Source organism: Cyrtonyx montezumae, unplaced genomic scaffold, assembly GCF_038088225.1.
Source record: "Cyrtonyx montezumae isolate F1298 unplaced genomic scaffold, pur_monq_1.0 scaffold_39, whole genome shotgun sequence".
NCBI classification, from domain to species: domain Eukaryota; kingdom Metazoa; phylum Chordata; class Aves; order Galliformes; family Odontophoridae; genus Cyrtonyx; species Cyrtonyx montezumae.
Window position 1 is genome coordinate 540,952 of NW_027072044.1, and position 61,667 is coordinate 602,618.

At 51.6% G+C, this 61,667-nt stretch overlaps 3 protein-coding genes and 1 long non-coding RNA gene across 4 annotated transcripts; 3 read left to right on the plus strand and 1 right to left on the minus strand.

The window, feature by feature from the left end:
* Positions 1 to 35,572: 35,572 nt before the first annotated feature.
* LINGO3 (leucine rich repeat and Ig domain containing 3) lies at positions 35,573 to 42,444 on the plus strand. Its single transcript, XM_065745912.1, has 2 exons — positions 35,573 to 35,645; positions 40,208 to 42,444. Exon 2 carries the CDS (start codon positions 40,242 to 40,244, stop codon positions 42,057 to 42,059), a length of 1,818 nt encoding a protein of 605 aa, XP_065601984.1. The 5' UTR covers positions 35,573 to 35,645; positions 40,208 to 40,241; the 3' UTR covers positions 42,060 to 42,444.
* A 4,639-nt stretch (positions 42,445 to 47,083) lies between these two features.
* Positions 47,084 to 48,496, plus strand: LOC136054651 (uncharacterized). Its single transcript, XR_010622759.1, has 3 exons — positions 47,084 to 47,373; positions 48,097 to 48,224; positions 48,330 to 48,496. It is a non-coding gene; the product is annotated as an uncharacterized LOC136054651 (long non-coding RNA).
* Positions 48,497 to 48,700: 204 nt separating this feature from the next.
* PEAK3 (PEAK family member 3) lies at positions 48,701 to 50,858 on the plus strand. Its single transcript, XM_065745859.1, has 2 exons — positions 48,701 to 48,916; positions 49,605 to 50,858. Exons 1-2 carry the CDS (start codon positions 48,701 to 48,703, stop codon positions 50,583 to 50,585), a joined length of 1,197 nt encoding a protein of 398 aa, XP_065601931.1. The 3' UTR covers positions 50,586 to 50,858.
* Positions 50,859 to 54,114: 3,256 nt separating this feature from the next.
* OAZ1 (ornithine decarboxylase antizyme 1) lies at positions 54,115 to 58,003 on the minus strand. The gene is given in 6 exon segments (XM_065745982.1): positions 54,115 to 54,544; positions 54,664 to 54,749; positions 55,221 to 55,393; positions 55,523 to 55,609; positions 55,611 to 55,668; positions 57,819 to 58,003. Coding segments are annotated over 6 exon segments (651 nt in total). The 5' UTR covers positions 57,935 to 58,003; the 3' UTR covers positions 54,115 to 54,413.
* Positions 58,004 to 61,667: the final 3,664 nt, after the last annotated feature.

Below are 61,667 nucleotides of genomic sequence, written 5' to 3' on the forward strand. Positions count from 1 at the left end.
TGGGAGTGGGTCCAAGTTCTTTTCTGAGGTTTGGGACACTTGAGAGAAGAGTAAAACTGCTTTGAACCTTCTCAAATGAGTTGGTGGACCCTCATCTCTTAGTTTGGGGAAAGGAGTGGAAGGGAAAAGGGGAAGGGAAGGGAAAAGGGGAAGGGAAAAGGGGAAGGGAAGGGAAGGGAAGGGAAGGGAAGGGAAGGGAAGGGAAGGGAAGGGAAGGGAAGGGAAGGGAAGGGAAGGGAAGGGAAGGGAAGGGAAGGGAAGGGAAGGGAAGGGAAGGGAAGGGAAGGGAAGGGAAGGGAAGGGAAGGGAAGGGAAGGGAAGGGAAGGGAAGGGAAGGGAAATCAGTAGTATGGCAAGCCCTTTCTTTGCCTTCTTCAGGGTTTTGTGCAATCCTCAGTGCAGGTTTTTTTTCTCTTAATGCTCCAGTGACCATTCTGAGGTCAGAGGAGTTATGTGACTAATTCACTGACCAATTACTAAGAGAATTTATAGCAAAGGGAACAATGGAAGGATTAGGAATCTTTTGTTATCTGGCTTCCTTATTCATCTCTGGTCCTTTGGCTGTTTCTGGGCTTAGGTGAACTCATTTCAGGGTGGAACAAGGCTGGGAAAAGCAAGCTAGAGGTTAGTAGACTTGTGCTAGCTGGGAATTGTTTTTTTTCTCCGTCAGAGCATGATTTCTTTTGCCTGGAGGGATAGGCTAATTTAAGAAAGAATCTGAGAATCCCTTTAATTTCCTTTCTAACCTAGTATCTCCAAGTAGAGCATCACAGTTCCCCAGCATTAGACCTTTGGATAGAAAACATCCCTAACTCCAATTTACAGAGTCCCTGTGCAGCATAGCTTTGACAGCACAACCTCATGAAGCTATCAGGGTTGGCATCTGGAAGATGCTTCTGTCAGCATCTAAGGAGCAAGGAAATATCAGGAGGACTTTCTTGGAGACTTGGCTGAAGGAAATGGACCTCCAAGACTCCCTTAGTTCTTCTGCTTTAGGTACCAGGAATACCACCAAGGACTTCACAGTGGCACAGCACTAAAGGTCCCTTGGGATCTCCATCTGTGCTGTGTAATGGGGACTGTTAAAAAGTCCGTTCATTGAAAATCCCAAATAGCAAAGGCTGCCGTGAGATCTGTGGGCTGACTCAGGTTTCTGCATGTTTTTCACTTGAAAATAATGATCCTCAGAGGTGTTGGTTTGTTCATGGAGGGTCGTTTAAGTGTAAAGAGTAATTAAATAATTTCATTATTGAGATTCTCATGTCTTCTAAACACCTTTGAACATTATACCAAATGTTCCCAAGAGTGTATTTCCACTTAAATAGTCTCTTCTCCTTACTGGAAGGGATGGGAACTTAGCAAAAGAAGGGTATTGGTTTTCTCTTTGAGAATCTTATTTTTACAAAAAAAGGAACAGTATGACAATAGTAAGACAATGCTCTTACAGAAGGAAGACAGTTTAATTGTCATATGTGATTTATTATGGGCTCCAATAAGTGAAAAATATGTTTTTAAGACTCTACATCACCTTTATTTCAGATTTAATTACATTACAGCAGTAATGACTTTTAACAGTCTAGTACTTTACAGAACGTTAATGGCAAGCCTTAACTTTTCCTTTAGCAGCACTTATTTCAAATAATTATTTGAAAAATCTGCTTCTAGATATTTCTAGAAACTTTTTAACCAACTTGTCTGGACAAATTTTAAACATTGATTTCATCCTCCTCACGGTATCCATGCCAATATTACATTCAAGCACCAAATTTCAGAAGTCTGTTACAGGGATCTTACAAGAGATTACAGAGGAAAACATTGTGCAGGCTTGAAAGATTTTAGAAATCAATTGCCCCCTGATTAAAATACTTCAGTGTTCCTGATCTCTCTCTCTCTCTCTTTTTTTTTAAACCCTAATTCACACAAGGGTCAGCCCATCCTAAAACAATGACAACATTTCCCATAGCGTTGTAAGCAATGCCATTATTTTCTGGTAGTTAAATCACCGACTGCCAAACAGTGGGATTTTGTTGATGCCTTTTTCCTACCTAATTTTGTCATTACCTGAAACTCCTCCATCAGAAGCCACAGTGAAACTACGTGCAAAGTTACATCAGCATTTTGAGGATTGTTGGCACGTAACACCTAATTAGAAATTAAATTTGTGACTTTTTTTTTTTAAATGCACATTGGCAAATGCTTTTTTAAAAAAATTATCACACTGAACAGTTTTGATGAAGGAGAAACCATTTGATAGTAAGTGGCCAATCTGAGTAAAAGGAAATTATTGAGAGAAATCCTGCTCTTACCTGGTCTTTGAAGGCTGATCTGCACTAGCAGCACCAGCAGCCATAGGCGACTCCTGGGATCTTGTTTCCTCCCAGCCATTCACAGGGCAGTAATTATATTGCTGCCAAACAGGGAAGATCACAAAATCTCTATGAAGCTTGGTTCAATGGGACCTACCCCCAAAACACAAATTTGCATCTGTAGGGCAAAGCTAATCTCACAGAACTTGTCCCCTTGCAGCACAGAAGGACAGAGCTTTGGCACCACCAGTCTAGAGGTTCTGCAAGGGACATTCAGTAGATTGGCAGTGTGAGCATCTAGGGTGTAGAATAAATGATTTAGATTAGGATACTGGTAAGAATTGACTTCTCATGGTGGCTGCAGTGGAGCAGGAGCTGTTCTGAAGGTCTCTTGGAGCAGTGTTTCCCCATGAGATCATGGAATCACAGAATGGTTGGGTTGGATTGGATTGGGTTGGGTTGGAAGGACATTAAAGGCCACTGCCTTGGGCTGGTTGTTCCTCACCAGATCAGATTGACAGCAGTACACACTCAGCAGTATGGAGGGAAATGGCTGGAGCTCCTGGGGAGCTTACCAGGCGAATTGACCCCCTATACCTGGGCACTATAGGGGACATGAATGACAGGACCATTTCACCTCAGCTGCTGCTTAGCAGAGGACTCATTCGATGTTTATTTTTGTTGTTGTTTCATTTTGTTTTGTTTTTTGTACCAGGGGAGGTTCAGGTTGGATATTAGAAAAAAATTCTTCTCTGAAAGGGTGGTCAGGCACTGGCATGGGCTGCCCAGAGAAGTGGTGTTTGTAGAGGTATTCAAGAAACGTTTAGATGTTGTACTAAGGGACATGGTTTAGTGTGGAAATATTGGTGGTAGGTCAGTGGTTAAACTGGATGACCTTGGAGATCTTTACCAAACTTGATGATTCTATGAGTCCATCACTCATGCTCAACTTCTTACAAGAAATAACGTGTAAACTTTGCAGAAACCCTGAGATCAATTTCACAAAGGGCACTAATTTCCTCCATTTGTTTTGAGTCGCTGGGCATCCTACCCTGCTATGTAGGTGACAAGGCTCTGAAACAGGAGATTTCTGAAAGCTTGGTGCTGACGCAGTGCAGTCAGGGTGAGGAGGGGCTCGACATTGTCTCCCAGGGGCTGTGTGGTGGGTTCTCTTCCTCCTTTCAAGGTGTAAATAATACCACTAAATCCTGTAACTGATTAAGAGTTCAAAGGACATTTCTGAAAGAAAATAGTGCAAATGCCTGGAATACTGTCAAACCGCAGTCCCATGGAAGAGGTTAACTCTTTTGCAGGTGCGCTGCAAAATGGTCTTTCTAGAGAAGGCAAAACAGTGTGCAGCCAGAGCCTGAGCACCTTCTGAATTTGGGATTCAGAACCACCACTGGGGCTCTCCATTTTGCAAACATTTCCTCTTTATCTGCCGGCTCCCACTGAAACCCAGACCGAATTTTATGGATACTGAAGTCTGGATCTGATATCAAGATTTGGGTTCGATGGTGGTGTTTTTTGCTTCTCAGCAATGACATGGTTAAGAAGGCCGTAGTGAAGGGGGCTGGTGGGAAAGCAAATGCTGGTACAATGGATGAGGCATTCTGGCTCATTGCACAGAGGAAAGCATAGCACCTGCGGCATGAAGTTCGACCGGATGCCCATTGATCTGGGTGTGGTGAAAAGCACAAATGTGGAGGTCAAGTGACATGTGCGGATCCTGTATTCCTGCATTTCTAGCATTGCATTCTTTAGAAGGGCTTTTCCTTTTTGGTGGCAAATGTTTCCTGATTGGGTTTTTCAGCAGCCAGTCATGAATGGAGCCCAAGGGATTCCCTTGCTAGGAACACAGGGACCTGGCAGCATGTCCCCACCCCAGGCAGAGGGTTTAATAGTCATAGAATGGTTTGAGATGGAAGGGACCCTTAAAGGCCATTTGGTCCCACTTCCTGCAACAAACAGGGATTCTCATGGCTTCATCAGGTGCTCAGAGCCCCATCCCCCAACCTTGGCAGACTGCATGGATGGGTCATCCACCACCTCCCTGGGCTGCCTGTTCTAGTTCTTCACTGCCCATATTGCAAAGAACTCTTTTCTTATATCCAGTCTAAATCTCCTCACCTTTAGTGTGAAACCATTTCCCCACGTCCTATCACAACAATCAGAGCACCAACACATCACTGAGCCCTCCACTCCCAGTGTGGAGCAGGAGAAGGGGAGTGACAGGTAATGGTAAATACCATTGGAGAAGTACTCACAACATCCATCAGAGTGTGAGTCACGAGAGAGAGTATTTCCTTGTGTGCTTTTTGGGGGCAATATCATTATTAGTAATCCAAAGCCTCATTACATTCGTTCTTTCTAAACTCTTCTCCATCACCTTAAAGGAATTCATCAGTGCCTGGAAAAGTTAACTTTTTATTTTGCCATACAGGCAGGGATAAAAAAAGTGGGAAGGAAATATTTTCATTGTTAGCCATGGCAGGGCAATGCAGCCAGCAGCAACTATTCAACTCCTATTTTTCCATTGGAAAACATCAGAGAATGAGAGGGAATTGCCTCAGGTTACTCCAGGGGACACTCAAGTTGGCTGTTAGGAAAAAATTCTCCAGAAGTGTGGTGATGCACTGGCATAGGCTGCCCAGGGAGTGGTGGGGTCAACATCCTTGGAGGTGTTCAAGAGCTGCTGAGACGTGGCACTTGGGTACATGGTCAGTGGGCATGGTGGGATGGGTTGGGATTGGGTTTGGGGATATGAGAGGTCTTCCAACCTTCATGATACTATGATTATGAGTTAGTTGCCTTCCTCTTCACCAGCACAGCCCAATCTGTGACATTCTTCCCCTGCCAGGAGCTGCCTGCTGTGGTGCTGGTCCTGCTGGTGTTGATGGATGGGACCAAAGTCATTCATCTGGTGCTCAGCAGAGTGGGACATGCCCTCCAGGGGCTTCCTGCAGGCAGGTGATTGTGGGAGCAAAGGGTATAGCAAATTTCTATGAGGTATGAAGCCTGCAATATCAAGATAGGCGGTTCATACAGGAGGGAGCTGTGTGGTTGATTTATCACCGTAATGCAAACACGTGTAAGTCTCCAACAGCACGGTCCAGTGAAGCTGTAAAGCAGGAACACTGAGAGTACCTTTGATTAAATAAAATAAGATTCAAATGTCAGCAATTCTAAAGATGCTCTCAGTGTGCATATCTATTTCCCACCTGTTTAATTAGGAGAGCATGGGTTGTTGCTCTTAAAAAGAAAGCCTGTACTACAGTATGCTTGCAGGAATCTGTGTCACACATGAGATATCTGAATAAGACAGCAATAATTCATAGGGGAAATATGTAAGAGGGATCAGGTGGGATCAGACTAGGACCCAGTGCAGTAGTTGGCATCATTTTCATAACACATTTTCCTCTTAGATGTTACTCAAACATCATTTTCTGAGCTTTCAGCAGCAATGTGTTGGGTTTTGCCCATTATATTCTGAATGCAAAGTCAAACATGCAAATCAGGCTGAAATGTTCCATTTGAAAATGACAAGAACTTAACATTTCCATTTTTCCTTTCAAAATAATTTTTGCTATGAAAATTACCACTTGATGCAATAAATTACAATGAGGATCTAAACGCAGCCTGTCAAGATGACAACAGAGCATCTCAAGTAACTTCTAAAAACTTCTTAAGCACTCCATTTTCTGCTGATTTTCTAAATATGACATTTCACTCCACATTGGTTTGAGATTGGAGTTTGAAATCAGCGCATTTCCAAGGAAATAGACATTTTGGTTCCCATGCACGTGTAGCCTTAATGCACCAAACACTTGGAAACCCAAGATTTGATTGGGTGGTGCCAGGTGTCCAAAAACGAATTCTGAAATCTGGAATGCACAGAGCAGAAGATGGAGATGTTTTGTCAGTGTTGATTTGTTGACTTTGAAAACTTTCTGCGTGAAAATGAGGTTTGGAGGCAGAAGTGTTTCAGGTCCCTGGCAGAAGTGCCTACAGAGCACAGATGTGTTAGGGTCCCATGAAATGGTTTTGGAGTCTCCCAAAGGACTGAAGAATGAACAAGAGTTTTTTCAATATCCAAATGTGAGGATTGGCATTCCCTGTCTGGAAATGTCAATGAGAAAATGAGTTACTTCGTTTTCTAATCTTGCTAAACTCTCAGGCACAGATAACGGTGTGAAATTAATGAGTTTCCAGATCAGAAGTGCTTTGACTGAGTTTTAATGGTGGTTGACATAAAAGGGTTATTTGAATTTACATGGATGCCTCCCGATTTTGTTAGCAGTACAACATACAGTATGTTAGAAGAGCGCTTTTTCTTTTCCAATGTCATTCATTAGTGAATGAAATTCATTCTTTCTCCATTACTAATTTCTTATCTGAAGTTGGAATAGCCCAAGCAGTCTTTTCTAATATGGAAATCTTCCAAGTCTCCAGCATTTCTTCTTGCACTCTTTGAACCTGATTAATGTCTTCCAAATGAAGGGAGCAGAACTGGAATGAACATACTGTTTAAGATGAGGAGGTATCATCACTCGTGTAATATATGGCACTATAATATTTTCATCATTGCATAAAATGTATATTTAAATATCCTAATGTCATCCTGCTTTCTTGGCCAGAACACTTTGCTGAGCAGATGCTTCTTAATGAAATCTTTACAGTGATACTGCAGCCTTTTAGTTGATTTACAATCCATGAAGATCAGGAATAATTCCGAATGTTTCTTCTCCTGTGCATCACATTGCATTGACTTTCAGCTGCCATCCTATTGCCCAACGGATCCTTTCTTCTGTCCATAGTTCCCCCAAATCCTTTTGTTTGATTCCATCTTCCCCCACTCTACATTATTTTCTGTAAGCCGTAATTTTCTGACGTTCACAATGCAGCAGTCCTGGCTGCAACGCACACTGTTGGGATATAGAGTTGAGAATCTCTTTCCATGCTGAAATTTTGCTTCTGATTGTCACACTTTGCTTCTCATCTCTTGACAAAGTTCTGACCAAGGAGAGAACTTTTCACAGCAGAGCTTTTTAGCTGCACCACTCGTGTACTGCCATGTTGCTCTACCCTGAGCGTGGTCATCACAGGATTAAACGGGGTGCTGGAATGGCTCCACACAGACTGAGATTGCTTGCATCCTCATGTGAACGACTCAGCTTGTCACTGCCATGCTGTTCTTCAGGCATCCTCCAGCAGCTTGCAGTTGGTTTTGCAGAAGTGGGACACTTCTGGAAGTCTCCAAAAGCCATTGAGCAAATAGGAGCCATGCTGCAGCCAGCTGGCTCTAGGGCTGGGATCTGGCCGTTGATGATTCCAGCCAGGACTTGCCTGAGGACTACAGCCAAGTGCCACCCAGGCATTGTGCCACAGCTCTGTTTGATCAGGGCTGAGCTGTCTGTACCTTCAGGGTGAGGCTAAAGGCTGAGTGCCCTTTGTCCACTTGTTCCAAGGGCTTTGTTCCCAAGGTGTATGGCAGCTTCAGAAGGGCTCAGGTGACACATAGCTCTGTGTGAGAGTGTTTTGTCTCTAGGAACCGAGAACCTGACGAGAGCTGAGTTGGCAGCACAGCACAGCACTGACTGCAAAGTAACGGGTATTGACAGAGCAGGTGAAGGCTGGGAGGAGGAATGAGAGCTAGCAGAGCTTGGGGTTTTGCTGTAGGTCAGATTCTGGGTCTGCAGGAGGGGGCAGGAGGAGCAGCAGGGTGTACACGTACAGCAGTGAGAAAAGCAAGTGCACAACCTGAGCAAATCCCCTCCTTGGGTATAAGAATCACTACCAGAGGGCTGAGCAGCAGACAGCTCCCACTGAGGTGGCAGGAGAGATGTCAGCTCGTCCGACTGAGTAATTGAGCTGATGTGATTAGATCATCTCTTTGATGGCCTAATTGAATTATGAGCATTTCTAAAAGCTTTGCTCAGTGCCACTGGTGAATTTTAGTTTTGTACTGAGCCAGGCAGATGAGGATGCTGATACAGGCAGCGCTGCGCCCTTTCTGTGTGCTTTCTGCAGTGCATCAAGTCACAGTATCAGCTCAACAAGGAGTTTACACTGGTTTGTACAGGTCCTTCTCCATTTCCCCTCACTGGGAACTTGCTCAGCACCCATCCTAGGAGGTTTCTTAGCAGCTGGTGGCTGGTATGGGTGCTATCTGTCAGGTCATTTCCTGAGGAGTCTGGGAAACTAGTGGGGAAGCTCTTTAGGCTTTCTGGACCTGGGATATTTTCTGCCATAGAATCACAGAACTGTAGAATCATTGGATGGTTAGGTTGAAAGGGAATTTGAAAATCATCTGGTTTCAACCCCCCTGCCACAGGCAAGGCTGCCACTAAATCAGGCACTAGATCAGGTTGCCCAGGAACATGTTCAGCCTAAGTTCTCCCAACCCAAGTGCAACAACTTGCCTCTGGCCTTGAACCTCATTATGTTTGCATGGATCCACCTTCTGAGCCTGTCCAAGTCCCTCTGGATGTCCAAGTCCCTTTTTTCTATTGAATCAACTGCACTGCATCTCTTGGGGACATCCACAAACTCGCTATCATCCCGATCATCTTTCTTGACCTTTTCCTAATCTCGAGCATGGCTGGCAGGAAAACTGAGAGCAAGGCTGACTGGAGGGAGGTGTGCAAGAAATGAGCTTGTTGCATCAGTGAGTGCAGGAGAAGTATGGGTTGCCAGCTATAGAACCAAGAGTGTCACAATGACTGAGGCCAAGAGGAAGTTTGTTCATCTCGGTGTATCATTGCACAGAACACAAGGCTTGGGAAATCCTGTGGTAATCTGTGTTTGTGCTGGGATGAGCTTTGTTTCTTCACTCACTTCCAGATGTAGATTTACACACAGCTCAGAGGTTTCTTCTCCAGCTCATCTGCTGCCCATCCATCCCCACATGCACCCAGCTCTTTGCAGAGATGCTACAGGCTTTTAAAATGCCCCCACCTCCTTCTGGCACCAACATGGTAATCAAGGCAAGACGCATTTCCTAACACATCCCTACAGTGCAGAGCCAAGAAGTTTTCTTTCTAGGAACAAAGTTGGTATGTGGAACACTTAATTTAAGTGCAAAATGTCCAGATGGATTTTGACAACGCCCTTGATAGCTCTTGCAGTTTGTCATGGTTGTAATCTCAAGACAAGAATTTGATAGAAGATCAGCGTGGAGTTTAACAGCATAACAAATGACAAAACTCATCTTCAGAAAATGACACCTCGGGGTGGATGCGGTCGATTTCTTTCAGAAAGGAAAAGCATGGGTAGGAAAGATGAAACTTATCAGAAGAAATCACAAAATTCAGATTACATTTCTGTGGTTTCACAACAGTAAAGACATGACATGTCGTTCCCAGGCACTCTGTGGTGGTTAACAACTTGATGGGGTAAGAAGCCAGTGTGATTCTTGAGACCTGAGGATCAACACCCTGAACAAATACGAGCAGATAAATTTATGCTCTCTGAAAACAGCATATTCCTTGTTCTACAATCCCTTGATTCATGTCTGGAGAGGATGAGGTGTCTTTACAAGGCAGGTCAGGGTTTTGCAGACTGGCTGGCACTGATTGAAGGGCACTGTGTACCCAGCAGGATGCACGGGCTGGGCTTGGGGAAACACAACAAAGCTCTCTGCCAGAGCAGGATGTGGTGTGATGCAGTGGGGTTGACTTTGGGTTTCCTCTTCTGCAGGCCCTTTGGCTGAACTCAGGTCTCACCATGCCCTGAGTTCCATACACACGTTCTCATCTTGCTGATGGCAGATGCTCTCCAAATTTCTCTTACCCAAAAGTGAGGTCACTGCCTGAGCTGTATTTTCCCATTCTTCAGAATCAGCCTCCAGCCTGATTTTATTCACAATTTCACTGACGCAAGTTTTCCTACCTTACGTCCCTGCATTCATTCTCCTGACACTCATTCCCATGTTCTTCCTTTAGTGCCCACTTCCACAGCTCCCACCTCTTCATCTCTCTGCTCATTCCCCTTCCCCTGTGCTCTGCCTTCTGCCTACTTTTCCCTTAGGACCCACTCTCCCACCCACGTCCTCCTCAGAACAAGTCTCCAGGCCACATCCACCACTTGGGAACTGCCATCACGTGGGACACCTCTCTCAAAGACTTTTATCCTTGGGAAAAAAAAGAAAAAGGTTGAGCAGAGGTGTTGCCACCCAGGGAATGCAGCAGCCCCATTTCATTTGCTGCCTTGCATTCTGTCTGGCCTTCCCCAGCGCTCTGGGCTCTCTGTTAGGGATGCAGCATGACAAAGGTGACAATGCAGGCAGCTTGCAGGCATGCTGCTGCCTCTGTCAGCAATTTATTGGTGGAGGTCACCTCTGTTCCGGGCTCTGGAAGTCATCCTGGAGAGCCCTGCAATAAGCCTCACAGCTGCTGGACCTCAGCTTTGGGACCACCTTGTAGGACTCGTGCATTGCATAGAATTGTGGAATCACAGAATGATTTGAATCGGAAAGGACCCTTGAAGGCCATCTGATCCCACTCCTCTGCAGTGAACAGGGACACCCATAGCTCCATCAGTGCTCAGAGCCCCATCCCCTGACCTTGGCTGTCTGCAGGGTTGGGGCACCCACCAGCTGGACCACCTTTCCCAGTGCTTCGTATTGTAAAGAACTTCTTTTTTCTATCCCATCACAGTCTCCCCACTTGTAGGTTGAAACCATTTCCCCCTGTCCCATGGCTTAGAAGGGAAGCCCCCGAAGCAAATGTCCCCCTGGAGGCACCGCAGCAGCTCTAACTCCTGTAGGCACTGCTGCCCCTTGCAAGAGGCAGGAGGTGAGTACGAGCAATCCTTCATGTCCATGAGTTCAGAATGGAGGGCAAAGTTTGGGTGTGGGGGGGGAGGGTGCTGCAGCAGTTACTGGGTGCTCCCTGCAGTGTGCACCACGCAGGAGATGTCTGTGCCACGTTATCAACTCTGAGTCTCTCTATGCAAGTGGAATAATAACGAGACTCTTGTAAATGCTAAAAAAGAAATGTCTTAACACTAATTAAACCTGCTTATCCTTCACATTTAGAGCTGTTAACACCTCAGCAAAAGGTATCGCAGGAAGACTATGTTTACTTGTCCCTGAATGTAAGGACCTCTTCTTTCCATATTACATGACAGAAGAGCAGATGGCACATGAAGATGGAAAGAAGACTGAACGCTGCCCTGCGTGTGATCTCAGAAGTGAGGCAGCTCAGCTGAACAAATCATTAATATTTAAAGAACAGCAGGACTGCATCAGGAGCAGTGCTGCCAGTGACATGAAGGTGAGGACGGCCCATCCCAGCAGCAGGGCAGTCCTCCAGACTGGGAGAACCCATCCTACCAAACAGTGCTCTGCTACAGCATTAGTGAGCTGAGCACCAGCAACCTTGTGCCACCTGTGGCCATGATGCGGCTCAAAGCCTTGCATGCTTCTGCACTGTGCTCAGACATCATCACCACCACTGCAGGAAGCTGGACTAGATGGCCTTTAGAGGTCCTTTCCAACTCTAACAATTGTATGATTAATTAGAAATTGATCTGATCAAGACAGTGGATGAGGAAAAAGCTGTTGGCATGGTCTACCCAGACTTCTGCAAAGCCTTTGGCACTGTCTCCCACAGCATTCTCCTGGAGAAGCTGCAGCCCATGGCTTGGACAGGCACACACTTTGCTGGGTACAAACCTCACTGAAGGGCCAGACCCAGAGAGTGGTGGTGAGTGGAGGTGCATCCCCCTGGCAGCTGGTCACTAGTGGTGCTCCCCCAGGATTGGTACTGGGGCCTGGACATGCTGCACCAATGGGATGAGGCCGATGGGATGAGCTCATGGGTCACCATCCCTGGAGGTGTTTAAGAAAAGGGCAGATGTGGTCCTAAGGGACATGGTTAGTGGGTAATATTGGCAGCAAGTGGATGGTGGGAAATGAGAATCTCAGAGGTCTTTTCTGACCTTAATCGTTTGATGATTCTATGATTCGTCCCACCTCAGGGAGGTGGGGGCTTTCTCATCACGAGGGCAACAGCACCAACTCCTCGAGCACCAGGACCAGCAGTGGTGCTGAGCACTGGGAGGATGGGTCCCTTCTCTCCAGATCAGCTCACAATCCTCAGTGCTTCCCTGCAAACATGCTGATATCTGCCAGGGAGTCTGGGGACGCACGGCTGCTCCGAGACAGCACCCGTAGGAGAGGTGTTAGGAGGTTGTTTCTTAAAAAATCCCCATCTGAGCCTCAGCTAAATGCAGGGCTGAGGGGCTGAGCTGGGTGGTTAAACACTTTGTGTTCATAGGGCCACCAATCCGTCCCTCACTTTGTTGGCAGTGTGTCTGATGGCAGCTTGGAAAGCAGCAGTTCCTCCTGACTGCCCAGCACACCAAACCATCAGCATCCCCAGGCTCCTGGGGACCATTACCTCTGGATTTGTTCCCTAAATATTAATCATATTGCTCCCTATTGGGCGAGCTGCCTAAAACAACAGCAATAAAACCCCCAGCGGAATCTAAAAACTAGCACAGGACTGGATTCCTGAACTGACTGAAGATGGATGTGATATTTGTGGGCCAGATCCCGCATTCTCTGGCCTTTATCCAATGGATAAATAAGCTGGTGTTTCATCTCCGGCCACTGAATCACCCCCATTAAAATCAATAGACTAATCTCATTAATTGGGAAGATATAGTGCCTACCTCTGCATTCTCATTGCTGCCCTATGACAAAAAGCTCGACTTCACCATTTAAAAAGAAAATAATATGTCAGCCCCAAAAGGATAAGCAAAATTGACTGAAATCATCTTTTCTCCCCCACGTCTGACTTGTTGGCAGGAGGCTGAGGCTGCAGAGAGCAGGAGCTGTGCTGGCAGCGTGCAGCCCTCGGGTGCTGCCCCCAGCACTACACTCCAGCTTTGGGAACAGCATCGCTAGAAGGGTTCCAGCAGGGGACAGAGCTGTGAAGTGATGGGGTGAGGGAAGGAGATCCTCTGGACAGCTCTGCCCTTAGAAGAGTTTGTTCCTGTTACAGATGAAATGGCTCAAAACAAGCTAAGCTTTGGAAGGAGCAAAGAGACACTGGTTTGATGTGGGTTTTTTTTAATTGTTATTGCTTGTCAAGAATGGAAAAGCAGAGAGTGGATGTGATGCAGTGTAGGGTGGCTGCAAATAGCTGTGTAAACACAAGCAGGGTCACACTGCTGCAGGAATACTGTGCACCTTAGGGCTGTGCAGCCTGCAGCTGCTCTTCCAGGAGAGCCCTCCCCCAGAGCACAGAGGTTCTTGTGGAGTTACAGCCGCCCTCCTGCTCAGCCCAGGTCACCTCTGTGCATCCACATCATAGGATTCTGTGGGTTCAGGCAGTTGTGCCCTCAAAGCTCCCCTGAGCAGCTGCAAAACAAAAGCACAGTGCGGATCTGTCTTTCCAAAGCAAAGCTGTACTTTGTTGTCCAGAAATGAAGTTGGCCCTCACCACACATCCAGCCCTGAGGGCCATTAGAGAAACACACTGCTTCCTGCTTTGATTTTTTTTTTTTATCTTCTTGATTTTGATTTGTTTTAAAGCAATTAGAAGCAGATACCTTTGTATCTTGAAGCAGATACAAAGGTGAACCTTGTGAGGTTTTAAAAATAGCAGGATTTGGGGCTTGCGATGGGGAAAGCAATACTGCTCCAGTAGTGATTGCACATGCAGTCACCCATGTGAGGAAGGGGTTGTGGCAGAAGATGAAGAATCCAGGTAGCTGTGGTTTTCCTGTGTTTTTGCAGTGGATGATATGGAGATGGTGCTTTGTTCCTAATTTTGGTGGAGGTTTGGGGTCACGGGATAGCAATGCCATTGAAGCTCAGGCTCTGGGTATGCAGCACCCAGTGCATAGGGACTGAAGCAGATCTGCTGCTGGCACCTGTGCTAAACATGGAGCATTGGGAGAGTATCCATGCTGGAGCACTTTCAGTGCAACTCCAAGCCGGGGGAAAGTGCTTCTTGCAAATGCTACTTCTCCTAAGGGTGAGAACAGGAATAGGTCTGGGTTGTGAACCTGAATTAGGTGCCAGGAGAAGGTGAGCTCCCCAGAGGAACCAAGCAGCTCTCTGCTCTGCCATTGCTGGCAGCCTACAGGTGAGAACCGGTCTAGTTTCCAACTTTCACATCTCCTTTCATTTACATGGATAATTAGAGGAAATGAGACAACAATGCAGCTCCTCAACTTTGCCCTGCGCCAATAGTGGAGCTCTCCCTGCAGATGCTGTCTGCATCTTGACTCTAATTGTGCCTCAGCTGTGCCTGATCCAACCCATGGCACCAGGGCAGAATTGAGCCCCGGGCAGGGGGGATGCCAGTAGAAAAAACAGCATCCCCTGTGCTGCAGAGCCCCAGCTTCCAAGCAGGGAACCATATCATAGCCAGACCATGACCCTTCCTGCAGCAATTAGCTGAGTGAGGAGGACACGGCTAACGAGCACACAAGAGCTTATCTCTCCCAGCAGGCATGGACACTGACTGTAATAGTCTCTTGGCACACACTGAGGCTCAGTATTGATTTTGGGAAGGCCAGGTGTGTGCACTCGCATAAAAATCAGAGAGGGAAATGCTCGGTGCTCCTGCTGCCCAGTGAGGTCTCTGGGGTTGATCCTTCCCATTGCCCAGCACAGCACTATCACTGGGTGGCATTTGCTGCAGCTGAGGTAGGTGACATCCCCTTGGGCTCCCAGTGGGCTCAGTCGGTTGTTTTTCTCATTCCACCCACCAATGTGGGCTGGAAGATGGAACTGAAAGCAGTTGACGTGAGCTTTTCTGCTGCTGTACCTGCAGGAGACCGGGACACAGCTCTGAGTCAGATAAAAACAACATTTAGCAAACGCACCAGGCCCAGGCAGAATAATGAGCCTCTGCAATGACTGTTTCTCTCAACACCTCCCACTGCAATGTCCCCACTGCCCAGCGCGGGGTACGTGGGGTGGGAGCATCCTCGGTGCTGCCGTGCTCCCCAGCAATTCCTGCTGCAACCAATCCAGACAAGCCCTGGCTGCATGGTTCTGCCCAGTCTTGCACCACAGCAGACTGTGAGAATGCAGCATAATGATTCTTCCCTTGGGAAATCCTGCCAAGGGCATTGGAGTGTCTTGTGAACGAGGATAAATGAGGCGCTGCGATCCCCCTACGAGGCAGAGCAGATTACTTCCCATTTTGTAGATGAGGCAAAAGGCACAGAAACGTCCCCAGGAGCTCGGGAAGGTCACAGAGCAGGGAATGGCACCCGGGAGTGCTGGCTCCTGATCTCTAGGTTTAAATGCTAAATCCATCAGTTTCAATGAGCCACCACAGAGGATTGGTCTCCGTGCATCCCTTGGAAGATGACAGGGCACCAAGAGAAGAAGGGGAGAGGTTTGCAGCTTCGTTGCCATTTGCCTGTCAGCTCAGAGCATGCACACATTTGGATATCAGAGCTCAGTGAGCTGATAACTACTCATTTATTAATCTCTGGTAACTCCATCTGCCCTCTGAGCCCCGAGCACAGAGCAGAGGTGATGCCCTCAGGTCCTGGAGATCAGTTTATGTTTCCAAGTGTCAGACCCTGACTCATCCCACAGTGCCAGCGCTCCTTATGATAAATGTTCAGTGGATTTTCTATGGCATAGCTGATCCCAGCTCCCTGCCTTACAGCCCTGTTGGCTGTCACATATCCCCACACTGGAGAACAACCTGTTAATGTCTGTGCTGTGAGCTGAGCAGAGGGCACATACACGCCTGGAGGAACCTGAGATTTGCACTCCGGAAAGTTCTGCAGCTGCTTCATGCCGGTGCTGATATCCCCTGGTATGAGCACACTCAGTAGAGGAAGAGCAGGACTATGGGTATTCACTTTTGTTCACAGTGCAGAAGGTGGGAATCAAACTGAGATGATTGTTCAGGGAGATCTCACTGCAGGGAACATGCTGAAGCCACAATGGGACCGACCCACATGATCCCACCTCAAAGAGCCTAACAGAAATGAAGAGCATGGAGGGATGACGGCCACAGCCTGACTGCTGACCCAGGATGCCACACTCCATTAGTCCCAGAGCATCACTGACTACGAATGCTTTCATTCTGGCCTTGCAGGTTCTGCTTCTCAATAAAAGCCAAAAGCAATTCATGAGCTTGTGGGCAGCAGTGTGAAGCTGGCTTGGTGGGAGCTGGTTAGTGACTGTGCCCTGTGCTCTGCTGGGGAGCTGTGGCTTGGGGGCAGCTGAAAGCAGTGGCCCCATCTGGGCAGGGAGAGCACACACAAGTGTCCCATACACCAGTTTGTGTCACAGGGAACAGGCTTCAGCTCCCTTAGAGTCCTAGAATCATAGAGTTGTTCAGCCTGGAAAAGACCTCTGAGCCCAGCGCCAACCCAGTCCCACCATGCCCACATCCCTTGGTGCCACATCCATGGGGTTCTCAATCACCTCCAGGGATGGTGACCCCTCTGGACAGACTGTGGCTGGGAGATGAGGGCAGGACCTGCAGGGACCAGGATGCACTGGGAGTTCTGGGGGTACAGGATGCTTGTGACTGGCACTAGAATGTCCTATTTATACCAGAGACAAAAAAAAAAAAAAGGAGAGGTGCACTCCTTGCTTGACATATTCCCACTTTTATTAGGCCACAGTATGGTTATAAACTCACTCTGCTCCTCTGCCTGCCCCAGGTGCCCATGATAGGCAATGGTGCTTTTTCTCCAGGCACATCAGGGTGACAAAGCCATACAGCATGATGACCTTGGGGAGATGACACAGGGACAGAGCTGCCCAAGCAATGGGATCCAGGATGGTTTGTATGCTGGCAGCAAATCTGGAACAAGATGGGACGGAGCCAGGCACATTCTCCAGCACCACCCCTGCTGACTGCCCCATTTCTACATCCATGTTCCAGTGCTGCTTTGAGATGCCCAGAAAGAGGATGGTAAATATCAAGTCATGCCCCCAGTGGAGCAAAGGCTGTTTGTCACCATCATGGAGACTCACCTGGAGTGGGCAAGCAAGGTGGTATTGGCCTCACTGCCTTCCTTTCTTCTTTATTGATTCAAACAAACCCCAAACACTGGAGGGTAATAGAGGTCCTTCTGCCCCAGGGGCCATCATGGTACTCAGAGGAGTTGGGCTGTGGCATCTCAGCATCCTCCACCTTCATTATTTGCACAGAGTGAGGGGAGATATCCCAACCCAGAGCTTTGGCTGTGCAACACCCACTGGGAGACAGTGCACCCCAAATGAAGAGAAAACAACCCCCATGATTGATTGACAACCATCACCCTCCTTTGAGCAAGACACCAAGATCCTTGTTTACACCAAGGAAACCCCACAGGAGGGTGCGGGGTTGCCCCACTGAGGGGTGGGCAGCTCATCAGAGCAATGGGGAGCAGCTGGGCCAGCAAGTATAAATGGCTGGGTGCTGAGAGCTGGGTTAAGCCAGGTTGGTGTAGTTCAGGCTGTGGGGCTGCATGGAGCAGTCAGCTAAGCCTTGCACTAATCCAGAGTGGGCAGAGCTTCTCCAGGTGCTGTAGGGTGGCTTCTGCTGGGTGGTGTTGAATATGATGTGAATGGCATCTGACTTTTTCTCTCTATCTAGGGACAAATGGTGACTCACAGTGAACCTGTCTCCTTCACCAGCAAGTTCCTGCACCAAGTGCTTCAGCTGGGCTTGGTTAAGTCCCTGGTAGGTGCTGCTGCTGGGGGTGGTTTGAGGGTGATGGATGAGTGGTGAGGCCCTGATGCTAGCAGTTGCTTTGGTTTCTCTGTCATATCTGTTCTGCTTTTTCTTTTTGCTTTTTTGGTTTCTTTCACCTGCTCTATGCCACATACTTGCTCATCCTTTTTTTCCCCACCCCAGCTTCATTTCTACTCAATTTGTTTTGTTTTTTTTTCCTTGCTTTCCTGCTAGTGGTCTCTGCACTGCAACACTGACATTTCTCTTCACTGGAGGAAATGAGATATCTCTGGGACAAAATGTGTGACCCAACTGCTGTCTGTTGACCTTCCTGAAGTTGGTCCCAATCATGCTGGGAGGGAGCGAGGTTTAAGGGCTTCAATGGGGTACTGTGTTGCTAAGTATAATTCTCCTCATGTTTGCAGCTGAAGATGCTTCAGAAATTATCAGTCTGGGTTGGATTTGTGGTCCCTGTGGAGGCCATCATCAGCAGAGTCTGCCCCGTGCAGTCTCCCTGCAGACCTGCACGGTTGGCCAAGAAGCGCCGTGGGCGCCTGACACGTCTCCTCCTTGCCTTCATCCCCACCAGGATCCAAACAGTCCTGGGCCACCTGCCCACAGACTGGGGCCAGAGCAACGTACCCAAAGGTATGAGTGGAGGCCTCCTGGAGCGCTCAGAGGGTTTGCAGCCCAGAAACAATGGTTCTGGGGCTCCTGAACTGGGTGGTAAAGTGGGAACTGCATGTGTATTTGTTCTGGGTGCATTGTGATTGCACCTCCTGTGGCTTCTTGCAGAGGTCCGAGAAGCTCTGATCCATCCATCCAGCAAAACAAACAAGAGGAAGCGGGATGATGTGGCTCTGGAGGAGCAAGAGTCCTGGGTGGTGGTGCTGGAGAAGGATCTGCCAGAGGATGACCCAGAAGACCTCTCATATGAGGTATCACCCCTCAGGGGCTGAGCAATTCAGAGATGTTTGTGAATGCCCCTGTGTTTCCCTGGTGGACTGGTATTGCCACTTTGCAGAGACCTGTAAGGTGGTTTCCTTTGTCATAAACACTTTTGGGGCTGCAGGCTGCCCAAGGAGCACTTGAGCACCATGTCTTCAGCGTTGGGTGCCCCATTCATTCATCCTTTACACCAGGGCTCCTCTTTGGGTGGTGTCCCTGCAAAGCAGCACCTTGGCCACCTCTAGCAGCTCCCAACCCTGTGGGGAGGGGATGATGCATCCCTCAGGATCACCTCTTCTCATTCCCAGCCCTCAGAGGTGGATACAGACACTGAGGAGTACAAGTCCCAGAACAACACAGAGACAGACCTGGAGTTTGAAGAGCATGAGGGAGCCGTTATGTTGAAGGAGTTGCTGAATCTCCAGGTGAGTGGGCAGCAGACTTGGTCCTAGGGCGGGATATAGCAATACTCAGATGGAAAGGCATCTTCTGTCCTTCCTCCCTTGGCTGCAGAATCACTGGTTTTAATATGCTGCCCCTTCCATGGAGCTGCAGTCTGACCATGCCCCTTCTCTGCAGCTGGATGGTGCCCAACCCAGTGGGAATGGGGATAACCCTGAGCCCTTGGCCAGGAGCTCAAAGCAGGGACCAGAGGACCCAGCTGCATCCAGCAGTGCAGAAGATGCTTCAAATGATGACAGTGGTGATAGTGACGCTCGGAAGCTGCAAGATGAGAGCAGCAGGGATAGCAGTGAGTAAGAGGATGATGTGGAACATGAGAGCAGCAGTTCCTCACAGTACGGGGTAAGAATTCATCTGTGCATGTTCTGTCTGCCCTCCTTTATTGGGAGAAATGTCTCTCTGAACATTAATAGCTTGGGATGTCCAAACTAGGAAGGTGTCCCCAGGCTCTGAGCTTTTGGGTCAGCTTTCTTCCTAGTGCCATTGTGTGAGAAAAGTGAGGGTGGTTAGGGCTGTGCCCACACTTTGGGGGAGGGGATAGCCCCAGTTCTAGGCATGCTGCTGGGTGTGCATGGGAACCTTCCTCCCCTGGGTGCCAGGACTACCAAATAACAGCATGAGATGCTTAGAGAGTAGTCAGGAAAGCTCTCTCTGAGCCAAAACCAACAGCACATCATGAATCCCTCATGGCTCCTGTAGAATAGGAAGGCTTTGTGGGACAGTCATCACCAGAATTTTGCAGTGAGTTCTTTATGCTGCTCTATATCCATCTGTCCCTGTAGTGCTGGCTGATATCCTCCCAGTTCTCATGAAACTGGTGCCCAGCTCACAGGAGAGTGAGAAATTGCTGAGTCTAACAGCTCAGCCCTCAGTGTGAATGCTTGCAGCCATGCTCAAGGTTAAATTTCCTTCCTAGGGTCGTCAGGAATCCTGATCCATGTCCCCAGTCTCTGCTGTGGCTGTGATGTGCCTGGCTCTTGCTGTGCTGTAGTGTAAGCTGTCCATTTAATGACGTTTTGTTTTTTGAACTTAATAATAAAGTTGCCCTATTTTTTCATGTGATTTGGGATGTTGTTGGTAGCTGGAGCTGGTATAACCACTGGCAGCCCCAGCACTGTGGGACTGTCCCCTCTGATCCCTCCCATAGTGGGGGTCTCTGTCACTCCTGGAAGTGATGGCTTAGGGAATACTGTGATGTGTGATGGGAAGAGGGAGCAGAGCAGTGCTCCTGTGCAGCAGTACCCAAGTGTGTGGTCATGCTGACCCATCCCTGGGCTGTCCCCAGAGGTGCAGAATGGGTCTTCCATTCACAGTATCCCCAGGGGGGAAAAAAAAAGTCTGCCTTTGGGATACTACAATAACTTCATGTGGAGTCTGTTCTGCTTGTCAAGCCATTGAGGATCTTCATGCGTGGGGGCCCTCTCCATCCAAATTAACCCTACAGAGGACTTTGGTTCATTTCAAGGGGTGAGTCAGGGCTTGGGGATGTAGATGGGATCTGAGGTCCACAGACAGCCACTTCCCTGCAGTGACAGAAGTCTGGCCACACATCTGCTATCTGGAATGAGCAACAGCAGCTGAAGCAGCAAAGAGCAGTGCTCCAAATGTGAGTATACAAATAGGTACAGCCCGCGGTGCTTGGCTCTTGCTGGGGGCTATGGCACAGCTGCCCCCAGCCCTGTTTGCATGTGTGTTTGTGAAGGATGCTCCAGCTGATTTAAAATAGCCCTGGCATGTTGCAGCACCTCGACATGATGCTGCTCCAGTGGGGCATGCCTGGGGCAGGGCAGCTTTTCTCCAGAGTTGGGTCACTTATTTGTGCAGCCTCAACATGCAAAGCATTTCTGCATGGTAAAGCTCAGGTGGGCATGGAGCTTCTCATCCTCTCCATGGTGATGTCTCTTTAAATGCAGGTACACCTCTCACCTTGTGTTAGCTGCAGCCACAGCAGCAGTGCTTTCATTACTGCTGAATAACAGCAAGATTCTTCCTTAAGGTTGATAAAGGAGCTGATACTGCAACTCGTGGATGTGGTGTTGGGCTCTGCATTAAGTCAATTGCTCCTTGTTTGTGCTCCCTGCAGCCAATGTTCTCAAAGCAGAGACTAATAAAGCATTGCTTGGTGGCATACAGCTAGGTAAGGGCTTTTATTTTTTTTTCCCTGAAATCTGTAGGATTTTCCTGCTTGCTCCTGAGTTTTGGGATGTGGAGATTAAGTGGAGGCTTTGCTTGTTGTCTGTGTGCCAGGCTGCAGTGCCATTATGCCTCAAAATACAGCGGAGAGGGAGCAGCACTGAACCTGGCTCTGAGTTCACCTGCAGCTCTGCTCACACCTGTCTGCAGTGTGGGGCATGCCCAAACCCTCCTTGAACTTTAAGCCCTAATTTAGAGAGGGGAGCTCTCAGATGAGTGTGAATGAAGAATGGTTCAGTGGGGTGGGAATGAGCTGCAGAGCTTTACCTGGAGCACTCCCCCTGGATCCAGCACAGGTAGGTGCTGTGTGCACATTGGTGTGGGGTGGGAAGAAGGGAGTGAGGGCTCAGCCCCTCCAGAGGTCACCTGGGGTGGCTGAATGGGGCCCAATGCTGCTGCAGAGGATGGTGAAGCGAACCCCTATTGGTTTGTAGGGCTGTGGATGTGCTGCCCTGAATGCCTGCTTGTACACAGGTTTGCTTTCCTGCAAGGTCTGTACGTTGCAGAAACATATGCTGGTGGCTGTAAGGATACAGAGGAGCTGCAGCATCCTGCTTCCTGGGGGTGATGGGAGCTGAAGCTGGTTGAGTACTCAGCTCTTCATGCTACAGAGGGGTGGAGGTGGGGGACAAAGAGCATGATGTGGTGGGGGGAGATGGTCTCCCTCCACTGCAAGGCAGTGCTCTGTGCTAAAGCTCTTTCCAATGTGCCTTTTAAATATCTTTCCCTTTCCTCTCTATGGTCCCTGTTCTTGGTTGGTAGCCTGGGAGCATCCTAGCCAGGCTGACCCTACTCCTTACTTAAAGGAGAATATCACTGGGGTGCAGGAGCCTAAGGATGCTTGGAGCAACTAAAGAGCAGTGACAGGTACAGCGAGAGCTTGCACCCAGTTGTGCTTTTGCTGCCCTTGAAACTGAGCTCCCTTTGTGAGTAGTCTGTGCCCTTGCCTAGGAGAACTGGATCTTTCAGGCTGAATGGTTTTTGTTTTGAACATTGGACCTTTCCAAAGGTGTGGAGCCGGTGCTTGCTTGCATCTCAGTTGTGCTCCTTTTGTACTGGAGTGTTGCTGTTGGGCCCAGCTGTGTGACACGGAGAGACTAGTGCTCTGCTGGAGGATGTGGATGGGGGAGAACAGTGAGGTCCAGGGACTCAGAGCACGTCACACCATCAGCATAACAGCACCAAAATCTTGAGCCTCTGGGGCCAGACTACTGCTACTGGCAATGCCCAGGTGAGGAATGAGCAGTGCCTCCCACGTGTGCGCTTTCTCAGCAAAAGGGTGGAAGAATGAAGATGGAAGGGGAGCACACTGCAAACATTGCCATGCACATACATTAGGAGAGTGACTCACACAAGGAGGAGTAACTTTCGGGTCCAATTAGCTTCATCCACGCACTTGCACTGACTTGCTGTATTTATTCATATTTTGTTTAAGATGCTGCAACTATTAGCTTGGAAATGGGGGAGGTGATGAGGGATGCTGAGAGCTGTGTTGTGCTCCCACCTCATCCCTGCACTTGAGGCCTCCATGGCTCTTCCACCCTTCTGAGCAGCTCCCAGGTTCACCACAAAAAGCCCTTTCTTTTTTTTCCTTTTAGGAGCAAAGGGAACCAGGTGCACAGGGGATGTCAGGGATGGAAGCAGCCCTCGTGCATTTCCCTTGCACAGGTGTCTTTCCCACCAGTTGAGCACTGCTCATGCAAGAATGCTCCCAATCTGATAATTCATATTAGAAATATAAGACACAGTGGGGCTTTTAATTATAGGAGCAATTGACAAGGATTAATGAAGGCAGTGGTGTGATGAATTGCTGTTACTCCAATTGCTGTTACTCCCAAAGTTTAATGCAGCTTTAGTGGGTTTTTCTCAGATGTGGAGTAATGAGACAACACTTTTTTTTCTTTGAGGGGAGGGGGTTGGATGGCTTGAACAGTGCACCTCTGTTCTTGTTCTATCCCTCTGCTTTGTGTGGAGATGCATTTGGGGGCTTGGCTGGAAGGAGCCTTGAGACTCCTTATGGGATGGGGCATGGCAGAAGGAGCAGGGCCTGCCCCCAGGATCACGATGGCTAATGGAGCTGCTGCTCCCTGCACAGCTCAACACTTTGCAGCACCTCATGTGCTGTTCCAGCAACTGCACTCATGGCTGTATCCCAGTTCCCTACACACTTTGGGGCACCTGGTGGGGAAGATTTAATAGCCAGACCTGCCCCAAGCTGGACTGGTAACATTCCACAGTGCAGAATGCTCCCATCTTCCCCCCCCCCTCTTGCATTATGGGAAGGGGATGGGGTGTGGGGATGTGCAGATGGTCTTTTGGGTGCAGCTCCCCTGCTCCTGCTGATGCTCTGAATTGAGCAGAGCTGTACCTGCGCTCAGTTGGAGGCATTCAGCTCATTCATTCACCATCATCCTCCCAATCTGGCACCTTCAGCTGGGAGCTGTGGGGTGCTGGGTGCCCACATCCCAGTGCCAAGCAGAACCTTTGTTTCCAAACAGCTTTTCCTTCCATCGAGGCCGTGGGTGGATTTGTTGCCTGTGAGATGCTAATAATGCTGGCACAGTGCCTGGTGCAGTCTCACCTCTGGTGCTGATGCTCCTGAAACATCCCAGCAGGTTGTGGGTTCACAGCCTGGCTCCTGCAGCCCATAGTACTCATGGTAAGCCCATATCCTCTGTAGCTGATGGCCATGTAAGCCTATTTCTTAACCCTTCAGCCTCTCTGTTCTGCAGAAGCCAAGCTCTTAGCTTGGAAACTGTGCTTAGCTGGTAAGGAGTGATGCGTTTCTCCAAGAAAAGTTGAAGTTTCTTAAAATGTTCTGGTTGCTAAAGAAGTCATCGACTGTCTTCCATCCTAAATTAGACCTTGGAGGCCCACCTGGCTTATGAATCAGATTGCACACCAGCATAATTTGCCTTGTCTTTCAGTGTAATGGCTCCAACCCACTCATAGTATGTGGAGCTGAAAAAGCAGAGCCCCATGTGCTGGTGTTGTATTCTGGATATGGCACACATGGGCAATAGGAAAAATGTCTGTGGCCTGGTACCTCAATGTGGCCATGAGTCATTGAAAGTGCCTAAAGGATATTTAGGCAAATCTGGCATTGACTGAGGATGTACTCCTGAGTGAGCTGCATTGAGGCACAACTTCTTTCCCGAAGATGATGTCTTGTGGAGTGATAGATGGGTCAGCAATGCTGCAGAGTTGAGAGAGAGTCATTAGAAATAGATGAGGAGGATGTGTCTTGGCTGATGGCCCTGGCAGCCACCCGGGTCCTGGGAGCTGAGCTGTGTCCTGATAGTACCATGCACCCATAGAGCCCAGCTGATGCTACATGGGCACAGCTTTGGGATTTTTGGTGTGATGTGACCCTGCTGAGCGTTTCTGGCTGAGGACAAGGTACTGTTCCTCATCTGCAATAGCCCCACTGCTGGTTGGACACCAGCAGCTCCCAGGGCTGCACTTGGCACAGCCACAGATAGAGCTAATGAATGAGTTAGGGATGGAGAATCTGGCTTATCCCGCATGGGGGGCACAGGAGACAGCTTCCATCTCATGAGTGTGAACGGTGCCTTTAATATCCAGGCACTGTAGCACCTGGAATCCTAATTGCCTGCAAAGTGGTTCTAATGATATTTGGAAACGAGCATGGAGCTGCAGGAGGGATCTGATGCTGAGCTCAGAACGCAGGCAGTGCTGGTGGGAGGGGGAAGGCGGGGGTGGGAGCACCTTCCCCATGCTGCAGCTGCAGGGAGGGGAACGTGGGCTGTGTGGGAGTGGGAATGCAGACTGTGGAGCAGCCACTGCTATGTGTGGTCACTGACCCGATGTGGGCTTTGCTGGGGCTGGAGAAGGGACTTCGGTCCCATCCAGCAGCACGGGGAGAGCCAAACAGCATTTTGCAGAAGGCTGCTGCACCAGCTCTGCTCATCAGCTCTGTACTGAGAGGACCACATGTGCACGGTGACACCTAAATGTGCTCAGATCCCATGAGGACAGGCAGGTGCCAGACCCTCTGCCCCATCCCGTGGGCACTGCAGGGCTCACCACCAGGGTGGGTATCAGATAGGGAAGAGGTAGAAAAGCTCTGTGAGAGGCACCCTGAGCAAAGGCAGCACCCACATGCTACCTGTGGGTACTTGTGGCACTGCCCAGATGGAGGGCAGAGATCTGGGGCCATCTCACACCTCTTGGTGCTGCCTAATCTGAGCCCTTGTTTCCAAACCCAGGGTGGTTCATGTGTGTTAGTGATGGAGCTAATGAGCTAGTGCTTAAGAGATGTTCACTCCAAAGCAGAACAACTGCAGCAATAACTATCCTGTGTGTGCAGCACGTGGAGTGCACAACTGCAATAGAAGTGTTCAGTTTGGATTCGTTGGCAGTGTAAGGAAGGTTCAGGGAAGCAGCCTCAGCCTGTGCTCAGAGCTGGAGTTCACAAAGTGATGTTCCCCACCCCAGGGAGAACTTGGCTATAGACCTATGAAAGGGGAATGGGGGAACCCTCCTTTAGTCACCCCGGACTGGAAGGGACATCTGAGGCATCTGTGCACAGGATCACGGTGTCCTTTCTTGAGGCAGTCAGAGAGGGGAAAGGTCCTTCTCCCTTTGCCAGGTTGTGTTTCTGCTCGGGACAGCTCAGAACAGCAGGTTCTTGGCTAAAGAGACTTTATTTTAGTTACCAAATGCTTATTAAAAGTAACCAGGATTAGTCATGGGCCCCGGCTGTGTCTGCGGGGTGGGTACATCCGCCCGGTGCTTTGTAGGGAAACACGAGGTGAGATGTCCTCCCCTTAGGGGGTCACGCTCTGAAGTGGATCAAAACCACAGCCACCGAAACAACGGGGTCAGGGCAGAGCAGCACGGAGCTGTAGGGGAAATGCAGCCGGCCCCATGCAGCACAGGGCACGGGGTAATGTGCAGTGGGGTGGTGGTATTGTCCCTGCAGAACAGAGCAAGGTCCCTGCTGTCCTCCCAGCCTAAGGACAACGGCAGCCCGGTGTCCCCAGGGCACCCAGGGCCTTGCTGCCTGCGGCCATGCGGTGTCACTCTCAGCTCATGGTTGTGTCTCTGCAAAGCAGTGATGCTTGGGGTGGGGAATGGCCCCTCTCTGTTACCCCAACAGTGTGTGCAGAGGGCAGGGCTCACCCAGACACCTGTAGGGTGGGTTCGTGGGCATGCTGGCAGTGCAGGGGTCATGCACTGGGGGTGAGCACTGCTCCCACTGTCCCTCTCCCTGAATGGACCCTTAGCCCCACTTCCCTGATTTTCATGGGGTCCAATGCCACAGTGTCTCACTGCTGGACCCCCCCCTGGGGATCCGTGATTCCTTCTGCACATTACTCACAAGGAATGGGCTCTGAGAGGCTGAAGTCATCACACTGCTCCCATTGCTGCTGCTGCGTCCCCAATGGGGGGTGTAAGCTCTTGTGGCTATTCTGGAGCAGTCAGTGCTGTGCTGGGCTGGCAGGGCACCAGCACTGGGAGAGGGCTGGAAAGCTGCTCTGCTCCTCAACGGGAGGGCTCACCTCCATCCTTACTGAGGTTTGTTTTTTCCTTTAGTGCATTTCAGCCAAAAACTCCAGGCTTTTGAGCGTGTGCCAGGTTTTGTTTTTAATTATTTATTGTTGTTATTTTTTTTCCATAATCATTTTGCTGAATCGGTGTGAAAATGACCCAGAAAGCAGTAAAACTTTTCAAGCTGCTTCGTGCTGGCTCAGAGCTGCACCTCTGTGAGTCCTCTGGGTTCCCCAGGCAGGGTGACACTTGGGGGCACATACAACCATCCTGATGTCCACAGACCCACCCCCCCCCCCCCCCAAGCCATGTCCTGTGGATGCAGCAATTTCTCCCATCCCTTGATTAATAATAGGGCAGGCATACGGGGGGGGGGGGGTTATGCTTTAATTGGCTCCGTGATTTTGGAGCGATGACTTAATGACTGGATTCTAATTAGTCAGAATCACCTTCCCAGCCTGGGGATCTGAAACAAAATGTGGATTGCACTGGATACCCCTGCAGGCCTCTTAAAAGTGCACCTCCAGCTGGACCAGCTGCATCTGATGCTCTGATTTTTCATCTTTTATTGGGCACATCAATTGCTATTGTTTAAAACAGCAACAAGATTCCTTTGCACCCATGTAAACCCAACGGGTTTTGCAGCAGATCCAGGGGTGAAACTCAAAGAGGGGGAAAGCCTGAGAGCATCTGTCTGTGCTGAAATGATAAACCCACATCCCAGAGCAAATGAGCAGTGGGAGGCAGCCAGAAATCTCCACCAGCAGAAGCGCTGGGCTGCAGCGCAGCACCGAGAGTGGAAGCAGCATTGATAAAGCACACGAAGCGGGAGAGCTGTTGGTGTTTCTCCTGGCAGCACCTTGCACAAAAAGGAGCAGAGCATCCGACAAGGCAGCATCAGGCTGCTCCTCAGCCCTGCTGGCTGCCCCTCAGTTTCCCCGTAGGTAAAATGGAGGACGTGTGCCAAACGCTGCTCGAAAACCACTGTCTGATGGAGGGAATGTAGGTGAGGAGCTCGAGTGATGCTGGCTGTAATGCAACAGATCAAGGGCGTGAGGCTGTGCACTTCAGCCCTGTGAGCGTGCGGAGCAGCCTGGCGTGAGCACGGCTGAATATGGCACAGCCACAGTTGTGTACTGGAAGGAAATGAGCCCCGAGGAATTGGGAATTGGCCTCTGTCATCCTCGAAGCCTAACGAACCAACTCATCCCCGTTTGTGGGAGGCTTTAGCGGGATTGGAGATGAGCAGGGAGCTGGGGGGAGGGATGGTGAGTGCTGTCCCCACATGGGATGCATGCGCTGGTGGGGAGCGGAGCCACGCTGCTGTCCTTCAGCAGAGCTCAATGCGGGGATGTGAAGATGGGGGCCTCAGCTGGGCAGGGGGCTGTGCACCCCCTTTGTCCCAGTTTTCTTATTGGATAGGAAAACAGCCACGTTGGCTCTCATTCACCGTATGGACGAAGCGTCTGGCACAGACAACGAGGTGGGTGCACCCGGATGGCATGACATGGGGCACGGAGCTGGGGAGGGAGGGGGGGCAATCGAAGAGGTGGGGGCACGACCCTTCTTGCAGTACCCGCGAGCGGGCAATTAACGCCGCGTTCCCGCATCCCCTCTCGGGGCAGCGCACCCTCCCATCCCCTCCCCTCTCTATACCAGGGGGCGCGGGGGGCGGCGGCTCCGCACGGACGGACAGAGCGCGGAGAGAGGCACTGAGCACCGCCCCACGAGTGGAGGGGGGGACTGGGGAGGGGGGTGGGGGGGAACGCACCGGGGCCGGGCCGGGGTCCGACCGAGAGCCGCCGGAACCGCCGCGCCGCCCCCGGGGCTGCGGCTCTGCCCGCAACACCGCCGCCGCCGCCGCTCCCGCACCGCACCGTGGGCCGCCCGAGAGCCGGAACGGAGCGGTGAGTGCGGGGAGCGGGTGGGTCGGGGGCCGCACGTGGGGAGCGGGGGTCGTTGCTTACCCTCCCCCCCCCCTTCCCCCTACCTTATTCCCCGGGGCTGCCCGACCGCGGTGATGCCCGGCGCTGGGGAGGGGCACGGGGGTCTCGGTGCCCTCCGATGCGCGCAGAGCTGCAGGTGCAGCCTCCTGCCCGAACGTGGCTCGCTCCAGCCTCGCCCCCGGCCCCTCTGCCGGGCTCCCGACCCGCAGTCCTCCCCGCAGCTTTTTCCCCAGCTCTCCTGGCACAAGGAAGGGTCTCCCCGTGCACCCCCGTTGCCCCCCAGCCCTTCAGGTTCCCACCCCAAGGCCCTGCCTGCTCCCCTCTCTCCGCATCCTCGATTTTCGGGCTAGTCGGATTCTCCTGTCAAAAATCCCAGGGCTGATTGATTTAAATGCAAATGTTACCGGGGTTGTGTTTCTCGGGGAAATGGAGCAGGCAGCAGTCACACAGCTCCTATCGCGTTCCAGAATAGCAGCTTCCTGCTCCAGACCCTGAGCGCTCTTGTGCCAGTTTCCTAATCCACTCTCAAAGTGGATTGAGCTAAAACCTGACAAAAGATGCTCTCATTCCCACCGCGTTCGCTCAAGGGAGAGATTGCAGAAGAGCAGCTGCTCTGTAAATTCGTGCCCAGCCTTAACCGGAGATGGGTGGTTTGTTTTTTGGTTTTTGGGTTGGTTTTTTTGGGGGGTGGAAGGAGAAAGGAGCAAACAGTAGGAGAGAGGATGACAGGAGCAGGCAGAGCAAAATACTCAGAGCAGATAGGTGGCTTTGTGGCACACCGAGCTTGAGCCATGGGGGTGGGCAGGGGACAAGAGATGTCCAGGCAAGGAGCAGCCTGGGCCCTCCCGAGGGCTCCTGCACACTGCTCAGCTCTGTGGCTTTGTACCGTGGTTGGGGATGCGATGCCCATGGGGTTGAGGAACAAACCACATCGGGTGCTGTGCCTCTCTGCACTGAGTACTGCGCTGTGAGAGCTGTATCCAGAGAGGGAAAGTTCCCTCAAGCATCTTTTGCAACCAAACCATGAGGAATTTCTGAAAGCCAACAGTGAAAGCAGAGCTGGCCATCAGCTCACGGCTCCTCAGTGCGGTGTGTGCCTCCAAAGCCAGGGCAGAGCCTGTTGCTGGCCCTGCATGCAGAAATGCAGGTGATGGACCCCACGCTGACCCATCCGTGCAGTGCTGCACCCCCTGACTGTGCCCATACCAGCACTGTGCCCAGCGTGGAGCGATGCCTTCCAGCCCCACCAGCACTGCAGGGCTTAGGGCTGTGCATCACTGAGCTCTGCTCCTGCATCCCTGCATGTGGGAACATGGTATGTGTGCTTGGAACGGGAGAAAAACTCGAGATCCCATGGTGTGACAGCTGCTGATTGATTGGGTTTAATTTGAGCTAATATATTTATCATCGGCGTTTCTTGCTAAAGCGGGGGAGGAGGGAGCGGAGGCACTGCCTTTTGCTGCTGGGGGGTGGCAGAGGTGGCTCCCACTCCCGTGGGGCTCCTCATGGCTTTCAGAGGACACAGAAATCCTGCGTCCATGGGATGTGCTCAGCCCTGAGCTCGAGGGCGATGCTCTCCAGCGCAGCACTGCCATACAGTGAGGAAGCAGCTTGAGCACAGAGATCAACCGTGTTCCCAGCGACTCGGGCACACAGGAGGCGAAGCAGCTTCGAGTGAGAGCTTTCTGTGTTGGCTTCTTGGTTTCTTTTTTTGGCTTAAACATCAGCAAATTTAGCTCTTTTGTCTTGGGAGCAGGGAGTTGGAGGAGGAGAGGGAAGCACTGAGTTCTTTTTCGCTCTCTGGGGCTGTGACCCCAGGGTAGAAGGTGGCTTTGTGCAGTGGAATGAGCAGGGATGGCATTGGGGTCCCACTGCTGCCAGCTAGTCCCATCCTCCCCTATCCCATCCCCTCCTGTCCTGTCCCATCCCATCCAATCCTCATCCCCATCTGCATCTCCATCCCATAGGACACATTTCTACCCTGAGCACCTAGCAGGGCTGTGGATTTCCTTCTGCATTCAGTGTTTGGAGAGCAGTCACGTCTTCTCCTATTAGCTGTGTTGCACTATGCATCATACCCTTGCACATCCCTTGCCCTGGGGTCCCAACTTTTCCCTCCCAGCAGCATTACAGGCCTGAATTAAGCATTCAATCTGAAGCCCAATGGTATGAAAGGACAGGAGCACCCAGGTGTCACGCAGTCTCATTTGGAGCTATGCAAGCAATGCTGTTGGAGGTGATGGAGCCTTTTTGACTTCTGTTCTTCTGCTTTGTGTCACGACACGAGGCTGTGGGTCAGCACAGTGGGGGTCTGGGCTTTTCCAGCTGCATTCTCATCCCCAAACCATTGCCATAGCCCTGGAAATAATGCTGGGAACACAGAGCACGTGGCTGGAAGTGTTTCGTGTGGGCAGCGGTAATTCCCGTGCCGTCAGCTCACTGTGGTGTGGGCAGCCCAGGCAGCACCAGCAGCATCTTCCCTACACCAAATTGCACATCACAGTGTGTGCAGGGCTGGGCAAAGCCATCCCTGAGCTCACTCCCTGCTGCCTTCACCCCCCCCCCCCCAGGCAGTATAGAAGATACATAGATGTATCTATGCCCCGTGCCTCAATTTCCCCACCTGTAAAGAGGGGTCTCGCTTCGTGCTCTGCCTTCTCCCAGCCCTCACCCTGCTCTGGTTCTGTGTCATCTCTGAAGTGATGACCCCAAGCAGAGGGACACATGGTGCTCACAGAGGACACTGCGTGTGCAGCAATCCCAGTGCAGAGGCACTGCCTGAGCCCAAGGGGCGGCTTTGCAAGCGGTGGAGAAGCACCAAAACAAACAGGCGAGGGCAGAAACGTTCAGAGGGCTGAGATTTGAGAGATGGAGTGAAGCTGTGAAACCCAAGAGAGCATTTGGAGCAAGATGACAGGAGCTGCGGCCACGGTAGGGATGTCGGATGGGCAGCTTTGATGTGAGGATGTTGTCCAAGTGTTTGTGTGAGGTTTACCTTCAGTGAGGGCTGATCCTGGGGCTGCCAGGAGCAGCAGGACTTTGTGGAGCCCTCAGAGGGATGGAGTGCATGGGGGGATTTGGGTGTGGGATGCAGTGTGGGATTTGGGGTCAGGGATGTGGGGCTGGGAGTGCGGTCCAGGGGCAAGGTGAGGGGATGTGGGAGCACTGCGAGGCTGTCAGCAGTAGGATCTGGGTGATGGGCACCAATGCCACATGCCGGTTCCTCCTACTTTGGGGCCCTTTGCTTTATGTTGCTTTGGGCACAGGAGCTCTCCCCATCCCCAGTTTCCCATCTCTGCTCCTTCCCACACCGTGCTGCCTTCCCCTGGAGTTTTCCACGCCGCCATGAGTTTGGCTTTGCTGTGCCCATCAGCTCCATCCCACCCTGCCCTGCCCTCAGCATCCACAAACGCAGACACATGTGGACCCAGACGCCTCTCCTGTGGGGTGAGCACAGAAGGAGCGTTTCCCATTCCGTGGTTTTGCTTTTTTTGTTGTTTTAAGTCGCAGCTCTGCTCTTTTGCTTAAGCCTGAGCAGCTCGGACATGTAGTGCCGGAGCTCCTCATTCAGTTCCCAACACGTCAGCCAAAATAGCAGCGGCCGCATACCGCCGGGGAGAGGGACAAGTGTTGCTGAGAATTAAAATGACAGATCCCAGTGTCACAGTCTCGGAGGGTTTTGTGCTTTATTAAGCAGCAGTGAGTTCATGGGAAAGGACTTTCACCCGGAGCGCTGGTTGTGTTGATAAGAAAAGCAAACTGGGGGCTATCTTTAGGTTCAGCTATATGACATGGGGCGGCGAGACGGGCATCCTCGTAGCCCTGCAGCATCCTCCAACCCCTCTGTGTCCTCATCCCAGGGGCTGAGCAAGTGCTGTCGCTCGTGGCCAGCCATGCACAGCATGGAAACATCTCCAAAAGGAGGAAATCCCGCTGCCTCCGTGGCAGGATACTGGAAACCTTGGGCAGTAGCAGTGGGGCTGTGGGCAATGCCACCCTACTGTGCAGCTCCGGTGGTGCTGATGGTGCTCCAGTCCCTGCCCGGTGGTCCCACACGTGGTTTCCTCCCAGGTTTGGTTTTCCCTCAGATGTTGTTTTAATAGATGGCTGCCCTAGGGTCTCCCTCTGCCTGCCACCCCCTCCTATTAAAAATTCATCCTTCTCCCAGATACCGTTGCTAGAGGGAGAGGGGGAGAAATAAAGGAGGAGGGTGAATATTTAATAGGAAGCACATTTGGAATGACTCTGCACGTCTCCCCAGCTTTCCAGCTGCCTCTGAGCCCCTTTGCTCCAGTGCAGAGCATCACCCTAATGACTGCACCTCATTGCTTCCCACTTCCCAAGCCCAAGTCCTGGAGCATGACCCTGGTAATTGAGCGCTAATTAAGGAGGGAAAACAAGCAGCACCCTGCATTTGCAATCCACAGAAGTAACATAAATGAGATCTAAATGGTGACCTTTTTACTGAAGCAGGGGTGTTAACCAAGCATGACAAATGGAAGGGAAAAAGACAAAAAATGATAAAACAGTGCTGCGTTTGGTAATGCCAGCTCCTCCGTGCATAGCTGTGGTGGGGACATCAATGTGAGGGGCTCTGCCTTCAGCAGGAGGTGCTCAGGGCTGCAGGATGTCCCCGTGTGGTTCTGGGGCTTTGCTGTGTGCTGCTTCCTCCCACCCCTGGCACCAACAGCCTGCAACAGCAGGAAACTCAGTCCCCAGGTTGTTTGCTGCTGCAGTCACAAATGCAAAAGGTGTTTGCCTTCAAGTTCTGACTGGGTCGTAGGATTGGACTCGATGGTCCTTATGGTTCCCTTCCATCTCAGGTGACCTCATCTCCTTCCCATCATTGCTGTGACTCTTGAGAGTCATGCTGTGCACTGCTGCTGCTTTGGGCACTCAGAGAAGAGCTTTCCCCCCTCCCAGAGATGGTTTTCCAAACGATCCCCTTTCCTTTTTGCAGAATGCTCCTCCTTTTGCAGGCACATCACTAAGACAAATGTGCTGATGCCTCCAAACTAACCCATGTCCCCCATCACCCCCGCATTGGGTCGGTGCTGTTGGGCATTCCTCCAGAAGGAAAGGTCATCCCACAGCCCTGCCAGCTTGGGAGCCCTGACATTAATTACACTAATGAGGGAAAGGCTCTGGCTCACTGCTCTGTGCTCCCGGCTGCAATGCCATGGAGGCAGAGGGGCTGGGGTTGGATTTTGGGATCCTACAGCACTCTGAATGCTCCAGGTGCTCTGCATGCTGATTTTGCTGCAGGTTTGCTGGTTGCAGGCTCTGCACAGTGAGGGCAGTGAGCTCCAGGGTGATGGTGGTGAGGGGCTGCGGGTGCGTGGGAACCAGCAGCATGCTGGTGGGACCCTATTCACAGGGATTAAAATGCACACACACGAAAACCTGAAGTAACCTGAACCGGAGGTTGCTAAGTGACGTAAGAGTAACCAAAAATAAATGCCAAGAGCATCAGTTGAGACCCTAATCACTCAGATGTGTGGGAGCAGCAGGCTCTGTAATGAAGGCAGGGGGTGAAGGCCATTGCTTTTTCCTAAAGCAAGCACTGGGGCTGCATCCACAGTGTGGTATAGTGTGGCTGCATGCGTGCAGGCAGGACTGTGGGTTGCATGTTGTTACACCCAGGATGTGCCCCCCTATGTGCACCCCTGCTCCAGCAGCACAGCTCTGCTTGGTGGGTCAGGGGGGGCTCCTTTCTGTTCTTGCTGCTATTGCTACTGGTGAGATTTTGTAGCACTGCTGTTTTTTCCCCCTCGCTGCTCTGCAGGTGTGCAGAGCCCAAGTGTCTTCTTGTGAGCATGCATGGTGCTGCTGGATGCAAAAGAGAAGCACTGGGGAGGGGGAGGGGAGCTGCTGAGTGTGTCACTGTGACCAGTGGGGCAGCAGTGGGTTGTCCTGGAGTGGTGTTTGGTTTTCAGGTTTTTGGGATCCCCATAAGTCAAGTTCTGCCCATCAGTGAGCAGTTAGGCTTAAGGATAGGTGTTAGGGTTTTAGGGTTACAGTTAGGGTTAGGATTTTTGGATTAGGGGTTAGGCTTTGGCTTAGGACCTTGGTGTTAGGGTTGAGTTAGTTTTAGGGTCAGGGCTTCGGGGTTAGGGTGGCTCACAGGAGGCTGTAGGGCACAGCCTCTGTCCTGGCCACAGTTTGAGTGATCTGTTAGCCAGAAGGAGCTGTAAATCCCCTCTTGTTTAGTTACTGACAGATTAAACTTGATCTTCTCCAAGGTCTGTGCCCCGTGCCAGGCACAGGCATGGGAACGCTTTGCTCTGAGGGGCAGGGACCCAGGCAAGGGTCACAGGATTGGATGCTCACCTGTTTGTAAGAGGTTCCTATGTGATTACATGCATACATATAACGAGGAGAGGTGCAACAACCACCTCACACACTGGGGTGAAGCAAGGCATCCTTCTCCAGGCTGTGACTGCACTTTGGCCTTCAGGGGTATCTGTTTGGGGTGCTGAGTGCTGCAGGAGGGGATTCATGCTCTTCTCCCTGTGCTGTTTTACCCAGAGGAGTGGGCTCTGGCCGTGCTGCACCTTTCACCATGTAAACCTGCCCGACCTCGCAGATGCCAGCTGTCAGCTCAGCCCTGGACCAGCAGAACGGTGAGCACAAGGGGTCCACCTGCAGGGATCAGCTCCGGGTCCTCCTCGTAGCATTGGTTCCACGGCACTGAGTGCTCAGTGCTGCCACGTTGAGGTTTGTCCCACAGAACAGTAGAGAAATCTCTGCCTGTTGTCCCACATGGAGAGCTCAGGGTTGAAGGAGCTTCTTTGGGGCTGCAGATGGGAACAGTGATGCTCGCCTGCTCCCACAGTCACAGCTGATGCCCTGAAGCTGTCAATCTGGGGACCAACGCCAGCATCTTGCGCTCCAAATGTCCCCATTCTCTGCAGCTCCTGGCCTTGTGGAGCCATTGGGGCAGCACAGTGGGAGCCCCAGGGCTGCTCTGTTCCTGGGTGCAGGGCTGCATCCTCCAGAAATTCAAATCTGTACTGCTTCCTTCCCAGGTCCACTGCAGCCATTGACCCACCCAGCTAACTGGACTGGTGAGAATTTGATATCTGCTCTCCATAGGACTGAGACATTGTCCTCTGTTCCCTATCCACCTCCCCTTATTAAAGTGAAGCTGGTTACGTCTAGGTTGTATACACCCCCCTCTGGCAGGATGAGGGCATGCATTGCAATGTTGAGTGTTATTTCCCCCCATCACAGCATTTTCCTTTCTTCACTCGCTGCTCCCATGATCGTCACTGGGACAGCAACAGCATTTCAAATGCAGCAGCTGTAGACATGTCTTAAAAAAGGGATCCAGCCCTGACCTGATGCTGAGCAGAGCTGAAAGGCAGATGGACCGCAGTGCCCTGGAGGGACCTCTGCCCCGAGTGGGTATTTTTGGGGAGGTTGGGGGCTGTGGATCAGCAGCTGCTGCTCCTCCACTCCTGCCGACTTGTTTTCCTACGCAGAGCAGAGCGGTCCTGACGGGCTCAGGCTGTTTTCCACTCATGACTGCCTCTTCCACCCTGTCTTCAGAGCAGACATCTGTCTGTCCGGCTGCCCTGTCAGTCTGCTCCTCCTGCCCACAAATCCATCTGTCTGCTCAAATCAGAGCTTTGGTAGTGATACGGTGCCCATGGGGGGTGGCCTGCCCCGTATAGCCCTGCCCTGGTCTGCAGCACCCCAAGGACCCTATGCCAGGATCTGTCCCTCATGTGCTGATCTAGGGAAGGCTCCTGTGCCCCTGGAGCATCCTTGTTGCCTGTATTTTACACAGCACATCACCCTGCTTGGGGGCACCACCAGGTGAGGAATTCGGAGGTTTCACCGACCCAGCGATCCCAGCTTGGAGCCTGAGCTAAATGCATGGCCCCACCCAGCTGGATGGAAGCACTGGACCAAACTGGGGTGTTGCTGAGGCATCAGCACTGAAATCCTCAGCACCCAGATCCCGCACCCAACTGGAGTGAGTGTGGGGGCTCGTCATGCCCCCAAGCAGTGCCATTAATCAGCTCTCTGAAAGGTGGATAATTACAGCGTATGCTGTTCTGAAATGGTTATTAATCATCCTGCTCCCGCACTTCATTTATCACAAAGCTGCCTGGCTCGGAGTGAAGGCACAGGGTCCCCTCCTGGGGTGGCTGTGACGAGGTGGCACGGTGGTCCAGGTGCTGCTTGGAGTGACATGTCTGCAGGAGGAGGGTGGCAGTGGGAGGTGGTTGCAGCCACTGTCTCCAGCAGAGCCTGGGGAGCCCATGCTTGAGGTCTGGCAATCCTCCCCCTCCATGCGACTCCAGCTGATGGTGCTGTGCCGGCTGCAATGAGCAGGAGATGAAGTTTTGGGGAAATAACCACAGAAAGCTGCAGGGATGCAAGCTGTCAGGCTGCATCTGCCTTCCAGCCCCTCACCTGGGACGCTACCAGCCTTCTGCAAATTAAAACTTCTCCATGCGTGGCAGAAACTCGCTGAGTGTCCCCCAGTGATAACCCAGGGGTGCTGCCTGAACCCCCACTGCCACTTCCCGCAGCCTTGGAGAGCAATGAAGATGCTCGTGGAATACCAACCACCCGCACCCGCCACAGTGACCTTTTGGAAACGTTGTACTTTGTAGTCGTATCGAAATGTCTTCTCTCCAGAGAGCATCTTGTGGAGATAGAGATTCAGACGTGATGTCTATCAAGAAGAAGAGCAGATTGCGGCCAATCTGTGGCTGCCTGCGCGGTGTCGCCTGGGCCACGTGCTCAACAATCATAAGGTTGTCTCTAAAAATAAGCAGTGCCTTCTTTGGGGCTGTCTCCTTGGCGTTGGGAATCCTTCATTCTGTTGCAAGGGATGGGGGTTTCCACGTGATGATGAGCGGAGCCTGGAAACGAAGTGACCCAGAAAATCTGTTTGGATGCACAGAGATGGGAGCGCTGGATTCTCAGCCAGACCTTGATGGGATTAGGAGTAACTCTGTTTGGTAATTCTCCATTGGCTCTGCCGATTGATTTTCTTCCTTTCTGCATCCAGCTCTCCCTGTTTCAGCTGGATTGTTCTCGTGCTTGCGTTACTAATTGCCTGATGGCCAGAGCCTCATCAGGGCAGTGCAGAGAGGCTGCTGGCCTCCTGTCACCCCCAGTGCTCTGTGTCTCAGCTCTCATCTCACCTCCTGCACTCCTGGCATCAGCTGCACTGATTCTGCACCCCAGATCGGATGGAGGAGCCGGGTGGATCAGGAGCCTGCGACCCCATGCCGAAGCCATCAGGGCCAACCTGCTTAATATCCTGATCATCTGGAGCAGGGGACTGAGAGCACCTTCAGATGACACCAAGTGAGGAGGGAGTGCCCTGAGGGAAGCGTCGATCGCTATGGAGGATCTCTAGGCTGAGGCCAATGGGATGAGCTTCAACAAGACCAAGTGCTGTCCCGCATTTTGATCCCAGCAACCCTATGCAGTGCTGCAGGCGTGGGGCTGAGCAGCTGGGAGCAGCTGTAAGTTGGCAGCTGCAGGTGCTGCTGGGCATCAGGTTGGGTCTCCCCTGAGTGCTTCTAAAGCGCAATCTAAGGGGGGAAATGGTGTGCCTGGCTTCAAGCAGCAGCCTCTGCGGGCAGCCCAGTGGGACCATTCTATGAGCAGATGCAAGAGTAAAACAAGATGCTGCTTCAGCTGAAGTAGTTGTACTTGTGTGTTATCAAAGCAGGGGAGCCTAGAAATGTCAAGCCTGGCTTGTTTTCTGGTCTTTATTAAGAAAAGGAGAGACCTGAGAGCTGAGGAGCCACCTCTGCATAACTCTGCCCCACTGCCTGGCTGCTCCATCGCTGCTCCATCGCTGCTCCGTGGCCATGCTGCAGTGTGGGCTGCCCTGGCTCTGCTCCCCGGCTCAGCAAGTAGCAGGCATGTTATTTTTAAAAACAAATTAAACGCAACGAGCAGCCTCTATCTAGGCCTTCAAGACGAGTCTTAATTGGCCTCACTCCCCAGAGGCCAGGCAGGCCCTGGAGATCATGATGCTACGGCAGTAATGAGCTATTAATAATCCATAGTGACTTCTCCTGCAGGTTGGGTCTGGGTGCATCCTTCCCAGGTCAGGAGAGGAGGAGCGGAGTCACTCAGTGCATGAGGATGAAGTCGAAGTGTGAGCACGCAGACAGATCCTCATGGATGCCAAAAGCCATAGGAATGCATGGCCAGGAAGCGGGGAAAGGAGCAGGATCTGCGATCCCACCCTGCATGAAGCCCTATTTAGCATCACACAGCCCCGTGCTAATGCCCTGAGGATGATGGTGATGCTTTCCTTCCTGGCTCAGAGGGACAGGGAAGCGTGGCGAAATTAAGACATGTAAAAAGAAGTCTTTAAAAGATAATCTCCCACGGCTCCTAAATTGCACCGAGCAATGGGTTTACTGCTGGAGAATTGCTCGGCTTGTATAATAGGATCAGGGCTGGAAATTATCCACGGAGATGGCATCCTTCCCCATGCTGCAGGCACAAAGAGGGCTGGGAACTTCCCTGAGCACCCTGAGGCTGGATCCTGTAGCATTCCAGAAGCAGTCCACAGCACTCCATCGGAGCAGTCCTGCTGTTTAATTAGGTTAATGACAGCACTTGGTTCAGGAAAGGTGGTTGATGAGCTTTGCAGCAGCACTGGGATGTGCATTTCTGGCAGATCTGGAGCTAAGAAGGGAAAAGAGAGTGGGGAAGGGGAAAGCAGCAGAAAGGCAAATAGGCAACGAGGTGCTAATCCCTCCAAAAGGAGGGCAGCAGCAGCTGAATCCTGGCAGCAGTAATCCATAATCTGCCAAGATTGAGCCTGCAGCCTCCCCCAGCCCCATTATTGAGGGTGGGAATGGTGGACTGGCTCCTGCATGAAGCTCCAAGTGTCCTTTATCCTATGGGATCACAGCTGAAGTGCCATGGATGAGTAGGATTTGTGCCATCAGGTGAGACTCATCCACAGCCAACACAGGGATGTGGTGTCCCATCTTTGCTCTGTGCCTTTGTTTGCAGTGAGCATGGTCCCCAGACAGCAAGAAGAGTTCGGTGGTGTTTCTTACAGGGTGGGGACCTTTCTCAGAGCCATGGACCATGGTTTGGGGTCCTCCAAAGGAGGAGTTTTCCAGCTGTAGCTCACAGACTGGTGATCCTGATAGAACTCACTGCTGACACGTCTCTCTTTCCTGTCCAGGCGTATGGGAGAATGGTAGAGAGCCCGTAAGACCATGCTCTACACCATGACATGTTGGCTCCCGGTCCTGGTCCTCCACCTGGTCCTCCTGAGCCCACTGCGGGTGGCAGCCTGCCCTGCCCGCTGCGAGTGTGCCCCGCAGATCAAGTCGGTGGTGTGTCACCGCAAGCGGCTCACCGCCATCCCCGAGGGCATCCCCACCGAGACCAAGATCCTGGAGCTCAACAAGAACCGCATCCGCTGCCTGAACCCAGGGGACCTCTCCCCCTACCCCTTGCTGGAGGAGTTGGACTTCAGCGAGAACATCATCACCAATGTGGAGCCAGGCGCCTTCAGCAACCTGTTCAACCTGCAGACCCTGCGGCTGCGGGGGAACCAGCTCAAGCTCATTCCCCCTGGGGTCTTCACCAAGCTGACCAACCTCACCCTCCTGGACATCAGCGAGAACAAACTCGTCATCCTTCTGGACTACATGTTCCAGGACCTGCGGAACCTGAAGAGCTTGGAGGTGGGTGATAACGACTTGGTGTACATCTCCCAGCGCGCCTTCTCAGGACTGCTTGGCCTGGAGCAACTGACCATCGAGAAGTGCAACCTGACCTCCATCTCGGCTGAGTCACTGTCCTACCTCCAGAACCTCGAGGTCCTGCGGCTCCGTCACCTCAGTATCTCTGCGCTGGAGGAGCAGAACTTCAAGAAGCTCTACAACCTCCTGCATCTGGAGATCGACAACTGGCCGCTGCTGGAAGACATCTCCCCCACCAGCTTCCAGGGCCTGAACCTCACCTCTCTCTCCATCACCTACACCAACATCACAGCCGTGCCCACCGCTGCCTTGAGGAACCTGGTGTACCTCCGCTACCTGAACCTGTCCTACAATCCCATTAGCACTGTGCTGAAGGGCTCCTTTAAAGACCTCATCCGGCTCCAGGAGCTGCATATTGTGGGCGCTCTTTTGGTGTCCGTGGAGCCGCAGGCCTTCACTGGTCTGAGACAAATCCGGCTGCTCAACCTGTCCAGCAACTTTCTCTCCACTCTGGAGGAGAGCACCTTCCACTCTGTCAACACCCTGGAGACGCTGCGGGTGGACAGGAACCCCTTGGCCTGCGACTGCCGGCTCCTCTGGATCCTACAGCGACGGAAGACGCTCAACTTTGATGGCCAACAGCCCATGTGCTCCACACCACCTGAAATCCAGGGAAACGCTCTGCGTGATTTCCCCGACTCCGTGCTCTTCGAGTACTTCACCTGCCAGAAGCCCAAGATCAGGGATCGGAAGCTGCAGCACGTGACGGCCCGTGAAGGGCAGTCTGTATCCTTCCTGTGCCGGGCGGACGGAGAGCCAGAGCCCTCCATTGTCTGGGTGTCACCTCAGCACCGCATGATCACTACACGCAGCATGGGACGAGCAACCGTGCTGCCAGGTGGCACCCTGGAGATCCGCTTTGCTCAAGTGCAGGACAGTGGCACCTACATCTGCATCGCCAGCAATGCTGGGGGCAACGACACCTATTTTGCCACTCTGACAGTCAAAGGACACCCAAACGATGGCTCCTCCAACACCAACCGGACTTTGTACCTCAATGAGTTCAACGACACCTACCACAATGACACACAGGTCTTCTTGAAGTTCACACTGGATCTCAAAACCATCCTGGTGTCCACGGCCATGGGCTGCATCACCTTCCTCGGCGTGGTCCTCTTCTGCTTCCTGCTCCTCTTCGTTTGGAGCCGGGGTCGAGGGCAGCACAAGAACAATTTCTCAGTGGAATACTCCTTCCGGAAGGTGGATGGACCCACCACCACCACGGGCCAAGGAGGAGCCAGGAAGTTCAACATGAAAATGATCTGAGCCTCTCCAAAGGAGAACCGTTGGCTGTGGCCTGGCCCTGGGCACAGCTGCAGCACAATGGGGCTGGGGGGCACAGGGGCATCAGTGATGTCCTGGGGCATCAACAGAGCCAGCACCACGGTCAGGGACCGAGGGTGGTTGGACTAGATGGTCTTGGAGGTCTTTTCTGACCTTCGTGATTCAGTGATTGGATGACCCAGCTGGCCTCAGCCCTGCGGTGACCCCACAAGTGGCCCAGGGGCCATCCCAGCTCCCGATGTAGCTGACGATTTTGCTACCAACTATGCATTTCTCAATGAGATCAGCAGCGTTTCGGCCTGGGAAAAACAACAAATGAACAGACAACCCTGTTTCCTTTTTTCCTCCTTTCCCCCCCTCCCCCATCCCTTTTATTTTGTGTGTTTGTGTGTGTTTTTAAGAGACTTAAGAAAACATCGGTGTTGTTCATGGTTGTTCTCTTCTTTTTATTATTATTTTTTCCACCAACACTTTTTTAAATGAACTTCCAAAAGAAAAGTCTTCCAGTGCAACACAGAACTGAGAAGCAGCACTGGGGTGTCCCCAACCCATCCCCTCGGGTACAGCCGGACCCCAAGGCACGGCCGCACCATGGGACCTTCACCTGGGTGACTCCAGCATGGGGCAGCTCAACACTGTGGGCTGGGGGTGCTCCTGCACAAGCAATAATGACCAGCATCTGTGCAGGTTGGTGCTGGGGCATGAGCTGGAAGAGAGGAAAAAATGAAGCAACAGGCATTAAACTTGGGAGGAGCAGCCCCACAGCGAGGCTGTAGCTGGGACTGGGAGCTGTGGGGTGATGGGGTGGTTCTCCTATGGGTGCAAAAAGCAGCTTTGAGTGAATGCAGGGCAATTCCTTCCGTTTGCAAACTTGATCGCTCATCCTGCATGGACAAGGTCAAAAAAAAAAAAGAGGCAAGAAAAAAGAAAAAGAGTTGGAGCAGTGGAACTGATGGGAGAAGCAACCCCAGAAAGAAGGTCCTGGATGGTGCTGCTGCAGCTGGAAGGGGCAGGAAGGTCCTGGCTGTGTTTACACACGTGTGTGTGCATGTGCAGAGTGTGGGAGCATGCACAGCACCCATGCTGGTTTCTCCACTGCTCATTTCCCCACTTACCATTGCAGCCATACTCCAGCAGCTCCTGTTCACCATTGGGAACTCCCATGGGGGACACCAGGGCAGTGGTCCACTGGTTCTCACCACGGTGAGGACAGCATGGGTGGTCCCAGTGCTCAGGTCCCACTTCTTCCTCTCACCCTTTTCCTCACCCTCCTCATCCTCAGTTCCCACATCCCTCACTGGTGAGGGCTCTGCCATGGGGACAGTCCCCAGTGTTGTGATCCTTGTCCTGTTGGCGCTTCTGCCTCTGCTTGGCCTCAGGATGTAATTTTGGGCTGAGAGAAGGAGTGGCTGAGAAGAAAACATGGGTGGGAACTGGGCATGGAGGGGCCACCCCCCTCTCCATTCCTGTGAGCACGTCCCACTGGGTATCCTTCTCCCTCGAGACATGCCCAAGACTCCTGCTGGAGTTGTGGCATCCCCAGGCCTTTGGGGCTCTGTTTTGGGTGCAAAATCCACCAGGCTGTTCCCATGCCTTTCCCTGCCCGAGTTTTGGGGGTGTGGTGGGGACACCCATCTCATCCTTTCATCCTTCCATAGGTCCCATTGCATGCCAGGTGCCCCCGTGCTCCACACACTGTGCATGCTGCCTCATGTTGGGGTCCCCCCGTGTCACCCCACTCAGTGTTGGGGTTGATTTTTACCTTGGGGGGAGGGAGGGGGGTCGAGCACAAATCCATGTGTCTGGGAACCTCCTGCCATGTGCAAAAGAAGGTTTGGGTGGTGCAGTCCTGCACAGTTTTATATGTGATGAGCATGTGAAATATATATTATTTTTTGTGGGGAGGAGGGGGAAAGAAAAAAAAAAGAAGTGCACAAAATCAGGATTTTTTGTGATTTGTTTGGGGTTTTTGGTGGGTTTTGTTGATTGCTATTTGTTTTGTTTTGGGTTTTTTTGGGGTTTTTTTGTTTTTTTTTTTTTGCCTTTTCTTCCCTGTGTGCCTCGAGTATAGGACAGCTGCTTGTGCACCATGCACAGGATCCATGCCACGGCCTCCAGCACAGCAGAAGGGCTCAAGCAACACCCAGAGCTCGATGTGGGGCAAACACAGAGCCCAGGGCATCGGGGTGGGATTGCCATGCAGCAGGTGAGGGCCCCATGGGATCAGAAGCAGAGGATTTGGGCTTTGCCACTGAGCACCACTGCCAGCCCTGTGAACCCCGTAATAAACGATGCTGAAACATTTTTCAGAGGGGCCTGAAGTGCATATTAATAACTAATAAATGATTAATGTGCATGTGTTAACAAGCTGCCACTGCTATTAATCTGTTATTAATTATTAAGGGTGAGTTCGTAAGTATGCCCTGAAGCTGACAGGTGCAAAGCCTTGCAGCCACCCTCCTGCTTGCATGGAGCTGGGGCTTTGGGATTGGGGTTAAAGGGATTCACACACAGCAAGGTGTGTACACACACACATTTCCTCAGTGCTCCTGCAGCTCCCTTCCCTTTACTGCACCATCTCGGGCTCAGCTTGCAGCCCTCAACGCTGGAAATAGCAGCATATCGTGGCAACATAATTTTTAGGGTTTATTTTTTGGTGAAACCTCTTTAAAGAGTCTGTAACCCAAGCACTGGGGGGTCTGTGTGCAGCTTATGGGGGGAAACTGGGGCACAGATGGGCACTGCAGTGGGGCCAGGGGGCTGAAGGCAGCAGCACTGGAGGCCTGGGGGGATTTCCACTTCTAAAGAGAATGGGGTTACCCATGAGAGGGTCCCCCTCACCCATCCCACCAGCCCCAGGGGACAACATGGCACGTCACAGGACACTCTCCAAGCTGTCACCACTCTCCCCATGAGGCACTTGGATGTCCCCAGTGTCTCTTGCCCAGGTGGTTGGGGACCACTTGGCTTTGTGTCCCCAGCAGTGAGGCTGCTAAGCATCCTGAAACACAGCATCTCCCTACTCCCAGGGTTGTGCCACCTCACGGTTCTGGCTCCTCCAGTCCCGTACTGGGATGGGCATTGCGGGTGGTGAAGCAAAGCAATGCCTCCATCTGCTGGAGGAAAGGGCTTTGGGTGGCTCCCAGCCCCCACACCCCAAATCCCTGCACCCTGCAGGGATTTGGGGATGCTCCTGGGTTTCATCCAACACAGTGGTATGGAAATAGTCCCTTGGCTCTGCAGCTGGACCAAGCAGGAGCGTAAAATTGGGACTTCTCAGTCATTTTCTGCATGGAAAAATGATAAAAAAAAAATAAATGTTGTATCTCCAAAGAGCGTGGCAGCTTTGGGATCGGGTTTGTTGTCCCTACAAATGCCAATGGGGACAAGTGTGGGACTTGCAGTAGCTCTGGGTGCAATGGGACCAGTGCTGCCGAGCAACAGAATCTGAGTGCAGACTGAAGAAAGCAGAGCTGTGGGGAGTGCACTAAGAGCAATGCCCAAGAAAAAGCCAAAATATGAAGGCAATTAGGGAAAAAAAAAAAAAAAGCAATTTTCCAGCAGGTGCATTTAAAGATCTTATCCCCTGCTGGGATGAGAAACCAATTTCCTTATAAATTAGAAAGACTTCAGCTAAGTGGAAGTTCCCTACCCCAGCCCCATAGATCCCCCACTGCAGTGTGTGGGTGAGCAATTTCACTTTTGTTTCCAAACCACAGTGAGCATTGCCCCGCTTCCCCACTGAGAGTTACTTTGGAGGACATCACAACTCCGACCTCCAAATTTTTGCCCTCTGTGAGGCTCCTCCGGGCTCCTAACCTCCGAAGGGGCATATTCACATCATTCATATTTTTCATTCCTAATGACCCCTACTTTTATTCTGAATGTAATGTTACTCATTAGGGAGAAGTACTGACGCTCCTAGCAGATCCACTGCTGTTTCAAGTTGTATAGTCACTAATAGCAGTGGGGGAAAGGAAAATGCACACACCCCGCTGCTGAACACCACCAATAGGCCCAGGATCCCACTGAGTATTAAACCCTTTCCTTTTTCCATTCCTTTTTCCTCTTTTTCCTCTTTCCTCTTTCTTTCCTCTTTCCTTTCCTCTTTCCCTTTCCCTTCCCTCTCCCTTTCCCTCTCCCTTCCCTCTCCCTTTCCCTTTCCCTTTCCCTTTCCCTTTCCCTTTCCCTTTCCCTTTCCCTTTCCCTTTCCCTTTCCCTTTCCCTTTCCCTTTCCCTTTCCCTTTCCCTTTCCCTTTCCCTTCCCCTTCCCCTTTCCCTTTCCTTTCCCTTTCCCTTCCCTTTCCCTTTCCCTTCCCTTTCCCTTTCCCTTCCCCTTCCCCTTCCCCTTTCCCTTCCCCTTCCCCTTCCCCTTCCCCTTCCCCTTCCCCTTCCCCTTTCCCTTTCCCTTTCCCTTCCCCTTCCCCTTCCCCTTCCCCTTCCCCTTCCCCTTTCCCTTTCCCTTCCCCTTTCCCTTCCCCTTTCCCTTCCCCTTCCCCTTCCCCTTCCCCTTTCCCTTCCCCTTTCCCTTCCCCTTTCCCTTCCCCTTCCCCTTCCCCTTCCCCTTCCCCTTCCCCTTCCCCTTCCCCTTCCCCTTCCCCTTCCCCTTCCCCTTCCCCTTCCCCTTCCCCTTTCCCTTTCCCTTTCCCTTTCCTTTCCCTTTCCCTTTCCTTTCCCTTTCCCTTTCCCTTTCCCTTTCCCTTTCCCTTTCCATTTCCCTTTCCCTTTCCTTTTTCCTTTCCCTTTCCCTTTCTCGTTCCCTTTCCCTTCCTTCCCCTTCCCTTCCCCTTTCCCTTCCCTTTTCCTAACACAAAAGTTGTTACCTCTCCCCTGTACAAACACACCCCCCCTCACCCTCCAGCCTGGAGGCTCCCAGGTGAAATCCCAGTGATTTTCCTGCAGCTGGGTCGCACTTCAGCCCTGATCTCTCGTTTTAACAGAGCCACTTTGTCCAGCACCCAGAAGGAGGAGCACGAAGTGTGCGCGAGCAGCAGGGTTGAAGCAAACCCATTGCGACAACCTGCAGCGGTCGGTGCTCACCACTGAGTGCAATCGGTGCCCCCGGAGCACCCCGGGGTGACTCAGGGAGCAATGCCAAGCCTCGGGCTTCCTTTAAGCTCACGTTGACGTTGGTGAATGTGTTTTGAAAGCACATCTTCCTGCAAGTGGAGGCCAGCACAAGGGGAGCCCAGGATGGGGTTTGGGAGAATTCGCTGAGCCCAGGGAGACCTCAGCAGTGCCAGGAGATGGGAATGGAGCCCAGGAGGCCCCCACCGCTGCCAGGGAAAACTCGGAGGTAACAAACTGCTCTGCAAACATCTCCCCCAGACGCACTTCCCGGCTGCACCCGCTGAGAACGCTCCAGTTGCACAGCAGTGAGACCCCCACGGGTAATATCACTTCCTGAGGGGAGGGAGGCAAATCTGGGCTGAAGTCTGATGATGCTGGAAGCAGAAGAAAAAAAAAAGGAAGGGAAGGTGGGTTTCTAGAAAGCCAGCGTTGTTTCGGTACTGCTTGTAGCAGCAAGGTCGGAGGTGCAGGTTTGCACCGAGTCTGGCTAGAATGAGGAAGTGCAGCCCCATGGGTGGCCCCTTCCCCCCCTTCCCTTTCCCTGCTCCCCATCCCTGCTCAGTGTTTGTGTGCTTCCCTCCTTGTGCACAGACCTCTGGATCCCCCCAGACCCCGTCCCTGCTTGGGCTGGGAGGAAGGTTTTCCTGCTCTCACTTAATACCCCTCCCCCATCCATCACCCACCTCATGGCCACCAGTTAGGGACCAGCAAGGCAGACCTGGTGTGCACCCCCTCCTTCTTCAACACGCACCAGCACACATGAAGCCCCCAGCAGCTCCCACCACCAGCGGAGGGGCTGCAGTCACGGGGAGCCCGAACTCCCTGCTTTTCACCCCAAAAGCACGCAGACATGGCCTCCCTGCCCTCCGCTTCCCCTTTTTCTTTATTCTCCGGAGCCAGCAGCGGAAGCCCCTGGGGGGGCCGTGTGCTGACTCCCAGCTCTGTGCAGGGCCATGGCACGAGCCCGCTGCGCCAGCCTGGACCTGGGGGGCTCCATAACGAACACCCCCATGTTGGACACTCTGGAGGAGCACCCACCTCAGACCCCCACCTCAGCCCTCATCTACAGCAACGTGGGTGAGTGACAGCCCAGCACTCCGCTGGGGGTTGGGGGGACAGCACTGGGCTTTGTGCGCATCTTTGGGGGGAAGAAAGTGGCGTGAATAATTCCTCTCTCCGCAGGAGAGCTACGTGCCCATCTCGTCCCCACCAAGGCCAGCCGAGGGGATGGAGCCAGGAGAACCCCCCCACAGCTCGGCCATGACCCCCTGCCTCCCCCCTTACCCCAAAAGCAGCTGCAGCGAGCTGAGTCCCTCCCAGAGCAGGGCACATGGCAGCCCTACCAAAGAGACCCCACGCCACAGCTCGGCAGCCCTTGGCCCCAACACAAGGATAGGGCACCCAAAAAGCCCCTGACCAAATCACAGAGCCTGGTGGAGACCCAGGGGGCAACCCTGAGACCCAACCTGGAGGATCTGACATTTGGGACAGGGGATGCGGTGCTGGGCTCAATCCTGCAGGGTCTGGAGGACCGGGCAGGGCTGTGCGAGGCCATGGTGGGCTGCCATGCTGCCTGCCTGGTCCGGCTGTGTGAACGTGCCATGGGGGGGCTGATGGGGTCCTGGGAGGGGCTGCAGGCCAAGCTGGCAGGGCAGGGTTGGGCCGCGCTCAGCGTGCTGCAGCCAGAGCCATGCTGCCAAAGTGGGGACGCCTGGTATTACCGTGTGGGGTTCACCTTCAGGAAAGAACAGCTGGAGCTTGCAGCCAAGGTAAGGGGGGGTTTGGGGCTGTGGGAGGGGGCTGCAGGCAGCGGGAGCCCTGGGTGGGTGAGTGGGATGGCCGGCATTTGGGAGGTTCCTCTTCAGCCCCCACTTCTTCATTTGCTAAATGAGCTGGTGCTGCTGCTGAAGGCTCTCGCACATTCAAGGGAGCAAAGGTCCAAGGTTGACAGAGCAGGGGAAGGTGCACGAGGCCTCGAAGGGTGAGCAGACGTGGAGCAGGGCTGGATGCCCCGGCACTGTGGGGTGAGAGGCAGCACAGCAGCTTTGCAGCTCGGCTGGAGCTGACTCCCCTCTTTATGCTCTGCTTCCTCAAAGAATCACAGAATGGTTCAAGTTGAAGGGGACCCTGAAAGGCCATCAGGTCACACCCCCCTGCACTGAACAGGGACACCCACAGTACATCACAAGCCCAGAGTTCTATCCCTTGACCTTGGGTGCCTGCAGGGATGGGGCATCTCTATCTGAACAAGCTGTGCCAGTGCTTCACCAACCTTATTATAAAAAAAATCCAATCTGATTTCTTGCTCCAGGCTGTTTCAGTGTGCACCAAAGGGTGCAGTGGAGCCCAAGCACTGTGCGTGGGTAAAAGCTGTGCACAGGTTGGAGCTGCACGGAGGACTGGCTCAGGACAGGCTCTGTCTCAGTCCATCTGCCTCTTCCCCATCTCTCCTTGCAGGTCCTCAAGCCAGGCTGCTGTACCACACAGGTGCAGAGCTCCCTTGGAGCTCACTGCAGCATCCAGCACATCATCAGCCGCTTCACTGACCGCCTCCCAGGGGAGCTGGTGCTCCCGGGTCACCCTGGCGAGCAGGGGCTGTCCCCAGGCTGCCCTGCCATCCCCCGTGTTCTGCAGGTCCTCCTTTCCCCAGATGTGCCTTACCAGACCCTGGCAGAGTTTATGGAGAGCTCCCGTGCACTGCACAGGAGCAGCCCTGGGCACTACGAGCGCCTGGTGTGCCTGCTCCTCCTGCAGCTGTGCACGGGGCTGGAGCACCTCAGGGTGCAGAATGCAGGGCAGGGTGACATCTGCCCCGAGAACCTGTTGCTGGTGCAGTGCCCGTGTCCCCCTGGGAGCCAGCAGGACAAGGAGGGATCTGTGGGGCTGTCCCTTCCAAGGTTGCTCATCAGCAACTTCTTCAAGGTGAAAGACAAGACCAGACCTTGCTCCACCAGCCAAGAGTGGGACTGGACCAAGGGGTCTGCTGCTCTCCCCACCCCGATGGCAGACGAGCTGAACGTAGGCATGCTGATCTATAAGATCTTGCACGTGGACATCTCTCTGGAAAACGCTTTGGATCTGAGAAGCAATCAGCTTCCTGCAATCCCCTCCCTGTCCATCTATTCCACGGGACTCAAGCATTTGGCCACACTGCTTCTCCACCGAGATCCCCACAAGAGGGTCTCCATCAAGGAAGCCAGGCACATCCTGCAGGTCCTGCTCTGGGGGCCTCGCCAGGAGCTCTTTGCCAAGAGCAGAAAGACGTTGGCCCTGCTGCAGAGCTGGCTGGAGATGAAGAGGGCACTGCTGCTGCTGAAGTTGGCCGAGAAGGCGACTGGAGGGAGCCCTGGCCTCGAGGAGTGGCTGTGCTGCCAGTACTTCGTGGAGGCCACCGAGCACATGCTCTACCAGGTCACCCAGACACTTTATGTGCCATAAAGACCAACATGCCCAGAAGGCTCCCAAAAGCCAAGTGCCCACGAAGGGTCCAGCTCTCATCTCCCCAACCAAAGCCATTCCTGGCTGGGAAAACTCATTTTCAAAATCTAAAACTGCTCCCACTCAACACATGAACAGACCTAAGCAAGCAAGGGCCAAACTCTCAGTGTAATACTTCGGCTGCCACAATGCAGATGTGTTTTCACACCTTCAGCTGATTTTTGCTCAAGTGCTTCGAGTCCAGGTTATCAGAGCATCTCAGCAAAGACAGCTGGATGGTGAAGCACCAGCAAAGTCATTGTCCTGAGTAAGGGGAATGGAGCTCAGGCTTTTCCCAAAAAGCCCTCCTCCTGTGTGGCTGCTGTCACTGTTTTAAATAACAATATGAAGTCATACATTATTGCTCACCCTGAGACACACTTAGGGGAGGAGGAACGCAATACATCACACAGCCGTGTCCCTTTTAGGAACAGCTTGTGGCATAGTCACAAATAGAAACGACATCTCGGAGGAGGAAATAAAGCGGCCACGCAGCTTCAATAAAACCCTGAGCTGAGCCTCTTAAACACTGCTCCTTTCTGTGCTTTCTGTGCACCCTGGGGATCTAACGTGGGAGGATCATGATGTTGAAGTTCGTTGCTCCACAGCGTTGAGCTGGAGCTGCAGTGAGCACTCGGTGGGTTTGTGGCTGCTGGGAGATGCTCACAGGTCTGTCTGTAAGAGACCCTCAGGGTCTATCAGGAGCCAGCAAGCAGCACGTGGGTGCTCTGCACAATACCTCAAGGTGCACGGGATGTGGTGAACTCCATGTGAGAAAGGAAGAAACTTGAGCCCTGCAAAGTCCTCCCAGAGGCCTGGCTGCAGCACGTGGGGTGGTGGAGAGGGATGGGCACAGAGGGGGCACGAGCCCATGGCACACAGCCCTGGGCTGCACGTCACCTCCTCCCCTCAAGCAGGACTTGCTGGGAAGTGCTGCTCACTCGTGGGCAAGATGCTTCCATCTGACTCACACAGTGACTCAGCTGAGCACGGTGCTGTGAAGAGCCCCATAACCACACCTGTCGTGGGGTGTGCAAGGGGACACGTCTCAAGGACACGTCGCACGTGTGGTCTCTGCTCAGCACACTGTGGCTCAGCACCTCCATCCCCAACCCGGCGAGCAGCACAGCTGCCTGCACAGAGGGCGGGGTGTCATGCAAGGCCCTGCTTGGGTAGCTGGTATAATTATTAACTAAGTAATTATTAATCTGCTCACAGCTATCACCTGACAGCTGCAGAGCAGTTGCTGCAGGCTGTGTACACAGGGAGAAAAATGCTGCCAGTCAGCAGGTTCCTGCCTCCTGCCCTGTCCCCTCCAAGTGCTGCTTCCCCAGGGCACTGATTTCTTCCAGCCTGGCATGGCAGAAGCATGTCCCATCCCCATCCATTTTCATGGCCACAGACTCCCAGCCCATGGGCAGGCTCTGCTCTGCATCCCACAGCATCTGGGAGCTGTACCCTGCTTAGATCACAGCCCTATTCTGTCAGCATCCCTGCCCTGAGCATCTCCCACAACAAAGCAGCACAGGGGGGTGAGACCAAGGGTGGCCAGGCCCTGTGGATCAGAGATGGGAAGGAGTGGAGACAAGCTCCTTACTCAAACATTACCCAAGCACAGCCCTCTCACAAAACCATCATTCCTCAGAGTCTCAGGGCCAGAACCACTGCCCTGCATCCCTGCTTCCAATCCTGTAGTATCATGCATGGCTACAAGATGGCAGTAAGAGCTCTGGCAGCACAGCCTGCTTGGGCACCTCACCGTGAAAATAAAGAAAAACAAACTGCTCCGCATGCCCACTCCATGCCCTGGCAGCCTACAGCCAGGCTGGCTGAATCCCTGTGCTGCTGCCACTCGTGTCCCCAATAATCCTGGTTTCCACCCGACCACCAGCATCGATGAACCTCTCTCCCCTTTCGTTGAGGAGCTCAGAGTATTCACAGTCAGCAAAAACTGCAGAGAACAGCTTGGGCTCAGAGCAGAGCTTGGGGTCTGTGCTTGCACGTCCCTGCAGAGAGCAAGCAGCACAGCAGAGGCAAACAAATTTCTCAAGAGAACCCTCTTAGGAATTTCAGGCCTTTGCCAACTCGTTGAGGAAAAGCAGAAACATCCTCTCCCTCTCCACTCCATCGCCCTCACCCCCTCCGCTTCGCTGTTGGCAAGTTCACAGCTTTCCCAAAAAACAACACAGGAAGAGCATAATTACAAGGCCACGAGCACTTAGCAGGAGAGCAGGGGGAGGGAGGGAGAGCTGCCACTGCACTGGGTCCACCAGGACGCAAGGAGCACACGCTGTGGGTGGGAAGGGTCAAGACATCAGCAAAAAGATTGCCTAAGCACCCCAAACCCATCAGACAGACCCTAACACACCCTTAGCAACACTGCTGATTTCACAGGCTCTCCAGGATGACCGTGCCACAACCTTCGGTCACTTTGTGCTGCAGTAAGAAGAGTTATCACTGCAGGACACTGCTCCTCTGCCACTGCTGTGAGGGCAGTGTTGGAAGGAGGGTAGATTGATGCACCCTGCTCAATTCCTGCATTGCTTAGTTGTGCACAGCCCACCCCACAGTAAACTTACACATCCCTAAGGCCGAGTGCTGCTGGGAACTCAACCCAGGGGCAGAGCTGTGCTGTAACCACGTGCTCATAGCACAAACAAGGGAAAGCCTCAAACCTGGTGAAGATAACCTTGCACCCAACACCCAAGCAGTCCCAGTGATTTCACTGCTACACAGCTTTATAGGGTCAGGTGGTACAGAACAAGCCTATAAAGCTGCAGATGTCAGCACTATAAAAATAAATGGGAAACATGCTTTCAAGTAGAGCCCCCCTGCAGACTTACCTCTGCAGCTGACAGCTTCAATGCAAGCACTGGTCATTCTAGCAACATGCAAACACATTTTTTCCCCTCTTGAGTACTGCTGACATTGAACAGCTGAGGCTCTACAAACACTGCTCAGCTCCAGTCCCTTTTCCTTATGCTTCAATCCCAACCTGCTTCACTGCATTCATAGCTCCTGTTCTGGAGGCTGCTTGGACTCAGTGGTCACAGTAGCTATGCAAGTGCCACAAGCCTTCCTAGATCATGACTGCATTGAATCATCCTTCACATGAGCACAGGAGTCCACTGCCAGCACTAACACAGCCTGCAAGCGTGTACTTGATACTCCAAGACACCTGAACCTCATGGCATGTGTGAGCTGCACTTCTCAGCATTTCACTTGTGACTTTCTAATCAGCACATGCCCTAAGTATCCTATGAAGCATTAATAGAACAGGGATCCAGGGATCACAATTACCAATGGAACAGATAACCTGCTAATTATTTCAATAAAAACAGGCTTTTCCAGGACTGCAAGTCCTGGCAGATCACCACCCTGAGTTCCAGTCAAGCAATGAGTGACCCAACACTTTCCCTACCTGCAACAGCTGGGACAGTTCCAGAGCCACCTCTTCAGAGTGCAAGTCTTAAACAGCTTAAAACAGCAATAAAAAGTAAAATATAAATTTTTATTTAGAATTAAAGCAAATAACTTCAGTTATCACAAACACAATATTAAACTTCAAGAAATATACTGCTAATTTGGAGGGAGCATTTATTTGCACAACCACAACATGCGCACAAAATCCAGAAAAAGATGTGGAGTCTGAAATTTTCAACATCTCACCACCAGAGCAGTTGGTCACGTTTCATACAAAGTTACATATACTGTAATAGATGTTGACAAAATTTCTACAGAATCATCTTTATAGACAACAAGAAAGCTCTAAGAGGCAAACATTTCAATCTATTCTTCTTCTGATGAGTCTCTCTCAAACGTGTAGGCCATGAAGCAAGCATCTGGTCTCTTGGGGACAAGGGGATGCCCTGGTCTCACAATCTCAAAGCCCAAAAAGCTGAAAGTACGGAGCAATGCAGCTAGAAAAAAAAAGAACAGAAGACATTTCATCACGTGGCTCTGTAACAGAAGTTAAATTATCCACCAAAACCAACTTCAAATATCACATCAGCCTTTCTAACACTGAGTTAACACCTACCTCTATCATCTCTGTTCTTGTGGAAACAAATGAACACATGATCAACTTGAAGCTGTTCTTCAGCAAACTCCAGAAGAACTGCAAAACTGTGAGAAAAATAGAGGTGTTGAGTGCACGCAGACAAGCACTTCCCTCAGACGTGAGCAGCAAGGCCCTGGGAAACCATCCTCATACATCGTAAGCAGAAGTGAAAGGCATGGGTTGAAGACTGACAAACAGGAAACACAGAGCCCCAGTTTTGTGCCCCAAATTTAAACCTACATCATCATTACATAAAATTTTTGAAGGGAGAACTGCAGAGAGAGACTCAGAATGAGACTTCTTTCCAGTGGATGGAAGCAACCACTGCTACACAGTTCGACATAGCAGATCTTTTTGTTGGTGCTGGTTGACAGAACAGGAAGAGGAAGACCTCAAACCACCATCATTTGATGCCCTCTTACAAGAGTCTGTCACCAAGCACCATAACCAGACTCCAGATGTCAGAAGAATGGAACAGTGCAGTGTTACAGACCTCTGAGACAACCTATACTGAAGTTGCATTGTATTCTACTCACCTGTCCTTGCTCCCTTCAGGCAGAGCACCACTGGGTATTTCAATATAGAGGTTGTTGTTGTTCAGCACTGCTCTCCAACTAATGTGTTTGGCATCTGTAAGCCTTGACTGGACATTCAGAATTCTTGTCCTGTTATTAGATGTTAGTTCTTCTGTGACATTCAGCCGATTATCCTGTGGAATTAACACGTGCAACGTGACTTCCAGTTCATTCTGGAGATGGGTTAACTTCCAGGAAAAGGTTTAAGACAAAAGAGCCTTCCCAACTACTAAAGCGAGCTGCCCAACATTACCCATACTCACCGAATAAAATAAATTAGCTGAAAGATTGTGATCCCTCTGACTATTCCCTCGCCCACCTGGGATCTTCAGGGGTGGGTGAGGGACATCAGGAGCACCACCGAGGCCCCGGACCCAGGTTACTACAGCAATTGAAGGGAACCCTGGAACTAGAAAAGGATCACAGTCAGAAGTAAACAAGTGATAAGAGTCATGAGAATTCTAGGTTTTATAGGCAGTCGATGGCAGTGCTTTGTTTTTTTTTAAATAAACCCAGACTAAGGGAACTCCTCCCACTGCAACCTAGTCGAGTAGTAAGACAAAGGAACAGCAGATGTCAGGCACAAAACATCACCTAAAGCCCAGAGCCACAAGCATCAGAAAGACACTGCTGGAGTATTTGGATGGAAATTCCAGCTTGGGGGTGAAAACACTCTCAGCTGGGAGCAAGGAGTATTTCCTATCAAGTCAGCTGTATATTTGACCTGATCTCAAGAAAGGAACCATTTTACTACTGTGTATGTAATGGTATAAAAACCATTTTATTCCCCACCTTGATTTCCTATGAAGTCATAAACATACCGGCCCAGCAAGCTAGAGACCATTTTCCCTAACGATACGCAGCCTTAATTAAGCTAGAATTTTGCATCAGCACTCTTGGCTTGAGATCAGAAAGCACATGAAACAGCATTATCCGTGAGACCATCTCAAATGCTTCTACTGTGCAAAGCTCAGAAAGCCAGCTCTCTGCTTTCAGTGCGTGGAGATCAAACCCAAATATCACCAAAAAAAAATTATCTAAGAGCCTTCCTGACTTTCAGAGCAATCTCACATCGCTCCACCACGTTCTGGTACTTGGGGAGAATGATCTCTTGAGATACGAGCGTTTCTGAGTTACATCCCCTCCATCAGGCTGCTTCCCTTTACTGTACAAACAGCAAAAGCTGTGCCTGGCCCCTCCCTCTGCACCATCCCTCACCCTGCAGGCTCACTCAAGAGTTGCGTCATCTCAGCAGATGCAGCAATCGAGGCCCTAGGGGAAATTTTCACAATCGTCCTGTCTGTGAGTGCCAGCAGCCATTTGCAAATCAGAATAAACATGTACAAAATAATCCACCATTTTGCACAGTTCACACGAGTTTAATTTTTTTTTTTAACGAGCTTGACATCTGCGATGAATAATCCGTTTTAGAAAGGCAATGAATGGCCATGCAGGCCAAATATTATATGCTAGAAGCATGAGTAAGCACAGCAGCTATAAAGTTATTAAGCTAAAGACGATAATTTGCTCGATCTCAATTAAATAAGGGCTCAATCCACTATTTTAGGACCTCTGGAACAATTTATTGCCATCGTTAGTGGTTTCTGATTCACTGTAGATCCCTGTGTTCCTCATCAGCTTTATAAATAAGCCCTTAAACAAACCCGTGCAGCACTAATCCTTCACCATTTCCTCTCTCGTCCCGTGTATAACAAAGGCTGTTTACACTCCGCGAGGGAGAACGCGTTTTAGCGACGCTTGGCTGCTCCCACCGTTGAGAAAGAAACCAATACCACCTCTCTGAAACACAAAAACAGCTTTTTGGTGACATACTGAAGCTGCTCTCTCCCCGCCCGTCCCAGTTGCATCCATCACTCCCCTCGCAGAGGGCACAGCGATGCTCCTGAGCCTCCACCTCCTCGCACCGCTCACCCCATCGCGTCCTTCCCAGCATCTGCTGCCATCATTTAATCCCCTCTCGACTTTTAAACCGACAGCTCTGCTTTAGGCTCGGCGCCCTCGATATTCCTTTTCCACGCTGCCTACGCTTACATAAGGGGGATAAACAGCTCCAGTGCCTTTTCCCTGCGGTGCCCCCCAACTCAGACGGGGAGCGGCCGTGCCCATCCCCCCCCTCCCCGGGCGCTGAGTGGGCCGTAAACGTGGCATGGATGGGGGGAGGGGAAGGGGGGGATGATGTGTCGGAGGTGTAAGCGCGTGACACGAGCAGCTCTGCCTCAAATGTTGAAATAAATGACCCTTTTTCTTTTTTTTTCTGTGGTCGTTCGGGTTTTTCTTTCCCCCATCCCCTCCCCAACCCTTCTCCCCACCCGCCCCCCCTTCTCCGTGCGGGGAGGGGGGGAAGGGGGGGTGTGTGGAGAGGACACCAGGCCGCAACGCTGCCCCGCCCCCACCCCGCCACGGTGCAACCCCTCCCCCCCCGGTCCTGAGCGGGGGGGGGGGGGGGCACCGGGCTCGGGGGAAGCGGCAGCAGGGCGGGCCCTGAGGGCAGGAGAAGGGGCGGCCGTGCTCAGGCTGAGGGAGGCCCCAGCCCCTCACCTGCTCTGTCCGGTACTGAGGCTCAGCACGGCGGGCATGATGGTGCTTTTATTCCCTTCTTTCTCTCTAGCGAAGCAGTGACTGTTGAGTATCCGCTGCAGGGAGGATTTCACCATCCGGCCGCTCTGGTCCGAACCCCGAAACCCTCCGCCGCCTCCCGCCGGCCGCTCTCCAGGCACTGCTACACAAAATGGCACCGCGGCCGCAGTGGGTTTTTATATACCCTCGGGAGGCCACGCCCCTCTCCTACTTTAACGCTCCTTTAAGTAAGCCACGCCCCCAAACGGGAGATGGCTCCCTCGCGGTGGACGACTCAACTGTCCATGAAAATCCTCGCTTTCCATTGACTGAAACGAGCGCAGAGGCGGAACAAGAAGCCCTTTCCCCATTGGCGGACGGCGTGACGCGTTCGGAAAATCGACGGGACGGGGAGGAGGGGCACAGCGGGCTCCGATTGGCTGCGCCCTCCGAGAGCGGGCGGGGCTCGGCCGGGAGACTTGTGCACAGGGACGCTGGTTCGAATCCCGCGTCCCCGAGCGCGCGTCGCTGAGGTGAACTGCGGCGGCAGGGCGTAGCCCGGCGCATGCGCGGGGGGGTGGGAAGAGCAGAAGTGGCGGCCATGAGCCCTTCCCGTGTCCGCAGCCTAATATTGGGGTCACCCCAACCCCCCGCCCCCTTAACCCTCCCTATGCTTAAATCCTCCCAAATTCTGCCATTAACCCTTTATATACCTAAATCCCCTCCAGCCCTTATTAACCCCTGGTGCACCCATATCCCTCCCCAATTTTCCTTTAATCTCTCCATCTCCTCTCCAAATTTCCCCATATTCTCTCAATTCCCACCCAGACCCCCACAGTTTCCCCCCACATTCCCCCATGAACCCATACGTGGGCAGGGTCCGGCTGCCCAGGGGTTGGGGGGGGGTCAGCATCCCTGAAGGGGTTCAGGGGATGGGGAGATGTGCCACTTTGGGGACACAGTGGGTGGGCACAGGGAGTTGGGTTGGGGCTGGAGTTGGAGTTGGACATGGGAATCTGAGAGGTCTCTTCCAACCTTCATGATCCAGGTGAGCACATGTGAATACTGCAGCCCGGATATCTTTGTCTGATCCGGTTCTGAACAGCTAAGCCCAGGGTGGTGCCTGATTGCACAGGAGGACAATGCTGTCCCCCGTGGAAAGAAATACAGGTTTGCATGATGCTGGATTGAGTTTGTGGTCAGGTATGCCTTGTAAATGACAGAATTGTAAAGGCTGGAAGGGACCTCCAGAAATCATCGAGTCTGACCCCCCACATGAAGCAGAGTAAGGTGTTGGTAGAGCCAAAGATAATCCACTAAAGACACAATATAATGTTGCACAAAATCATGGTTTTCTGCAGAAGTCTGTATTCCTTTCTTCATTCAGCTCAGGCAATGCCAAGCCTGTTTTATTCCCTTTGGGTACAGTAGCTGCATTTGAGCATTTCCATATTTTTGACGGTCTCTCTTAACATGTATTTGCTTTAAAATATTCTCATCCAAAAGCTCTGAGCACATGGGTAAACCACTGATTGGTTCCACTCTGAACGTGAACCTGAATCCCCATCCTCCTCCTGAGCTCTGAAATTACTCTGATGGACTGTGATGGAACGAAGCATATTGCCAAAAGAAATCATTGTCTGTTTTCCTGCAGCTTAAATGACAAACCTGGCCTGGTCAGCAGCCAGTGACTGCTCTGGGAGCCATGGTAAGTAAGAGGCACAAGAGAAAAAGGCTTTTCCTGCTGCAGGTAGCTGCACTTAGTCCCCAGAACACAGAATAACTGCGGTATGAGTGCTTTCATCGTGCTCTCTACACATTGATGTATGGATGGGAAGCTGATTGCCATTTAATGTATTACCCAGGGACCAACTTGAAACAATAGGATAGCTGCGACTCAGGAAAATTGGAACCAAATGAAGCACATCAGAGAAGATATGGTAATTCATGCTTTGTGTGTTGTTTTAGCAAGGCTTTCCTGAATGGAGGGATGGATCTATTAGACTGCCTAAGCATTTTCTTTTAGGTTTCATTATTTCTAATAAGGGCATTTATTATTTATGTAGTAATCCGACTGTAATTCCTGATAATAGCACGGTGTCAGAGGACATCATCTTCCCAGCTGCTCTCTGCTGTATTGTGGCTCTGGAAACAGCTTTCCTCACTGGATACCTGTCATCTCAGTGGGCCCTCATGCCATTTTACAGCTGAGTGACCTGGATAACACTGGTGCTGCAGTGTGCAAAAAGCCCAATCAACCTGTTTTCTTTTTAAATATTGTAAGAGATTAGTTCCAGCTGCAGTTTTGCTGAGATAGCCTGACTCTTTCAGTTTAGCAGTGACAATGATTCATACATCCACACAGAGAAGGTTCTGACTCAGAATTTCAGGATTAGCAGCTGAGGCACTTTGAGATGTTGCCATCCCCAGCTGTTTTTTACCACTCTTTTGCCATCATTACCCTCCTGTAGCAGAGCAGGCAGAATTAAGTGGTCCAGACACATTCCCATTTGGCATCTCTGGCCGAGTCCATCTCATTCCTAAGTTACCTAATAACTGGGCAGCAAACCCAAACAGCTGACGTGCAGGTGTCCACAACTGCTGGGGCATGGCAGCTTTCAACTCAGAGGCCAAATGGGTTCATCCCAAGTCCTGTGCAAGTGCCTCCTTATTCCACTGGCTCTAAATAACCCCTCTCCAGGACACATTTCAAAGAGACAGAACAGTCTCAGGACTGGAGGTGCAGCAGGGAGCCTAGGGCAGTTGGTTTGCAGCAGTTCTGAACTGCTTACTGAACTCATTGGAGAAGAGCACGTGGTGAGTCCTAGTTCTGTGTCTTACACAAACAGGTCATAGCAATTAGGCTGTGAAGTCACCTGGGAAAATACTTTGTACGATCTGAGTTAATAAATAACCAGACCTGCTAAAGGAGAAATTACAGGGGGAGCAACACTGCTGAACTCCAGATGAGGAGTCAGAGTTTGAGTACTTCCAGGTTGAGGAAAACAAGAGTTTTATTTTCTAGAAATTTATTTGCTTTTTTTTTTTTTCTTACCTCATTCCAGCATGTTTTTCAGTCTCTTTTACAAGAGAGACCACAAACGATAGTCAGAATCCTCAGCTAATGATTCTTCATTTCTACTTTCCAAAAGGACTTGAAGAAGAGTTTGTGGCAGCACAGGAATAAGTGAAGTCAAGGTTAAAGTTGACAGCTGATTAGAAACAGATGTTCAAGCAAGAAATGAATGAGACCAGTAACCAAATGTCTTTCCTCTTCATTGCCTGTTTTCAGGCTTGCATGAGTTTGTGAGGAGGTGACACAAAGGTAATGCATAGCAGAATCCAGAACACCCTCAGGATTTGACCATTAATCCTTCTGTGTTGTTTTCTGTTGGTGAGAGGAGCGTGCTGCACCTGCATGCATGTGCTAGAGTAGCAACAAAGCTGCAGTTAGAGGTGAGTGGAAAAGATTGGTGATGGGCAGGTAGCAAAAAACCCCGTATATATTCTGCTCAGCTGCATCACGCTGTCACATCTCCTCTTGGATGTGGGAATAGGAGGTGTTTTTGACATTGAGCAGCACTGTGGGAATGGATCCGCCTCTCATTTGCTGACTGGGGATGTGCAACAGAAAGAAAAACACGAGCTCTCTTTTAAAGCATGTGCATAGTATTAGTATCTCCCCAAAAGTAATTTAAAAAAAAAGCTCTTTTAATAACTCAAATATCCCAGAGTATGTTCTAGTTTTCCTCATTCTTTCTGTTCCAGCAATACACACATTGCTCTTACAGCTTTAATAGTTACTGGTTTGCAGCCAAGCACCAAAACAGA

What these genes read in the sequence shown, in the direction of transcription:
- LINGO3 (XM_065745912.1), top strand. Translation starts at nt 40,242, where the DNA reads ATGCTCTACACCATGACATGTTGGCTCCCGGTCCTGGTCCTCCACCTG.
- PEAK3 (XM_065745859.1), top strand. Translation starts at nt 48,701, where the DNA reads ATGGTGGGCTGCCATGCTGCCTGCCTGGTCCGGCTGTGTGAACGTGCC. An exon ending in AGCTGGAGCTTGCAGCCAAG is followed by an intron (nt 48,917 to 49,604) that starts GTAAGGGGGGGT and finishes CTCTCCTTGCAG; the next exon opens with GTCCTCAAGCCAGGCTGCTG.